The following is a 60,064-nucleotide window of genomic DNA, read 5'->3' as shown; positions in this document are numbered from 1 at the left end:
TTGTGACCGCCTCGGGCAAGGACAGTGGTGCAGGTGATGCCTGTTCCAGGGAAGTCAGACTGATAAGCATCACAGAAAGTATGCCAGTTAAGAGCCATTGTCCTTGTTGGGAGATAAAAGTAACACAATCGGGCAAACCGTGACTATCACAGGTTTCACCATAGTTACATCATCCGACTTGCCTTTCATGTTTTGCAAGGGGAATGGTTTGGAATAAAGTGTCGCACTTGCCTACTGCAAAAGAGGACCCTGTTATAGAGGAAAAAGACAACGTGAGTCTTGTTTGTGGAGCTTTGAAAAGCTTGAACAGCTCCCTGTGATGAGAGTGATGTCTCATTTTTACGGTACTTTATTACTGTTCAAGCGTGTATCTTCTTAGTTGCCAAATTTCTATCTTCACAGCATTCTTGTAGGACACGACTGGCATTTCACTTGGATAAAAAAAGAGCAATAATATTAGGTGTGGCTGCTCTTTTGCCAAGGGGGAAGGGCAGGGACACGGTGAGCAGCATGCCACCTTCCCTCGTGTCTCCACAGAGGGGTCAACATAGACAAATGATCAGTGAGGGTTGGGGAGATGGAGGAGCTTTTCAGAAACTGCTCCTCACAAAATGAATCCATACAGAAGGCTAGAGGCCAGTGAGGAGGAGGTTTGGGTGGGAAGCCTCCCTCAGGGAGTGCACTGACCAATGGACAATCACATGGCTGATGGGAAAACAATGACATTAGGTGCACCAAATGGCAACTGCCCACTGTAAAGACTTAATTTTCAAATGAAGCTGTGGCAGAAGGCCCTGTCTGTTCTGTTTGTTTGCCTGGAAAGACAGATGGCCACCATTAAAACAATGTCACTTGATTGGCTGTAACGTAATTAGACATCGCCTATCAGACTCAGTGGGATTAGCAGGTGCCCCCTTAGCATTGGGAACTGACCCAACTGATCATTGTTGCAAAGAGGTTACACAAAGGTTTGATGATTAAAGTATTTGTATCTTTGTGTCACATGTGTTGGTAGGGCGTGTTTTTATTAAATTATTTGTATTTTTGGGAAGGGACAGCTTGTTCTAGGAATATTTTAACACTGTTACAAGAATTCATGAATAAAAAAAACCACCTGGACTAATTGAGCACAGAAAAGGCATTTGTCACGTTGGACAACTGTATAATTTCCTCTCTGAAACTAAGTGGAGTTACTCCACATCTTTGGTATGTTGCTGGTATGCAGAACCAAGCCAAACCATGCTGGTGCCTTTTTCACAATGCACCGATCCTTAGATTTTCATAACATTTAAACTTAAAACACAGACTGGCAGAAAACTATGTCGGTGACAGCATCATTCGGTCAAGTTCAGTCTGGTTGCCCTACAAATATAAAGCTGAGGCGAGAACTTAAGCTATTTATCTTTAGGATGGCTTTCTCACACAACACTTTCTCTGCTCCTCTTAAAAAAACAACATCTGAGGACCAACCCCAAATTCATTGACTGATGGAACAAACAGCAGCCGCAGAGAAAGCACTGGGGGGGGGGGGGGGGGGGGGGGGGGCAGACAGCTCTTTGCCTTTTACCGGACACTTCCTGGGAGGAATGACAAAGTGCTCCCTGCCCCTTCTGTACATTAATTATCAGCTGCTGTCTGGGAGGCACTTTGTCAAAGAGATTGATGAAGAGCCATCAGAAAAGGAACAAATCAGGCTTCAGGGGAGAGGGAGAGAGAGAGAGAGAGAGAGAGGGAGAGGATCTGTGCCCCCTGCTCTCCTGGGGCCCCCAGCTTTGAGTCAAGGAGGTGGGACAGGGGAGTGAATCAGCCTTCATGGGAAACACGCTGGAAACCTGCTCCAAGCGGTTCTGTGCCATTTTCAAAGATGGTTATAGGCTCCATCTCTACGCTCAATTTGAAATCATCAGTGCGTGAAAAGTTTATGGACCTCTTTGTTGCCTCTCCATGGCAAATGTGTGCCAATGGGAGAGTATAATTCTGTGCTTCCTGCGCAGGTTTAATTCTAGATGTAGATGTAATTATACCAGCCAAAAATACTCACAGCTCTGGAGATAGTCTTGAGCCTATTCTTCGGATACGAGACTATTTTATGTTTCTTTTATATGAATATTTCACTGCATATAGTCCTAAAATGGCTCTATTTTGCTATGCTGTTTGAACAATTGAAAACGCCGCATGCAAACTATATTACCCCGGCGCATAACAAGGAACTGCTTGTGGAGAGATGAGCTGTATTTTTAAAGTCCCGCTGCACTTAGGAATATAATACACAAAGCTGTCATCTATTATATTACCATTAAATCATGATCAGACAATGACAGGGCTGGAAAGAGTGGAGGTCTGCAGATAGAGTCTGTTCCTGTGAACCACTGCCACCTTTGAGTAATGAGAAGGCTTTCCAGGGGGAGGGAACTTTGACTCATGTTCAATACACATGCTATGACTAGTGGTCCAGAGAGAGAGGGTGAGACAGAGACAGGGAGACAGAGAGAGAGGGAGAGAGAGAGAGAGAGAGAGAGAGAGAGAGAGAGAGAGAGAGAGAGAGAGAGAAAGGGTACAATAGGAGTGCGAGCGAGAGAAGGAGGAAGTGCAAAGAGCCGCAAAACTGCACAATCGATTCGCTTTTTCTACCAAGCCCATGAAAATGCCCAATTTTGCAGGCAGCTGGAAGATGAGAAGCAGTGAGAATTTTGACGACCTCCTGAAAGCCCTGGGTAAGCCATTCGCTGTTATTCCTTCCATCCCGCCATCCCAGCCGATGCACAGATTTGTTCATATCTCCTCTGTAACATTTCATCAATCATGGGGACCAGAGTGCGGATCAGTCGCCTGCGTTCTGTGCCAGTGGCTGGATTGCTTTGGTTTCCTCCTTTGTTTTCTCAGGCTGGCCGTGGTTCCTAGATTGGGCGTCTCACGTTTTATTGGAAAGGCTCTCGTGTGCTCCCAGTTTAAATGCTCTCTGTATTATACGGCTTGTGAATGATCACTTTCATTATCTTAAACTGATATGAAGTACATGGGGGCTGACAGCAAAAGGAGATTATTTTGAATGATGGTAATGCATGAGGGCTGAGTGGTCTGATGGTGAATTGAAAATACTCACACACACTTCAACCTCTGTCGCGTTATCTGAACGGACAATGAGTTGAGATATTATTCTTGGCTGTGGACACTGGGAGTCATCTGAATACAGTTTTTCTGACAGTATAATAAACACATATTGGACTGAAATCTAATCGTCAGAGCAATCCAAGTGTTCTGTCTGGTACTGGAAAGCCCACAGAGACTGCCTGAGAAAGTGTCTCATTTAATAACCTGGGAAGCAGACTGGAGCCAGAGGCATAGGAAACCCACCAGTTTATAACCCAATTGTTTATCAGTCGGCAGTGCCAGAGGTGGATGTTGGCATTGAGCCACTGAGTGCGCTAGGAAGCCATGCAAAATCCTCAGCCCAGACATTCCTTTTATTCAACACCTTGTCATTGTACACCCCTGTTAGCAACATCTGCTGATAACAATCTCATGTATGGTGGCCTGATACCTCTGCATAGAGGAAACTGCATACCAATGCTATGTGAAGTCCACAGTCTAACTGTAAAAGTAAGTCTCTCAAGTATACCACAGTCTTCTTGGATGTGAAAACAAACTATTTTGTGTGTGTTGCAGATAATATCTGTAGAAATTCAAGGCATTTAATGAAACTGGTCCTTGTTTGTTGAACATGAATGAAGCACACCTCAAATCAGCATCTGATATATCAAAGGCATAAAAGAGTTACGATACGTTACCATAAATTAATAACATTAAAATAGTCGCCACCTGTAGTAATAGTTTGAATCTGTCCTGTTAAAGCAGGTGTCCTTTAATGTTATCCACTTTTGTTGAAGACATTGCTTGCAACTAGGTTTGCACATTTGATAATTAAAGTCTGAGATCTTTGATTTTCTGTTCTGAATCATGTTGCACACTTGATAGGAGTGAATGCCATGTTGAGGAAGGTGGCCAATGCGGCAGCCTCCAAACCCCACGTCGAGATCCGCCAGAATGGAGAACAGTTCTACATTAAGACCTCCACCACCGTACGCACCACTGAGATCAACTTCCACGTCGGCGAGGAGTTCAATGAGGAGACAGTGGACGGGCGGAAGTGCAAGGTAATACTGTTTGTGGCAAACTGTCTGAAAGACCTGGTCTCCTCGTGGGGCCACGTAATGAGCACGTTTAATGTTTGGGTCTAAATGAAGGACCATTTGAGAGTATGTCATGAACATCAGTATGATTGTTCTCTCCAAACATAAAACCTTTTTATCTTCAGCCTCTCACTGGTTGGCTACATAAAAGTAATCCACATAGGAAATGGCATATTGATTTTTTAAAGTAAGGACCACATTATTGAACCCCACGTGTTCTTACTGTTAAGGTAATCAGCACTAGTCTGTCATTATCTCACTCAAACAGCTAAGAGCATGATAGCCACTATATAATGATGGAGGACAGTGCTAGACCACGAACCCGAAATCTAACAATCCCACCACCTCATTCCAAGCATAACGCTGGCTTGGCAGGAAAAGAAATATCTTTCAAGCCCTTCCCTAAATCCACTCACTTTAGACAGATAAAGCAGACAACTACTGACAAAAACTGTCATGGGTGCTTGTATAACCAAATCATTTTCATTTGTACGTGCAATGTGTGATGTATGGTTAGGTCCCCCTATACTCGCTAATGCTGTGAAAAAGAGAATTTGGGAAGATGCCAAGGGGATATATGATTCTGAGAGGAGTTGTTATTTTTGGGTAATGTATTGTGCTGGAGCTCTGATCCAGAACATACATTTATTCTCAGACTCCTCAGCTTCTCACCATGGTTGTGCAATGGATGCATGTATTTCATGTTTTAGGCTGTCACAAGAGGTGATTTGAATCATATGATTTTGCAGAGTCTGCCAATATGGGAGACGGAATCCAAGATCTACTGCAAGCAGACTCTTATGGATGCAGGAGGCCCAAAAACCTTCTGGACAAGAGAGCTGAGGGGAGACGAGCTTGTCCTGGTACGTTTTTCCAATTAGTTTGTTTTGCTCTGTTATGTTTCTTTTTTGAAGTTATATATGAACTCAATAATTAGACCTGGTAGTAGTGAATGTGTTGAATTAATAGTAATTGGCACATATCAAACCTACGGCAATCAATTTGACTTTTGAAATGAGGGTGGCACGCAGTGCCTGGAGCATATACAACAACAATTCAAATGTGTTCCCCCTCCATGGTATGCTTTGAAACACACCGTACTAGCAGGGGCACTGATAGTGCACACTGAAACACACTGTACTAGCAGGGGCACTGATAGTGCTTTGCTGACAGCTTCAGTCCAACATGAGGTACTGGTTAAAGGAGAATCCAATGCCCTTTCTCATGCACTTGCATGCATCAGAAACACCTCTTTCATTGTTTTTCCCCAGAATCCCAAATTATGCTAAGAATTTACAGGTGGCACGCACATGGCCTGTTTAACTTTACAGACCAGATGGACAATAATAAAGAAAGGTACCAGTAACAGTTCAATCCATTTGATTAGTGTTGGGAATACCCTCTTCACTGCCTCTTTGTAATCCCTGAGGGATATTAATACTGTCTTCCCCTTGTACTTAAGAATTCACAAAGCAAAATGCAGTAGTTTACTAGTCAATGCAATCATTGTATATTAGGGAGAAATGCGATGGAAGACTTCAAGATTCATCAGTCAAAGCTGAAATCAAACCAGAGACCGGTCCAATAAACAGCATAAGTCCTTCACAGGACATGTTTGGGAAAGCATTGCCATTGCTATGAAGTTGTCTGTTATTACAATAAATGAGCTTGGACATCACCCCTGCTGTGTGTAAGGTCTTCTGCGTGATTGCACTTAAATACTTTACAGTGGACTCATTCAGACCTCATACTGAGTGAGGCCTTAACATGGCTGGAATGTAATTTTTTTTCATTAAAGTCTTGAACTGTCTGTTCTGCCAAACTAAAATGGTCAGTTGCATAAATAACAAGTTGGAGCATGCAAGAGACCAAACCACACCATGTCTTGTTAGACAAGAGTAAATTAGACGCTTGCCATGCATAAGTTCACTGAGCTCTTACTTTGAACAAAGGGATCTGTCTGACCATAAAGTTACGATGCACATGGCCGACATTAAAGTAACCTGGGAGAAAATTGAGTTACCAAGAGGGCAGTGAATCATGAATAATGCACGTCTCCCTCTAATTCATCTCACCATCAGACCCCTTCTAACTTTATATGGCTGAGCTGGAAAGGATCCTCATCAGAACAAAGGCAGAGGTCATCTTTAAAGAGAGAATTTATGGAACATTCTAGAGTTTCGTAGTCACATATAACCGCCCACTACCAAGAGTAGCTTGACAAAGGGGAAATAACCGTGAAAGAGAACTGCAGATGCATATAACCAAATGGTCTCACATCTTTCAATTAGATCTCATGTCTCAATTTCTTTTTTAGAGTGAGGATTGTGCGCATGTGAATTCATAAGGGTCCATTAGTATGAAGTTGGCATTTATGCACAGGGCTAGCAGTGGGGGCCGCTGGCTGTGACCCTTGCGAGACAGCGCTAATGTGGTTCATTGATCATGTCTCATAGCAAAATGCCAATGGTGAGAAGGGCCCTGACAATTCTTCGGCTAATGTCTCCCAGGACACCAGAGCAGGCGGCAGATGGCCCATTTTAACACCATTCTTTTAAAGGCCACGCTGGAGTCTCCGACCCTCATTTCCTGTCCTGGGACGCAGATGCTCTGCAGTGCTGACAGCAGTTCTATTTCTCTTGCGCTGTGCCTTTCAGACTACAATAAATCTACAAACTCAACACGCCGCAGTGTGATCGTCTACTTCTGTCTGTTGCCTCTCCCCCATTCTGGTAGTTGTTAGAGAGAAGGGGCAGGTGTGACACTTCTAAGGCCTGTGGTGAAAACATGTACCTGTAAATATGCTCATGGCTGGATTCTCTCTGTCTTTTCCAGACCTTTGGAGCCAATGATGTGGTGTGCACACGGATATACGTCCGGGAGTGATTGACCGTTGACATATTGGATTGTCATCGGAGACATTTGCAGTCTACAGTGTCCGTCAGAATAACCTAACCATGTGGCTAGTTTCTGCACCCATTAGACACATTTGTGCTTTCTAAACATGTTTATCATTTTGTGTTCAGTACAGTTTTTTTTATTTACACGCAAAATTTCATGAGCTTCCCTGTTGCAAACAAGAACAATAAAAAGATAGTTACAATTTGAAACATGTATTCTTTGGGGAGTTTCTCTTATGTTCTGTGACACTGAAATCATCGAGGGTTGAGGGATCTGATTTATCTAACAAGGCAACCAGGTATTATGCATTGTGTTTTTCAAGTCATTTACATTGCACCCCAGTTCCATCTTATCTCCTATCTTTGAAACGAGGGTAACAAACTCTTCCTCCATTCCCATTGGCTGCATACCTCCACTGGTCCTAGGTTCCCATGCCTCTTCTAGGGGAATGACTCATTGACCAACAGCAGGCAGAGGGTTACAGACTTGTGGAGATTAAAGCCAGCCGTGCAGGAAGTACACATTCGATGTCTCTGGGTGTTTGTAGAACAGCTGTCTTGTGTTGACTTCCAAGGATAACAAGCTCAACATTATATCACTCATGGGGACACCAGGGTGGACAGATCCCAGATCTGCACAGACTGTTTGTGTGGTGGATATCAGAAACTCGACCTCTTTTTGTTTATCTGTTTTTCCTTTTCCTCTGAGAGCTCTCGTTCCAACCCCAATCTAACACACCCAATAGCACTTGGCAGTCCTGAAACCCTTGATTTATGCTTCTAAATACCCTCCATATGGTAATAATACTGACTGTAGAGTGGGAAGAAACAACTCTGAGTGATGCTACAAAGCAAAATCAAGAAGAAAGGGTTTGGAATGTTTTCATGTTTCTGAGGAAGACGTGGATTCAGTATGTGGGTAGGTAGAACTTGAGAGATGAAATGGCTATGTGAGTGTGTAAAAATGGTGGGTGTGGTTTCAGATGGGATGAGGTAGAAATGCACTAAATGATGCCATAGCACGTCAACTTAACAAAATGTAGTGTCGTCTTAGTGTCTATTTAAGAGTTAACTTACCACATATCTTCCCGTCACATCATTTATTTTGACAGAATAAAATCCCCTTTCCAGTTTCCATCTTGCATTCATTTCTGCTTTTGTAAACAAAATGATTCAATTACAAATTTGGGCAGGGTGGTTATCTTTTTGGTGGTTCCTTTGCCAATTAAGAACCCTTGTGGAGCTGTGCTTTCTTTGCCCTGTTCAGATATTGCAACTAATCTCCTAAATCATATAATCCTATGTGGGTAGTGAGTTAAGTAGTTAGTAGTGGTAGTGCTCATAGTCAACCAACTCTAATAATGACTGTCTGGGCAATATTTGCAGGCGTATATAAGCATGCAGAAGGGTGGGCACTGTCATCTAGTCCTGCCAATGAGCCTGTACATATTTCCACATTACAATGAAAGTTTGTGAATCTGTTTATTGAACAGTGCAATGAATCACCCCTATCCATCAGAGTGCCTCAATAAAATGCTCAAATTCAACATTTGCAATTACATAGGAATACTCCATTTCACCAACAGTGAGAGGTCCCTTGCAGACACCCCCCTCTGCTGTTGACACACAGTAATGCACACCCCCAGCAGCATCAGGACCACACATTCACTTGGGCGAAGACCAGCTCCTGAACACACAAAAATAGATTTGCTTCAAAGTATCAGGGCATTCAAGCATTTCACAAAACGGCCTGAATCCTTCAGATAAATCTAAACGGATTATCTGAGCTCTTTCCCTATGAAATTGCAGTTGGTGTATTGAGCAAGGAAAATGGAAGGATAAGTGGTGGAAAAGTGTTCAGCTTAATGGTAAAGTGCATCTGTAGAAGAAGTGTTTTTCATGAGGGGAGTCTATGTCCTGCTGGCCTGGTGAGGTAAAAGAGCACTGGGTAGATGTATGAAAGACATGTGATTTGTCTCCACTAAAGTACTATGTCTGCGCTAAAAATGGTGGCATCCTCTCAAGACATTTTACTGCTTGTCATTAAGCTTTAATAGAAGTAGGTGACAAAAGTACTCAAATTCAGGCTTTTGGAAGTCAGTCAAATGACAAATAAAGCTGCTGGTAGTTTGCCAAGGCAAGGTCTTACATAAGGGAGGAAATCCAATTTTAGCCAATCTTCATCAAAGTGGGAAATCTCTGCCATAGAGCAGCTGCCAAACTGAAGGAAAACGCCTCAATAACGTTTAATGAACTACTATTCAAAAGAGCCACTACGGGAATCGCTGCATTTCCTCTGAACTGAACCGAGTGGCACATTTAGGACTCGTCTGCATGGAAGTGGAACTTTATTGTGAAAACGGTCCCGGTGGCTACACATTAAAACGAACATGGTGAAAATGAAATGTCTCAAACCACAACAAACATGGAGCCAAAGTCAACTACTACAATTTCACTTTATTTAATAAACAACAATGAAATGAATGAAAGGGCAATACATTTGCACATAAAGACATGCCTCCGTTGCAGTGATCGTTCTCCACAGTGAGCCAGTCAGCCTGCTTTTTCTCTCTTTTTTTTAAACATGTTACACATATATATCTGGAGGGTACAGAAGGACTTTCTTAGCTCTACACCATAAGATGCTAAGAATTTAAAATGTTAGTGGTGTCAGTGCTTCGAATAAAAACAGGATTTTAGAAATTGAATGAAAAGGCATTCTATAAAACTTGCATTTAAAAAATGCTGGACTTTTTTTCTCTACGCTTTCAAATGAACATTTACGTGACAATACAGTAAAAGAGGAAAAATGAAAAGACCAGACAAATAACAAATCTCCCTTTGGTAAAAATGGTTATAAATGATCTTTCATTGTACATACGTAACCAGCTTTAGCCACATCTCGAAGATATCCACAGTCGGGCAGTTAGGGACTACTACTTTGAAATGAAAGTCTGATATAAACAGTTGGGTCTATGTACAAGATATTTACATGGGGGTACGCAGCCTGTAGCTTTTCTATCCGTTTTGTTCTTGGTTGGCATGGTTGCGCTGGTTGATTGGCGTGGGACACTGACAGTAACTAAAGACATCTGCACGAAGGCGGGCAAGAGAGTTCGATTCAGAAGTCAACATTTACAGCCTCTACATAGCTTCACAAAGTCGAGACTGTAGCATGATCTGACACACACACACACACACACACACACACACACGCACACACACATAAAAAAAAAAAATGCTGTTACAATGAAACAAAACAGTGCATACAGCTCACCCCCCCTCCCCACCCCACCCCATCAGCATTCGTGACGTGACGTGGGACTACAGACATTAAAGAAGGAAACGCTGTCTCTTTGACCTTTGTTTCCCAAACAGGTAGCTTGTCTGAACCGCTCGTTTTTAGCTGTAGTATTGCTAATCTACATTTCTCTCTTCCTCAAGAACTATGTACAAAAATAAATGAAAGGAAAAACCACTCAGTAACAGCATGAGTCAGGAGTGATGGAAAAGCCTGCGTGTGAAAGTCTGCATGTGTTCTGATGGTGAAGTGTCCTTTAGAAGTGCTGAGGTGCACTCAAGAGTAGGCAGCGCCCCCCTGTGGAGCTGGTACTTATGTCACACGTCATTCGTGTAGCGTCACAATCACAATCAAATAATACAGGAAGCCAAACCCTCCAGCACTGTGCAGTGGACCCATACATTGAATTCATTTGAATTTAGGGAGAATCCAAAACAAAACAAGGGTTGTAAAAGTTTGTTTCCCGCCCCCTGAACCCCCCCCCCCCACCCCACAAAAAAAGCCTGCCGTTGAAGTTCGAAAGTAAAAAAAAAAGAAAAAAGAAAAGAAACTGAAAATACAGAAATTAAGGTGTAACTTGAGTTCATAAAACTTCCTAATACTTCACATCCATAAAATCTTGTTTTTTTCGTTTTTAAAAATACTGCCCCTCTGTGGCAGGCTGTGGCTCACGGTGAGGAGGTGTACTTCACGCGGTACTTGTTGATGCCCACGTAGTGCAGGATCTCGGGGTGGCAGGTGGTCTTGCAGGGCAGTAGCCCCTCGCGCCCCTCGCCCATCAGCCACTTGCGGTTGTCGCCGGCCATGTCGGTGGTCACATGCTCCTTCCGCCACTTGTCCAGCCACGCCTGGAACCGCTGGTGCAGGCGGGTGCTGACCCGCTCATGAGACTGCACACACACACACACACACACACACACATCAGTGCTTGGACAAACACAGCTGCTCGTGCCCTAGTCATTTTTACCAGACATGCCAATTTGATTTGCTAATGACTTTAATGCAAATATAGTGCCCTAAATACTTTTACTCAAAGGAGTACAACAGTTGAGAGTACCAAAGTGTAGTGGCTGTATGACTCGAGGGGGAATTACATTTATTCGGGAAGAGGGATTTTGCAAATGAAAATCCTTTTTTTTGGCATTACCTGGTGGGCTCGGAGCAAGGCTGTGCGCCGGTACATGTAATCCTCCGACTTGAAGACGTACACCATCTTGTAAGAGTTGAGCTTGAACATACACTCCATATTCATGCCGTCAGCCGTCTCGGCGGACTTCTTGGCAGCCTCCTTGGCCTCCCGCTCCTGCACCTCCTGGCCCCGCTGGCGCTTCCGGACCCTCCGCAGGTTCCTTGTGGAGAGGGGATTACAGACATTTAAAGAAAAGACAAAACAACCAGATGATGAGTTATTGAGCTCAGCAAATACCCTTAACTCTCTACTTTACATCAGTCAGAATGAGTGTCTGTTCCAAGTACCAAAGCTCTGCTGTTCCTAGAATATAGACACATTAGGGGGGGAAAGCAATTAGCTAAGACAGTTGTTCTACAATAGCTTTGAAGTTGCCGCTGTCAAATCAAATTAACATACACACCCTTGGCACAATGTAAAAAATATCCTACAGCAAACTAACTCCAGATTCACAAGCATTTTTAAATGCAGTTTGACATCCCGCTTTCATGAAAACTAAATTAAATGTGTACTTACCGCAGGTGAGCGGGGACTGAAACCATGAATCTTATTTTGCATTCAGGGCTCCACTGTAAACTAGCCAATTATTTGAATTAGCAAATACTTTTTTTTTTTTTTTTTTTTTTTTTTTTACATTGTTGCAAAAAGGTCAACAAGCCAGGATACGGGTTGGCAAAATTTTGTTGAATTTTGTGAAAATACTTGTTTATAAAACCATCATGACCATGCAATGGAGGACTTGAATAATTCCATGAAGCCACTTAGGTTTCCCCATTGCTGGGAAGTGGAGCTTAGCAAACAAAATAAACCATGTGCTGATAAACTGCACTGACTGCAGCAGTCTTGCTAATGGGTTAATATAAAAGACACATGAGGAATGGAGAGGAAATACTGTACATCAAAATGAAGAGAACCAACTACTGGTCAATTTGTCGAGTGAAAACAAAATCAAATAAAACAAATTAAAATAAAATAATAATAATAATAAAAAAAAAAAAACAAGAGAAAAAAAGAAAAAAAAAAGAAAAAAAGACAACAAGATGGGTTCCAGATGTCAGGACAGCCAAGCTTCAAGTTTTGGATGTACAGCTTGTGCGGAGCATGCAAAAATCAATTGAAGTCGAGACATGTAAACACAGGCTTGACCTTTGACACTCTGGTGTACACCAAAGCCCAGAAATCAGAACCAACCCCATGCAATGCGCTCAAATCTCTGGAAAGAAATACACGCACATTTTTGAGAATACAATTTGACCAGCATTTATTGACAAGCCCCTCTCTCAAATACAGATCAGGCAGGGCATGACAGACCATGGCAGTTATCACTCAGCAAGCTGGTCATTCTAACCCACAACAAACAAACAAAACAAAACAAAAAAAAGAAAGAAAGAAATCTTCATCTGGAGAGCAATCTGTCTTGGATACCATTTATAAACAATGCCTGATGCAGTTTCATTGACACATAAATCTTTTAAGATCACAAAACATTTATAACTTTACAAAACGAGTCTAAACACGGATTAAATAAGTCACACACAGAATGCCTCATATGAAAAGAATGACATGGGTATAAAAGGGCACCTATGAGAAAGAGACTGGACAAAAACATCCTGGGCTTGCAAGAACAACATCTTTCAGACTTTTTAAGCTTCTCATCAAGCCCTTTGATAAAAAGATTTAACACCCCCCCCCTCCCACCCACCCACCAAAAATAATCAGGGTATTTGAGGCCCAAAGAAAGTGAGGCTGTCCTCCACAGCCCCCATGATTGATTATCCTGCAAAGCCTTGTCAGGAGACAGCATACAAATGCAAACGTCAACTTAAAAAATGATCAGCATTACAACTTCTTATCACTGACCCCATCATCATGGCCGTCCTCTTTTAATCACTGAATGACATAAAATAATAAAAGAGTAAAAATCACTTCTTTGTGGACTTTTTAAAAATCTCAAATAAATAATGATCCCCCATGAGTACAATCTTTGGGAGAGGAAAAAAAAAAATTAAAATAACAAACAAATTTACACACACGTACAGAGTGGAAGATTCACAAACATGGTGAGCTGTTTTGTCCCGTCCCCTGAGCAGATGCATAAATAAATATGTCCCCCATTGTGGAGTGCGTGCTCTAATAAAGTGCAATCAAAATGACAGGGGCCTGGTCTGCAGCTCAGTATTTCAAGTGGGTGCTGTCGAGACATGGAACAAAACGGAACAGGACAAAAAAAAAAAAAAGGGTGCCTCTCGAAAAAAAGAAAAGTGAGACACAAACCCACAAAAATGACCACTTGACATTGTCTTTGAACTTAAAAGGTTCTGTTACTAGGGTTCTGTCAGTCAGCCCGTACAAATCCTGGACACTAGACCCTCTGACATTCCTCTGGCAAAGGTATGAAAAGAACAGAGTGTACGGCTAAAAACGGACTAAGAGGGGACTGTGGAAAGCACTGGGAGATACAAACAAACAAACAAACAGGCAAAAGGGGGATTCAGACTATTTATTCGTCTACTGTGGGTGAGGGGGGTGGTAGGGGGTGGGGGAGAACAGGGTATAGGGGTTTGCGCCTTCTGAAGACTGGCACAAGGAGAGGAAGCCTCACCTGGGCAGGAACACGGGCTTCTGAGCGAGGTGCTCCCGTAGCTCAGGGGAGGTGGAGTCGGAGTTCAGGTAGCGGTCCACGTAGTCCGACCAGCGCTGCGAAACCAGAGCCAGAGGGAACGCGGGTCAACAACACCAGCATGCTACTAAAACACAGCAGTGAGCTCGCACTAACCCTTATCTGCAAAAGACCTGTTGTCATGGTCACACAAACACACATGCCTTCACAACTGATTCATCTCAGTGGCATACCAGGCAATCAGACCAATCAAACATCAGCAGCTCTGGCTGAACATGCAATCCTTCTCTAGAGTTCGTTTCTGTGCTGTGGACCCATGTGGCGCTGCCCCTCTGTAGGCTTCTGATTCTTTGCTTGGCTCACATCAAGTTTGTCAGAGTTAGGGAGCTAGAATGCGTGCCTGCACCGGAACATTCTTAACTTCCAGTCAGAGGATGTGACCACCTTCAAATCAAAGCTACCACTGCTAATGGTGCAGTGTATTGTAAAAGGTGTAAAGTGATGGTTGTGTAGGCGGGGGCACGGGCGGGTGCGTGGGCGTCAGGCTTTACCTCTGCCTCGGCGGGTTCGTCTGAATTGTCCTCCTCCGTGTCCAGGAGCTCCACAGCCAGCTGAATATTCCCTCTGCTCTTCTGGAAGTTCAACTGCACAACAAAACACGACCCAACATCACTCTCGGCAGAGGAGCCATAAAAACCACCATATTGTTTTGCCTGGATAGCTGGTATAGCACAGTCTGGCTTTGTCTTCTACCAGATGCATACTATAAATGAACAGTTTGATCATTGCTGATCTGAGGTAATGTGAATGCTTTTAATTTATGGCTTTTGTGTTTTCCTTACAGCAGCAACTACCCTGGAATTTCTACGGTCCCTGTTTTCAAAATCAAATTACTGAGTGTTACAAAGATAAATTACAAGCAGGGTTTCCAAGTACTTCAGTTCCCTTTTGCCTGTGTGCCAAAATGTCAAAGTATCCATTTACAACGGAAGAATAATTGCCACGTCAAGTTTTTTGCCAATGTAAATAGAAAAAAAACAACAACATCTCGAATTCGTAGTAAAAGGTGACCAGAACAGAAACCTTAATTCAGCTAATCTAACAACTAGCCATTAACAGCCTTGAAGTAGCTGCACGTCTGAGTCTGGGCTGGCTGAGGGAGTAGGCTGTAGAGACTGTGTACCTTGAAGCAGTTCTCATCGGACATGATCTGCTCGGCCTTGCGCTGGTAGGCGCCCTCGGCGGTGCCGCGGGAGCTCTGGGTGGCCAGCGGGCCACCGGTGGCCCTGCTGCCACACTCGCTCAGGTACAGCTCCGTCACCTGCACGCAGATCTCATCGCTCACGATGTGCTGGAGCTGAGGAGGAGATGAACATCAACGCGCGTTAGCAGGCCATATAACAGACAATCCTCTTTCTGCATTCACACACACAGTGGCCAATGCATTTGAAGTGCGTGTGAATGCCTTGTTTGAGTTTGAGATCTGCTGCAGTGGGGGAGAGAGGCGACACAGAGACACACACCTGCCTGACGATGCTCTGGATGAGCTTGTCCATGGTGAAAGCAATGTAGGCGTGGATGGTGAACATCTCCCTCAGTGAGTCTTCATACTGGGAGGCCTCCATGTTGCCATCCAACAGGTTGCGCACCATCTCCAGGAAGGCTGAATAGTACTCCTCCACCTCAATGTCCACTGCAGGCAGGGGAAGACATGCTCAGTTCAAGCCCTGTTGCATTGGGTCTAACTTGCTTATTGTTTTGCAAAAACACATTTCTTGATATTGCAATTATGAATTAACTTCCTGCGTCATAAAAGTCATCCCTGAAATAATTTTAGCTGCACGACCTTCAAATCCAACTAGCAGGCCAACAAGACACCATAAGCACATTGAAACATAATATAAACGTTCTACAGTGCACCCCGACAGCAAAAGCAAATTTGGAACAAAGTTTTTCTCTCAGCAACGCCGCTAAAAGGGAGTTGTAAATGACGAGCACCAACAGCAGAGTGTGAGATGCAGTTTAGAGACTCACTGGGCTCTCTGAGGCGCAGCTGGATGGCGGGGCTGTCTCCTTTCTCTCGGCGCAGGCCCAGGACCTCCCGCTCCCAGGCCCGCTCCCGCGCATCCTCCTCGATCTGCCGCTCGGCCTGGTTGTAGATGCGCAGCAGTCGCGCACACAGGATCTGGTGCAGCCGCAGGAACACATACCAGTTGTTGTTGGCGTAGAGCAGGTTGTAGGCATCGTCGCAGTTACTGCCGGTGCCGCGCTGGGTGGCCGCGCTGCTGCTGCCAAACAGCAGTTTGGAACGCTGGCCGGCGCCCGATGCCGCCGTGCCGTTGGGCCTCTTGGCGGCGCCGTCTTCGCCCGCCTCGCCGTCCTCTTCTTCTTCCTCCTCCTCCTCTTCCTCGGCGTCCGAGAGCTCGCCGCGGCGTGCGAAGAGCATGTCGGGCAGGAAGTGGTAGATGACCTGCTTGATCTTGTGCTTGTCGTCCTTCTGGATGCCAGCCTGCCTCTTGACGTGGTGGATGATGAGGCCGGCGGCATCCTCCAGGATGTGGCCGTCCTCGTAGGGCAGGGTCATGTGCGGGCCACTGGGTGGCGGAGTGGGGCCACCCTCCTCAGACCCTTGCTCCTGCCGCTTGGGGGAGAAGGGGAAACAACAGAGATTAGTCTACAGTTTCCATGAAGTGTTTCTCAGATGATACTTAGATGAAACGGAAAGGAGTACATCATGGAGTTGAAGCTAGTTGCTTAACAGGAAGTTTTTCTTGCAAGAAGTCCCAACAGGAGCAATACAACAGACCAAGCCCAAGGTACAATCTCCCACACCTACAAACTTTCTTAAAAATAGTTTCAAAAACAGCTGCAAGGAAAAAACAACAACAACACATAATTCATACATACACCGATAGCAACTCAAGCTTAAATATTCGTTTCCTGTTAGGCAATCCCTGTTGTAATGCAACCCTTACAATAATAAACACTGACAGTAGTTTTGTTGTGGTCTACCGCTCTGCGCAGACAAATTGCCTCACAGTTTGAATGACACCATGAAGTGTGAAAAACTCTGGTGCCAAATAAAGCGTTTCATCGTGCTTCCTCCAAGTCCCTTACCTCATCGTACAGAGTCTCAATTTCATTGAGCAGCGTTTTGGAGCGGAACACCTTGGTGTCATTCTGTTTGAAGTTAATGCCCTGGTGGTCCAGAGACTTCAGGTAATACTTCTCATTCTGGTCCCTCCAGATCTTGTTGAAGCCTCTCTGAGCTTCCCGCCATTCCTCCTCTTTTATCTTTAGCCTGGGGACAAACATGAAGCAACACACATATGAAATCAAACATGTCACCAGTGCGCCTGCCCAAACCCTCCCCCTAGTGGCCACAGTCTTCTATTTGGAGCCCTTTCAGTCAGCGTCTTGCAGAGTGTGGTTTGGCTTTGTGGTCCGTGGTTGAAAAAGAAAACAAACTAAAGTTTGCGGATTGTTTTTTTTTTTCTTTTCTTCATTATTTGGAGAAGTGACGCCATGATATTTCTCTGAATTGTATAGATTTCTTCACACATACAGTATATCTGACTACAATGTGTAAACGTGATGTTTAAAAAGTGTGATGCATGATAAAAAGAAGAAGAAAAAAAAAAACATATAAAAGCTCTCATATAGATACATGACCACAGGGTCGTAAATGGGAAAACTTCTTCTGAACGATTGACTGAGCTGAATTTAGTTCAAGCGCTAAGCATGTCCTTGTCGGGAGACATATAACATAACAGCTCTATTCTGGCATGCCTCAGATAACAGAATAGAGCTGTTATTTACTGTAAAGAAAACTTGATATATTCAACACCCTGGTGTGTTAGCCCCTGTCAAATAGGTGTTGGGTCACAGACTGACACTCTAACTTGACTGACGCTCACCTTTTCAGCACAATTGGGACGGAGACTGCTGGGTTCCTCTTGAGGCCGTCGATGATGTCCGGAGCCTTGTCCCCATATATCCTCTGGATGGCCTTGCGGTGGATCACCTCCGAGGTGCCACCCATGGTGTTGTCCAGCCTAAACTTGGCCTGCTCTTCAGCAGACATGCGGGACAACTTCTTCTGCACACTCTCAAGGACACGGATGGTGGCCAGGTTGGTCTCCAGCACCACATCCAACTATGGGAATGCAAAGATGTGTGGGAAACAAAAAAGCATTTTGTAATCCATTTGAAAAAATCCATTGAAATTCAGACATTAATAGCTAATGTTCATTTACAAATTATTAAGTTGTTAATGTGAAGCTCTTACCTCAAAACGCTCATCCTCACATCTGTATATGTGTTCCTCATACTGGGTCTTCTTGGAGCTTACAAAAGTAGAATCTTCAGACCAGGAAGGAAATGACACCCAAGTGTCATTAAGCACCTACAACCAGTCACAGGAGAAATTGTTAAAACTTCAATAGAAGTTGTAAAAAAAAAAAAAAAAAAACACAACAGCAAAATACATCCTCCAGAATGATAAGGAGTAAACAAGTCTCCGAGTCGCGCTCACCTCTTTACATAGTGGGGTCCTGCCTGTGCATTTGGGCTGCTGGTAACTTTTGGGCAGTGCTCTGTAACTTGAGCCCAGTCTCTTGCAGGAAGCATAATCTATCTCCATGGCAATGCCCTCGGTGGCCCGCTCCTTGGGAAAGCTCTCGATGTGTGTAGATTCTTTGTAGCCGAGGAAGTTTTTGAACCAGGTGAAGAGTTCTGGGAATTTCCTGAGGGGACAATTATGAGCGTTTACTTCAGCTGAAAAGAATAAACATTCCCACTGGCCAAGCCAGAACATAGTATGCACTTTATACGCATGCCACTTGTGGACGCTCACCCCAAGAAGGGCACCACCAGCTGGACCAGCTCTGCTCGAGCGATGACCTCCTGGTTGAAGAGGACCAGGCAGCGCAGGAAGTTTTCATAGGCCTCAGTGCTGCGCAAGGCTTTCCGCACCTTTAAATAACCATCAGTTATACACCATTACTCTCTCAATTCCATTTACCCAACACTCTAAAGCCAAATTAAAAAAGGTCAATTAAATACAGCTCTTTGGGGCAAGACAAATATTTGCTTGCTATAATAACTGAAATTAGCTAGGTGAGTCAAACGTCAGAGAAGATGTAAACAGGGACGTTCTAACTCACCTTCTCAAAGAACATGGACTCAGTTCCACCACCAAGTTTGCTCGCCTCTGCCAACTGATGGTCTTTCCCGAAATACTTTGGTTTCTTCTGCAAAAAAGTTTAAAATTGATGATCAGTTTGGAATATTAAATAGACAAATCTCAAGTGCAGCTAATTGCTATGTTTTATTTTCTACCTGCACAATGCTCAGTTAATCTGGACAGCATGGATAATTACACTATGAGAAATAACATACAAAAGCACTCGCGGTCATTAATGAAACCGTGCCCCATACCTTAACAGGGGGAGTGGATGGGGGCCCGGCATGCCTTCTGATGGGACAGCCATTCTGACTGAACCTTTGCTTGCTGTTCAGCTGGGGCCTCTTCACTGTCCCACCATGATCATTCCTCACAGACTCGGCCTTCTCCGCAGTCGTCTTGCTCAGCAGCTGAAGGAAAAGAAAAGTTTTTGTTAAAATTTTGTAAAAAAAAAAAAAAGATATATATATATATATATATATATATATATATATATATATATATATATTTATTTATTTCAACAGAACAAAAACAGAAATCTTCTGATGTCTGTATATCCACTCACTGCTGAACTGTTGGCATCCGGTAAGAACTGGCCAAACTCTGAGAGCAGATCCTCCTGGTTCTTAAAGAGACGGGCCACTTGGGCATACACTTCCTGCTCTGTGAGTGCAGGAGTGTAGTTCCCCCCAGCCTCCTTAGCATTGCGCTGCTCCTTCTGCAAAGAGCAAACATGACGGCACGTTCAAATACATTATACAGATAAACACATACAGAAATAAGACAAAACCGTAGGTGAAACAGTTGTGCATGGTGTGCAAACTAATCAGACATCATCCAACATTCCATCAGCAGATCTACAGTATGTCTTCTTTGTAAGTCCTCACCTGATAAGTATGCAGAATCTCAAGGAAGGCTTTGTAGATGTCTGGCTGGCCTTGGAAGCGGTTCTTGATCTTATTGACGTAGTTGATGGCATGGTTGAACTCCACCGGCTGGTTGTTCTGCAGGGGCGGGGCACTTGCTGGTGTGCTGCTGACTGGCGTGTGGGGCTGGACCGAGGGGGAGCGCGGAGACGCGTAGGAAGGGATGGACGGGTTGGGCTGACTGGTCGGGGTCAAGGCTGGAGACTGCATGGGCTGTGGGAAAACATACAGCTCAGACACTTCCTAATGGCTCATAAAACTGTCAAGCTATAGCACGAATATGTCATGATTTAAGAGTCAGGTCACATAAAGTAAGGCTACGGGTGATAATCCTTTCGACATCATCCTTAAACGTAAGCATTTCTGCCCACTGCTTCCTTTTCTCAAAGGCCATAAATATGATGTTATGTTGAAGTGCAGTGAAGTTGGCTATTAACCTTGCTGATTTTGGCTGGAGCTGGCTGGCCAGTGACGGTAGTGGCAGCGGTGGTGGTGGGAGTGGGCTGCTGGGCCTGGTGCTGGGGGGGCAGAATGTTCTGCACTGATATCCCATGGGGTGTGATGTGGTGAATCTGACCCGGGGTGGTCACATTAACCAGGTCATTGGTCTGCACCTCGATCTTGTAGCCAGGGGGCAGGAAAGTGTTGAACCCCATGATGAGGTCTGGGTGTCCCTTGAAGAGCTGGGACACTCTGCTGATCACTCCTGGAGTGTCAATGCTAGACCAACACAAACAAGGCACAGGTGTGATGAATGGCATGGTAATAGAATGCATTGGAGTGAGAGTTCAAAAATATCTCTCTGACATATACTCACCTTTGAGACTTGAACTCCTTCATTATATCAAGAAAGTCGTTATAGACTTGAGGCTGATTTCCAAACTGTAACTTCACCTGGTCCAAGTAGGACAGCGCATCCTCGACCTAAGACAGGATGAACACAATATTAATTTGAGAACTCAACAAAAAACTGTAGCTTGGGATGAGTGGAAAGTTGAAAAAGTTGACATTTCTGAATTGGCCAGCTGACCTTAAGCCTCTGGAACTGCTGCTGGCCCTGTGCAGGAGCCGAGGAGGCTGGGGGGTGATGGGGTGCTGGGCCCACCGCAGGCCCCTGGGGATGGACTGCAGGGGTGTGGTGGTGAGGCCCACTGTGGACTGCTGGGCTACTGGTGTGACCATGACTGCCTGAACTCTGGGCCATTGGAACCTTTAAGGGAACAAAAACACACAGGCAGGGTTACAAACGTCGTCCAGAATGCAGCTGTAATATGATAGGGTGAGATGTACAAGTAAATGACATGTGTTAAACTATTTTAAATAGAGAAAGAAAACTATTAATCAAAAACAGATGATACATACCTGATACCCGTGAGGGACGGAATACTGCATGCCAGAGGACGGTTGCATGTTGTCTGAAACCGCCTCGTACAGAGCTGTTGCTGGGGCTAGGACACGATGTTGGAATCCGTCAGTACTACCAGGGAGTCGACGCTGTTGAGACGCAAAAACAGTTGTGTCCTGTTCCTCCAAGCGTCGCTTCATGGTGTGCTCATGCTCTACAAACTGTGAAATCTAAAGATGGCACACTAGGGGTTAAACACAGTACAGGTGGAAGCTACGTGTAGGCAGTGTTTTCAGTGTCACTGATGCAGAGCAGAACAACAAAGTACACTAAAAATAGCAATAAACTTTACACAGACCACGGCACAATGAAATCGATATGTTTAATATACTCTGAGAACTACGGAGCTAGCTGCCAGTTTTTATTTCTTATTTAAGTTAAGTTCATTAACATCACGCATGAAAGCGCTATGTATCAGCTAAAAAAAACTACAGCTGCGTTCATGACACGTCGGGAGAATACAAGCTCCGACTCGGACAAAATTATTTGAATGCATGGCCGGATCGGATTTTTTTCTCGGAAACTCGTGTGAAAATTCAGTATCCCCAACAGCTACAATCACGGGGCCCTAATATTACAAACGCTATTTAAATCACTTTTCTCAGTCATTTACTGGTGTATGCGATATGTTTGCATTCTTGATATATTAGAGAAGTTGCCAGCGTTGCAATTTTTTTTTTTTTGCAATAGCCTAATAAATATTAGTCCACTAGTCCAATATAGCTTAACTGATTTGACAATGATTAGCTATTGATATGATGGAGAAAAAATACTAATGTAAGGTTAACGTAGGCTTAGGTCTTGCAGGTGAGACGGCAGATGTTGCTCTGGGCATCCATATTGTTTTCCGAGTTGATCAGGTGAACGCATGTTTGTCAGAAGTAGAAAGTTCCCAAGTTGGGTTTACAGAGTCTGCCGTCGTCTTGAACGCAGCATAACAATGACTGACAACACAGCCACGTGATACAAAAGTTTTCGTTCTAGATGTCTTTTAAGTTAACAACCAAATTGCTAGGGCGCTAACGTTAAGATGCAATGTTAACAAAATTGACTCTCAGATCAACATCTCAGAATATTTAGTTGAGAGACTCCCTAAAAGCGTGAGTATTTTGACAGCTGTCATCGTGTTCACATTAAGGTATCGATGGCTGTGCAACGACTATTTGCATTCGTGCAATTACTGTTAGCTAACGACATATAAAACGTCAATAAAACCTTTCCAAAAGCCAAGCTGGTCGACCCGCTCGTTTTTTTTCTTCTGTAAAAGTTAGCAGGGCAAATACATACCGTTACCTTTGACTCGATAAAATGTGCTTTTCATTAACTAAAATCAAAAGGAATCTGATATAATTTCACATAGCGAACTATGAATAAGCTACTTATAATTATATAATTATCGTTACCTGACGTTATGGACACGTTAGCTAGCGTCAGCTAACAATAATGTGGGCTTAACCTTAGCTATCCTAGCTAACCAAATCATTTATTTTCATGGCTCTGACGCTAAACGTTTAGCTCCGTTTTAGAGGTCGCTACTGCTAGTTACACCAATGAAACATAGTTGAACACGACAGAGGTAACGTTTCATTTTTTTTATTATCCGTCTTCTGTGTGTAAGAAAAACAACCAGAACTGGCGCTCGTGCTAACTAATAACATTGCGAATCCGCGTGCAGTTTGTCCTGGTAGAAGCTAACTGGTGTTAACGCTTCCGCAAACTCAACTACATAGCTAGTTAGCATGTTAGCTACGGGTTTTCAAAAAGTTAGATAACGACACTGCAGTTTATTGTGTGAAATCAAATGAATTGCCAGCCTATATAACCATAATAGGAACTGGCGTAGTAACTACGCTGCAACATATTATATAGTACTCAAGACAAATCATCAGACGGGGTTGCAGGGTAACGTTACAGTAAATCGCCAAACCACCGAATGCATTTGTCTGCACACCCCTCCCCCTCTGATTTGAGGCCTGTGCAAAGCTGGCAACCACATCGCAAGCGCCGAACTCGAGGTGAATGTAAACAGCGTCTAGCCATCAAGGGTAACGCAAATAAGCTAGCGCACCAACTATCTACATGTCTTGCAAACAATAATAGAGATGATGTTAAAAAAAAATTGAGTTTGTGAATTAAATGTTCCCATAAAAGTTTGTATTTGTCAGCCCGCCAATATTTTTAGCATTTCTGAACCAATGAACACATCAGGCGTCCGCAGGAATATTCGGTCCTGTGCATGGCTAACATTAGCTGCCTAGTTAGCAAAGAAACAACAAAGCTAGCTGGGTAGCTAACGGTAACGTCCAACTGTTTAATTGCACACAATTTTTTTTCCCATCACGCACGTTAAAACTTTCAGAAGCTAACTACGAGTGTTTCTTTAAAGTACAAGCCATCACTTGAGGAATTATTTTCGACTAATCGAACAACTTAACGTGAGAACACTTTTTCACTGATCCATGCATTGCTTCTGACATTGCTAACGTCAGCTACCTAGCACCGTTTTATGCGTCCAACCAGATTCTGTTGCAAGATGTGTCAGTTAGCAAAGCATTTTCAGCTTAGCACAGCTGTTAGCTTCATAGCTAACATTACACGGGAAACACTCTCTGAACCGCCTTGTGATGTACATGCACCCACTTCGATGCCAAGCGGAAGATTTGCGAAATTCAGTTATTTGCCAATAACTACGTGTCATGCCTATTTTCACAAAATACTCCTTGCGTAGTTTTCCAGCGAACTGTTTTATACGCAAGCTAAAGTTAGCCAGCAGCAAGTATTCTAAGAAAACTCACCTCGCAACACTGCGATCCGAAGAACCAAAGTCCTGACCAAACTGCGTTTTTTCTTAAAACAAGTCGATGCGTAAAGATCGTTCATTAATATCGCCGATGAATGCTTACTCCTTCACTCATCCAAAAAAAATAGGGAAACTGTACCTATCACCAGATAACGCGCCAGACACCAAATTCACTGCTAGCTATGTTGCTAATTGGCTAGCACTGGAAAACAACCTCTGATGGTCGCGTTCCCACAACGAGAGGCGTGGCTCTGGATAGAGCATATTGTTACCGCCCATTGACATTTTAAATGCTCAAAGAAGTCAGGTTAAACAGTCCATAGGAACTACAGTGCCATTCTATCTGCAATGGCCATAGGACTTTGTATTCAATGCGTGTCCTGCTATATCTTATAATTACGGTGTGCACGATTGGACAATGTATGAAGTAGGCTATAGAAAACGTCGATTGACTGGTCTGTTTGTTTTGTTTTCCTCGTGTCGTCTCATCTCAGGTGCACGTTCCATAGTCCATATGCAGTTTGAAGTCAGTCGGTCCCAAGAGACCCTCTCTGCGTCAATAAATGCGATTTGTGGTTCATTTAACGCATTCAGGTATGAGGTATTTCTATAATTATGAATACATCGAAAGTACATACGTATATAAGTTCATAACCATCAATGATCAGATGCTACAATGGTAGGCCTTAGCCTACAGTAGGTATGTCATGATTTGACACCTGAAACAGAGTTCGGCTCTTGCCAAGTAGGGTAAGGAATGGGTTATGCAGATGCAAGGCTAAAGTGTGATGTTTGTGGTTGTCTTATTCATAGACTTTCAAGAGGCTAGAGGGAGAGACAACCAATAATCAGGTAGACTAATATTCGCCTAAGCAAATCATCAGCGATGAGGCGACGGTCAAGATATAGTGACTAAATTATGGATTACACAAGTAGATTTCAGAAAAGGTCAAACTGCAGTCAGTATGGGTTACATTTGAAGAAAAAAATACACATCACCATTAGTAAAATAATGTAATGATTAGTCACACATTATCTGTTTCAAATATGAAAGTTGTAGACAATGTTTTTTGTTGAGAAACATTTCAATGATAGACCTAGTAAAATGGCGTGTATCTGAAGCATAATAGTAGAGCATTTTGTCCTCTGTGAGTTTTTAAGGTACTTTATTTGAGGTGTTTTAATGGATTTGTTGGTAATTTGAGGGAACAGACATGCAAGCAATAAACTACATAAAAAGAGCTGAAACAGAAAACATTTTTGAAGTGCACAGTAATAGTAGGAAACACTTTTTATTTATAATGCTTTCAGACTCTCCTCATCATAGTCTAGAAGCATTTTAATTTTTTGTCAACAAGACTTTTTAATGCATATTTATCATTTGTCATCAGCATCCAGATGTTTGAAAATATGTATTATCCTTGGAAGTCCAGTTGGCTTCACTGCAGATTTCTCCCCTTAGAGCAGCAAGTGACTAACACTGCCCAGGAAAACAACTTAAATCTGTAAACCAACATTAATGGTATGTGTTATTTTCTCTTTTTTCCCCAGAAGGGTTGTGCATCTGAATAGTTGTCAAGTTAGTTGTTTATTCTCTCTAGTCTTGCAGAGATTGAGCTATTAGCAAGATGTTGTCCCTCAATTGTTAATATATTTTAAATACAAACCAGCCTGTGAATTTTGGTAAATTGAGTGACCTAACAATGTTGAAGCAAGGAGTGCTGTGGGCTACATTACAGTTATTTTTAAACATCCTAAAATTCGGGCACACTTTCTGTGTTTGGTCTTAATTTAGAATTGATGAATAAAGAATTGTTTGACAAGTAGCCAAGGTAATCCAGAATTTATATAAAAGTGTTGTATGCAATTCAGCAAAGTGTCAGTATGTACAACTTTATATAAAAAAAAGGTGTGTTCTTTTGCTATGTAGGCTCAAACATCATCACTCAGTATTAGCAACAATGGCATATTATGCTGCCAGTGTCCATGCAGAATGAGAACCTATTTTCCTTCAACGCTTTTGTCTTCCATGTCACTTATAAACTTAGCAGACTGTGACATCAACTAGATAACTAACCATCATTTCATGGTTTCAATACAAATTGAAACCATGTAAAGTTATTTAAAAGTTTCTTTAGATAGCTAGTTAGCTAGCATAGCAACTAAACAACCATAGTAACCAGGAACACTGTTTGCTGCATAGCCTGAGGCAAAGTTGAATTTCTCACCAATAAAAGGCAGTCTTGGGTTCAAAGTGATCACAACCACTTGTGTATGATGTTGAGTGGCTTCACATAGATAGACAATACTGAGAGAAATAATGGGACATAAATGGAGCAAGGGCTTACTCTGATTCCAATGTTACCCCCTGGATGCTGCGTTTGTCTAATGAGCGTCGTTTAGCACTGCTGTCTGTGCAAGTATACGGCAATCTAGACTATTCACATTCGTAGTTCCATGTTGGTGGAACGAGATGCCTGGCACTACCAGAGCAGGGGCGTCCCTCTACCTTTTTTAAGAAGCTCTTGAAGACCCAATTCTTCAGAGAGCACCTCCTTTCCTTACTTGCACTTCCTCTCCCTTCCTCTTCCTTCCTCTACCTCTCCTTATCTTTCCTCTTATGCTATCTCCTCTAACTAGTACTTAACTGGCACTTACAGCATTTGCATTCCTGCACTTTTTAATTCCTTATGTAAAGTAGTATTTCATTGTTACACTCGGTCTCTATTGCTCGTAGCTTCATTGTTTTCTCCTTTGTACGTCGCTTTGGATAAAAGTGTCTGCTAAATGACTGAATGTAAATGTAATGTAGTGAATGAAGGGGGAGAAGTCCCCCTCCCCCTTGTCCTTCTCAAACACATTCCTTCTTGTGATTCCCATTGCAAGTGTGTCAGAAGAGTATAGGATCACACTTTATTTCCCCTACAGACTATCTGCAGATGCTCAGATTATAACAAACTATCTATTGAAACTCTACACTACAGTACAATTTATGGTTAAGGTTAGGGGTTGGGTTTGGTTAAGGTGATTTTCAGTGAACAATTAGACTGAACTTGAATTTCAACAAACCATCTGTAAAGTCTCTGTAGGCGGAGAATCCAATAAAGTGTTACCGATTATCGTTTAAACTAGGTTGCCAGGGGATCGATTAACAATTTGACTTCAACGCTTAGCGTCCATTCCCACATAACCCCATAACACTACATAAACAGTCAATAAATTGTTTTCACTGTGAATGAGAATGAGGTATTTATGTGTGTTTGTGCGGATGGAGTGTAGTATTTTTGCTTGAAATACCCATCCGTACTTCAAACAACGTTTAATGGTTCTCGTCATAGTAGCGCTTGAACCACAACTACATGGCATTTAGTTTTACCAAAGTTTTTGCAGCCTCCCTTATAACATCTCTGGTTTTACGTGACGTGATGACGTAACACTGAATAAGCTGCGGTTAATACACGGCTGCGGTCGATACACCGGTTTGTCTTATAAAATTAGTTACATAAAATACTGTAATGCTGTTTATATATGGTGCAGTTAATAGGCGGGAAAACACGGTAAAGACAAGGTTGCAATAGAAGCCCCAATTAAAGGCAAACCAAACCCATTGCAAAAGGCAGGCAGTCAAGGCTGCAATGGAAGCATGTTTACATGTAAGACACATTTTGCTCAAGCTGAAGCTGCACTAATGACCTTGTGGCAGATGTTTGTTTTCGTGACTACAAGAATAGTGAAGAGTTACCCAGCCACTAAAAGTTGGTCTCCCTACATGGTGCTCAGAGAATAACTGACATTCATTCATACATTATGGATTTTGCCATTGTTAAAGGCTTTCCCAAGGTAAAATAGACCTGTAAGCTGTTTAAGGTGTTTTTGGAAATTTGATTAGTCATGTGTTGGGTTGTGAGGATTTAATGGACTTCACTTGGTCCCCGGGCGCTTAAAAGCTGCCCACTGCTCCTGGGGTCCTGGAGGAAGGACAGTCCGGGATGGGAAAATGCAGAAGTCAAATTCACGGCGACCTCGGCCTGCGTGTGCGTGTGTGTGTGTCCTGTGTCGCCTACTAATAAATGCACGTGTGCGTTGCTGTGTGTCGTTGTGCAACAATAAACTGACTGAGGTCAGCCTTGTTTGTTTGTTTGGTGGTGGACATGTCAAAAATATGGATAAGAAACTTGACCTAAAGGTGTAGAGAGAGGATAAAGTCACCAAGCAGATGGTCAGTGCAATAAACGCATTCAATCCGAAGATAGATATTTGGGTTTCCTACGTAGATAAGAACACTGGTGTTCCTTTAAACCTCTGGACACTCAGACATACTTAAAAGTGCAGTTTAGCATTTCCTAAACCTAACATTTACGTCATGATATTTGCTTAAAACCCCTTTTTCACATTGAAGAGCTGTCTACCTAATTAGAGAAGACCTTTTAAAACATCTGCAAAAATTCTTTGACTTTTGACAGCAGTGATTTACAGTCCCCTTGGGATCCACAGCAAGGTGTGCAAGGAGTACTGAAATGTCCTCACTCAGAAAGTAAGTATAAAAACCTATTCAAGTGTAATACTGCCAAGCCGTATGTTAAGCAACTATTAAGAATAAATTCAGCAATACCATTGCACCTGTGTTATTTTGTACAGTTAAGGTGAGATTATCTATTTGTTCGATTGCAAGATACTCAAAAAGTTACTGTTGTTACAAAAGTTTATTCAATGTATACAATTACCAGGACACTGAAGATTTCATTAAAAAGTGTACACCAATCTCTTGAGAGAAGAGGCCAAACTTAATGGAACCAGGACAAGAAGAAGAAACGGAAAGTGGAAGGCCTAAATGTACCAACACTTCAGAGAATAAGTGCAAAAAGTACGGACTGGCTACAGACTTCACAGGGCCTTATTTGGTTTCTTCCTTAAAAAGTATACAGCATCACACTGAAAGATGACACAGAGAGGCCAGACAGACTCTATTTATATAGCACATTTTAAAACAACAGATGTTGAATAAAAAAAAAACTTTAAGAGGAATAAAAAAATGAGAGAATAAAAGACAAAAAGTAATATTAAAAACAAGACATGATAAACAAACAGAAAAATAAATGAGTAAAAGGAACTACAATTAAAAGGCTAAGCTAAAATGAAGCACATATGACAAATAAAATAAACATAACCGATAAAAGGAATAAGAAATATAGCTGCAAGCAGCGATGCGGATTCCTCCTAAGATTGCGAAACCAGGGGAAAATGTATATTCTTTACAATTTTGGAAAGAAGAGTAAAAGAAGGAAAGAAGAGTGGAAGAAGGAAAGAATAGAGGAAAGAAGAGTGAAGAAAGAAGTGTCTTGCTAAAGGACGATTTGACAGGGAATTGAACTAACAACTTTCTGGGTCCCAAACGACTTCTCTACCCCTGTACCAATGTCACCCAGGTTTATATCTCAAAGTTTTGCTAACATATTACTTCACTTCCTTGTTGGCGGCTTTTCTGCTGAATTTGAGTGGCTATACCGGACAAACGGTTGTGAGGATCAAAATTCTATTCTATATTTTTTGTGAGGCTTGGTCTGAAAATCATCTCTGGTGATTTTGAAGAAGATTTGACCAAAATTGTAGGAGGAGTAGGCTTTCAAAGGTTTTTTGATAAAACCGGGAATAACAGAAAATCTATACAACCGAAAATTGGCGCCATTGAACGTCGAATTCGTCTTGATCCAAGGAATCCAATGGTACCTCATTTTTGAAAATCGGTCAAACGGTTCAAAAGTTACAGTGTTAACAAAAGTCCAACTTTGACCCGTTGGTGGCGCTAGTGTGGTCTAGTGGGAGACATGAAACTTGGTGTGAGTGAAGAAGGGACTGTCCTTAATGAGTGTGCCAAATTTTAGAAAAAGTTACCATATGGGATTTGAGAAAAATTGTAGGAAGAGTAGGCTTTCAAAGCAGTTTGATAAAACCGGTAATAGCGGAAAATCTATACAACCGAAAATTGGCGCCATTGAACGTCGAATTCCTCTTGATCCAAGGAATCCAATGGTACCTCATTTTTGAAAATCGGTCAAACGGTTCAAAAGTTGTGTGTGTTAACAAAAGTCCAACTTTGACCCGTTGGTGGCGCTAGTGTGGTCTAGTGGGAGACATGAAACTTGGTGTGAGTAAAGAAGGGACTGTCCTTAATGAGTGTGCCAAATTTCAGAAAAAGTTACCATACGGTTCTAGGGGCTGCCATTGACTCCCATGGTACAAGAATAATAAAGCCTACAATAACAATAGGTTTCCTCCTGACGGAGGAATCCTAATTAAAAAAAGAAAACATCTAGGAAAAATAAAATGAACATAGATAGATGAGCAAGCAAAATCTAGAAGAAAAAGAGAATGGAATAAAACTTAAAAAATGTAAAATAAACACAATAAAAGAACAACAAATCAGAACTACAAGTGAACTTCACCCAAAGAATACAGAACCTCAAACTGATCTACAACCTCAGATCAGACTCAAATGCAAGTAAAAGGGACACGTAGTCAGAACCCAGGGATGGCAGCAGATCTCACACAAAAGGGGAGGCCACTCCATACTTTAGGACCAATAACAGTTAAAGCTCACTCACCATTGTAACCACTTAAGTGCTATTCCCTTCACACCAATGTAGTGCTCCAGCTGGTCAACACTTTATGGTCCACTGTATCTAACACAGCAGTAAGATCTAAGAGAACTAAACAGCCCTTTGAGATCAGCAGGTTGTTCAGACTCAGTGCTGTACATTCCGTGGAACCCTAGTTGGTACATGTCAAGGATCTTATTCTCAGTCAAGTAATTTAATAATAAGATGCTGTAAATATCTTTGAAAGATTTCAGGATAGTGCTCTGTCAGTTTAGTGGCAATGATATGTTTGTCCACACTGGGTGGGCACCTCACTCAGCCCTGTGGTGGTCTACATGGGGATGGTTGTTGCTGAGGAGGTTCACATATGGTGCTAGATGTCCCTTATACATGGAGTGTAGTTATGAGATAAGCCAGACCTTTATGGTTGTACCATGTAGTTTTTTAAATAATAATTCTCAGTAGATCAGGCATGGTGGAACTACTTGAGTGGGGTCATCAGGTTCACTGGGGGAAAAAAAACTTCCTATAGGAAAATGTATTGCTCAAAGATGGATGATCTCTAACTCAGGAAACCTAGATGTGACTCATTATTGTTTCATTTATGTATACATTTAATTACAGATATTTCTCCTAAACATCCTTAGGAGAAACCTAAACCGAAATGAGACAAGAAGATCTCTTGGCTCTCCCTCTGCACAACAGCTTTGAACAGTCTTCTTGTTATAGGCAAGTTAAATTACTTCATTGTGAGAATATATGCCCCACAGCCAAACACCAAAGTAATATTAGAATGTCTAAACATTTAGTCAAAACTGAGCATGATTTGTGACCCTGTTGAGATTTCTCCTTAAACTCCATATAGAAATCTGAGAATCAATTTGCATTTCCACTCTAGATCATCCTAGTGCCACCAAAAATCCTTAACACCCACATGCAATTCTCTGATTGGCTGCAGGGGAGTATGGTTCAAGATGGGGCCATATAACAGATGAGCACATGATGGTGTCCTGCTGCACTTGCACTGCATATTAGGGCTTTTCAAACTGTCTCAAATGGGGTGGGCTAACTTTCAATTATTCAAATAAAATAAAATATTTAAATTGCAATTATTTGCCAGACAGAGAAAGTAGACAAGTTCATACTTCAGGTTTAACTTCATTACATTATGGTGTTAGTTTTGATGCCAGTAAAGAGCAGTGTTAATTTCGTTGACGAAAACTATGACGAAAAATATTCGTTAACGACCTTTTTCCCGGGACTAAGACGAGACTAAGACGTGACGAAAACGGATCTTTATAAATAAAAACTATGACTAAATCTATTTTAACTTTCGTTGACGAGACGAGACGAGACGAAAATGTTGGTGGTTGACTAAGTCACAATTGTTTTTTTTTTCTAAACTTGTATGCACATCATTGGTTGAATGTTGCCCGGTCCTGTATCTATCCCTCCTCCACTCCCTGAGATGGCCAGACATGCAAGTGACGCCCTATGGCTTAACGTTATGATGGCTGAAGTTCAAGCACTCGGTACTGGAAGACAAATAAGAATAGATATCCGGACAGTCTTAAATTATAACTTGACAGAAAATAAAACACAATGCACCGCAATAACCGGAGAGAAACCGTGTGGCTTCAAAATAGATGGGAAGAACACAACAAGAGGCACCTGAAAGCGCACAAGACAACCCTGCCATTTATGCCAAGGTAAATTAGCTAGTAACTGTCAATGATAATTAGCTAATGTTAACTAGTTATTCGAATATATTAGCCAACGTTAAGTTAACTTCAAAGGGGCAGTCGAGTGTATAGGTTGTGTCAGCTTGGATAACTAGCTAGTCATTTTCGATTAAAACCTCCCGTTTGGCTTGGCAAATGAGTTCCAAAACTTTTAGCTAGCTAACGTTGGCTAACTATGAGGTAGCATAGCTAAGTTATACTAGCTATCGATAACTAGCTAGTAAACACATTGCAGAATGGACTATAGGACAGGCCACGCATGACATTAATCAAGAAAAAATAAATGAATATGTGATTGGTTTACATATCCTTGTCTATTTATGCAATTGTTATTAGCACTACTTTCAACTCTCAAACTATCCGTCTAGCTAAATACTGTATGTTGGTTATCAGATTGCACAGCAATTCATATGGAGGATATGTGGTTGATTTAACTAAGGCCATGTAGGCATAGTAGTTGTATTGTGTTATCAGATCATTTGAATCTTCAAAATCTAGACTTGATATTCTCTTATATTTTAATGATAATACTGTTAATTAAGTATTGCCTTAAAATTATTATTTACATTGAATTCATTGGAATTCAGCTGTAGGCATAGGATATCTGTATCTTAGAGACTAATTGCATCCACAGTTTATGTACTGCAAGCTTGACTATTATGCAGTTGTAGACACAACACAAGGGGTCCCCGGGCCTGAGAAGGGATGGAAAGGAGTTTAATGTGACTATGAGATGGACTTAATTTTTAGTTTAATGTGACTAAAACTAGACTAAAATGTAATGAGACTTCGTCGACTAAAACTAGACTAAAATGTTCTGAGTTTTCGTCGACGAAAACTAGACTAAAACTAAGCAGGATAAAAATGATTAAAAGTGACTAAAACTAATATGCATTTTCGTCTAAAGACTAAGACTAAATCTAAAATAGCTGCCAAAATTAACACTGGTAAAGAGGCACAAAAACACAGAAAGTGTGATTTAAATATCCATAGGTTGGTTAAGGCTTTTAGGTGTGTATTTCAAGAAGAAGGTGTGGTATGCTTTGCTTTCCTCAATATCAAGAAACATGAAGGCCAACATACTCTTTTAGTTAAGAGCTACTTTTTCTCGTAGCGCATACACAGAATGGGCAGCTAGAGGACTGTGAGGAGCACTTCACTTAACTTGACAAGGGTATTGGATTAGACTTGTGGGCTATGCCTTTAACTGTAGAACAGATCCCAAATAGCATTGCAATACATAAGAAGCAAATAATTGTTAAATTAATTTACTAATGAAGCAGGGGCATCCACATATTCTTTCGGTAGTTACTTTCCTGGCCCAATTAATTTAAGTCATTTGGAGTTTAGTTGATTGCAGGTAAGTAAATGATTTAATGATGTGTTTAGGACAGCAGATGGTGTTAGTGAGGCCTATTTAACAGAGGTGCTGGCTAGACCTATTAGTGAAATAACCTCACTATAGGCTTCAAGGTTAGATAGAGTTTTATTAAAACCAGTTCCACATATAAATATCAATATTCACATTAACACATGATAGCATACTTCGACCAAATCATTTTTTGTCTAACTTAACTGTACCCTGCTTTGCTGTATGAGAGCATCTTGGGGACTGTTTCATGGCATGCATATACTAGTTGGTAGTAATTCTAGGCATTATTAAGTCATTATTGTGTGGTGTGTAATCATGCCGAATATGCAAACAGTATAATTGTATGTGTTTTGATGTTATATGTATTAATACTATTATTTTTAAAGCTTGGTCCAATTTTGAAAAGCGTGGCCACAAATAGCAGGTGGTAATCAGGCTAGTGCAATACTTGTGTTCTTTCTCCCTTTAGCTTCTCATGTGTCTCTTCTGTTTTGCAGATTCTCCAGTTACTTCTTGCATTTCACTTCAGTTTTCCTGTAGGGCATCCACTTGTTGGGATTGATTATCAAGTAGGCTACTTGCAATCAGAGGAGAATGCATTTGGAAATTGTCTGAATCCAGTTCTTCTACTTATTGAGGTATTATGGTCATATTCTATGGCAACATATATATCTGCTGTGGTTCAAAAACAAAGTTTGCATCTTGGCATTTGAATAAGGAGACAAATTTCATAATAACTGTGAGCAGTTTCATACATCACACAAGAGAGGATGGATGTCTGTTTTTGTGTTATGTACTAGCTGCTACGTCACGTCTCCTAACATGAGTAGTATGTATTATTACCACATGAGGGCGCTCCAGGCTGCAGTATCAATTTCACCATGTTCACGTAAGTTATTCAATATCCTTTTGCACAAAAGACAGATTTGATGAGGTCATATTTTAAGCATGAGTCTCCTGATATCACAAGATATTTTGACACCAAGACCACCTGCCATTCAGACCCTCAGGCATGTTCCTAATCTCTGGAGTTCTTGATGACCCTCTCAGTCCACTCTAATGCAATCAGACATGCTGCTATTGTGACATTTCAGCTGGCTGTCTGACCATTAAGGCAATTAAGGACATGTCTCGAGATTAAGGACATTTATGAAAATTGTCTGGGTGGCACCTCAACATTAGCTGACCATTAGTTTAGCATCTTGCATTCCTGCCTATGATATGGTACTCACATATTTGGTGATTTGTACAATATATTTGCATGCTGTGTTATTGAAACACACGCTATGTTAACTGATAAATTTCACTACTCCATAACAGTTTCCCTTTATTGACATTGCACATATGTTGGGAACTCAAGTCCTAGTTCTTGTTTATGGTACACCTCCGTGTTGCACGTATTGGGTGACACAATGTGAATCCTTCACAAGTCAGTGTTTGACTTTGGACACCATTTCTGGGTGACAATCCTGCTTAATATTAGTGTTGTTTGACAATGTTCTGAAAACAGCCCTCTCTTAGGCACTCTCCATAAATGACTTGGCTTACGTCTGTACAAACTGTTGTGTCCAACAGTCTCTAGTGTGATCTTAATGCATCAAGATCCATTCATTAAGCCTCCTTTGGTCATCAGAGAGAGGCTTTAAATGAATGAGGCAGAAAGATATCAGTGGTCAGATGGCTGGGAGAGTGAGGATATAGGATTAGCTGTTAGTCTAGTGTAGGGCTGTTATCCTTTGTGTAATGTAATACTGATTTCAGAACACTAATAAATACTGTCAATGCTTCATGCCAATTATTGTGTTGCTATCACTTATTTGTTTAATTTAGGTGTGGATCAGTTTCTTGTACAATTAAGACCATTTAATGCTGGCTTGTTGACTAATTGTTATATTTTTGTGTGAGTGTTGCATTCTTTACAGGAGAGGGGCATAAACATTTGGATGTACATTTTGTTTCTTTTCTTGTTCCTTCCAAGAATAGGGAGGTGAAGACAGATGATTTGGAGTGCAATGGCTGTGACCACTACCAGTTCAGCATCTCATGAATAATCGTCTCTGGATCAAGAGCCACGCTTCCATTAGTTGGTCATCTGACCTTCTTTTTTTATAATCCCTGTGGCTAAAATTAGACCCGATGAAACCCGACGATGAATTGTTTTGAAAACAAATGTTTCCATTGAGAGGTTTTGAAAACTCATCTGCGTCCATACAGAAACAAGTGAAAATGCTGTTGCTAGCTAAACTAAAGATTATTATCAAAGCAATGGCACTATGAGACAAGATTAATCCTATAAATTGTTTATTTCATCAAAACATCAGAAAAATGTTACCCTGTTACCCTACTTACCCTGCTTAAGGTGGCCAGCATTTAGCATCACTTTAGATCAAACAAACCTTGGCTGCTGATGTTTCAAATAGATGACATCCTCTTCGTAGAATTCGAACACATTGGCTGATAATTGTGATGTCTGACATTAAAAAAAGGTTTTTTTTTAAGGCTTTGGAGGGCGGAGTCAGATTGAAGCTTCACGGAGAATGAAACGTGGTTGGATAAAGTTGGCCGTGTCGTCATCGTTTTCAAGAAAAACTCAACGAAAGGCTTGTGTTTTCTAAAGTCTCCACTCTGGAACTCATTTTCAAAAATCTGCGTTGGCATTTTCAAAAATCTTCAAAAACGTATCTGTTTTCGCAAAGCTACTTTTTCACAGTTTTTGTGTGCACGGGCCCAAGAGACTTCCATGGCAGCTAGCAGATCACATTCCACAGGTACAGATTTGTCTTCCATAAACTCAGGTCTCAATTGAGTCATTCATAAGGAACTGGCCAAAGGACACCAGAACTGAGAGCCTCATTTGGTGACAAAAATGTTACAAACAAAAAACAGATTTTAAACAAGTCTTTAATTGAAGGTAAGGTGTTACACCCCAGCAATAAGGAAGTTTCTAAAATCGTCACACACATACACACACACCTGATAATGAACAGGAAGCTAGTCTTCGTAGACAGCAATCTTGTCTTGGCACACACATAAAACTATAGAAGCTGAAGTTACAAAGCCATCATACAGCGTCTGAACATGATCTGTGGAGTTTCAGGAAAGAAGGATTTAGGAGGCCACCAACGAATTGTTACTGATACAATAATGCTGTTCATTTTTGTACAGTTCTGCCCTATTTAAGGGGTGTGTTTTAAGGCTTCATGACCAAGAATCTGGCAACAGAAGTTAATTTCAGCTGTGTAATATTAGTCAGTGATGGGCCTGTCAAACCATTTTTGAACCTACCAATGCAGACACTCTTTGTCTGTAACTTCAACATGCTAAAGGAGGCCTTCATAACTGTGCATGCATTGCTTGGTCATTGGTATTGAGCTGATCAAAATGTTTGTTTTGTGAAGACAACTTGGAAGCCACCACATCTCTCATAAAAGTTTGAAGCATTCAGAAAATAGTATGGTACATTTTAGGGGTTGTATTGTGAGTTTTGGAATGGCAAAGATATCCTTGCAGATGTGGAATACATATTGAACCCTGGTCTACATAGAAACGTACAGTAAGAATTGATCGGTAACAAGCATAGGGAAAGTGAAAGTTGCACAAGAAATAATAATAGAAGTGGAAACAGAGACACAATTCTTATCCCTTGTATAAACAAAAACAATTTGATTGAAAAACAGGCAGAGCAAAAAGGAGGAAGCAGAGCGTGTGGTTAAAGCACACCCTCATCAAGAAGTTTGTTTATGCCATCACAGATCTTCCGCAGGTAGAGTCTGTACTCCTCCGAAGAGCCGTAGAGTTCAGCAAGGAAATCCACGTCAGCAAAGTGGTTGAAAACATGGTCGATGCGCCCGTGCGAGCGAGTTGTCAAGTGCTGCTCCACCACCTCGTGCAGCAGATCTCGACACTCCAGGAGTAACTCAGAGAGAATGTTCCTTTCGAAGGTGTAGTCCACCTCGTAGAAACTGACTGCTGTCATGGCCGTCTGGTTCATTTTCTTCTTGAAGCGCTCCACTGTTTCCAGCTCTTCTGGGCTAAACTGCTGGTTGCGGTAGAGGATGCCGATTTTCAAGGCGATCTTGATGACGTCTTTGACTATCTTGTGCGCCTCCTTCTTGCTTTTGGTGTATTCGCGGCTGGCCCTGTACAGCTCGTCTAGGATCTCACTACTGGTGTCATCTGTTAGGAGGTTGGCCACAGCCATGGTAGCCATCTTGCTCAAGATCTTCTTTTGGGCTTGGAGGGCCAGACTCTTTGAGTTAAAGGTCTCCTGCCCTACAACACAAAAATAAGGGAAAGAGGTTAGTTTCTCCACTTGGGACATAGTGAGCCAGTGATCCATTGGGGATGTGAGCTTGCTGGTTAAGCCCAATATTATTTAGTACATGTTTATGCATCCATTCAAGTGTTCATAAGCGGTAATGCTGACACAATGAAAATTGAATAGGACGGGTTATCGGATGGAGAACCCAAAGACTGAGAGTGGAATGTTGGCTCGAACTCATGTATATCAGTCCAGTCTGGTGAGCTTTGAATGTCTCACTTCCCCGGTAGTTGCCATGTTTTCACAGTGTGAATCTAGATTGTTCTAGAACTCGCTTTCATGGACCTGCACAAAATGATGCAGAGGACCCTCAAGACTCACTTTGAAAGAATCTGAAAGAAGAATTGAGGCGACAGTGAGAGGGAACACATGGAGGAGGTGGTTTAAATGAGGCGGCCCCAGCCAAGGGTGTCTTTGTCTTTGTGTGAACTGTAGGAGGCGTGGGCAAGTGCTCATAATGGTTTTTATTTAGATACCACCCAGCAGCAAATTACACGGCAGATATCGCCAATTATGATTAAAGCTGGTGACAGCAGAAGGCTTTTATTCTAACCTCAAAAAAAAAAGAATCAAGCTATTTCTCCTTCTCAGCAGAAATGTTCTGAAAGCCACAACTGCCATTTTAGACCAATGGCTCTGTACTCTACTCAAAGTCACACACACATCAGCCATTATCTGTGAACCCCAGTCTCTAACACCCAAGCCAGAGCCAGGCAGAGTAATCCTATAAATCTGTGCTGTGCTGGTTTATTTTTTCATCAAATGTGCTCAAAGCCTTTGTGTACTTTTCTCTCTCGCTGTCCTCAGTGGGCCAGAGAGCCATATTTGTCTAAACTTGCGCAGCAAACCTGTCAACACAGAGGATGAAAAGGTTGTGGAATAATGCTCTTGTAGACAGGAAGTCCAGGAAGGTGAACATAGTTTTTGAGTAATTGTTGGGCTCAGTAGAGTGTCTACATTTAGAACCACGATCACTGACGTTTGAATGAACCTTTGGTCGAGATCAGGGACAAGAAACCCAACTTAACTTCTTTTGCTGGTTTACACTCTTCATTTACACTACTACTACCCTGACTGCTTACTTACTGTATACTCTCAAAATATCACAGAATTATTTTGTCTAAGGATATTTCTTCACCCAGCCTCAGTATTTGTTTTAGTTTCTGGGTGTGCCATTATGAGAGAGAGAAAAAGGATTCTCTTTTTTCATGAAGAATTCCATTAGTATGAGTTTAGAAAAGTGGAAGATAATATTCTGTGGCTAATCATATAAGTATCTTCCTGCAGTAGATTAGGTGGGAGAGTGAGAATAGGCAGCTGCAGATTTTTCGGTCGATTGCTTGGTGCTTACAGCATAAATCTCAAGATCACCATAAGATAGTCAGGAGATCCTCTACTGAGAACCAGTTGCTTTTCTACTCGATTAATCTGCAAGCTGTTGGGAGTGGTCGAGGTGATGACGAGACGAAAGTGGTGTGAATCCAAAACCAAAAGAGGTTAGCCACAGATCGGTTTGTTCTATCTAAAATGGTTGCATTCCTTTTCAACCAAAGCAGATATTGAGATTTTGCTCACCCTTATTTCTTTATTGACACGGCAAACCAAAATCTTTTTCGTGCCATATAAACAGTAATGTTACAGAACAAATCCTATCAATTTCATTTAAATGTAATCTAAACACATTAGCGGCACCCCATAATCCAAACAAACTTCTTTGAAGGGATTCCACAGAAAACCCAGTGAAGACTGTATGATGGCAGCGCCAGGCTACCAGTGGATGGTGACTTTCAAACTTGTATTGCATTGAACTCTCCAAGGGACATACAGCCAGTGTTTCTCCTAGCTGGCTAGCATTTGCATGTCCGTGCTGAGAGCACTGCTCCCTGTGCCTTTCTGTTACCTGACCTTTAATTGACTTTGCTGGATGACAGAGGAGCTTAAGCTCAGGGCTTTGTGCCTGAGTGTCTTTCACTTTGTGCGAATGTGTTTTTTTTTTTTTTTTACTGTGTAACTGTGAGTATGACTGTGTATGAATGTGCGCAGAACGGACATCACTGTAGATGTGCTTCAGAAAAGAACCACGCAAACCCAGAGCTCTTTACTTGAACAGACATCTTTGACCTCTGAAGCCTCGAATTTTCTTCTGGGGTTGCATGGTGCCTCTACTCTCTTCTGAGACAAGCCAACATCTCTCTATTCTGTCATTCATCCTCCTTCAGGGCTCCCATCCAATATATCTGTCTCTCCCTGTAGCACTCTCTGCAGGCTGTCAGGCGAGGATCATTCTTACATGCAAATGTTCCCATGCTCACAGCTGTTGTATTTCATGTGTAGATATGGGTTTTCAAATGTTTTCCTTTGCCTGTGGTGAATAGAATCAGGCACTAGATCTCACACAGCTGCCTTTGGATTGTCACAAGAATGTCAGAATTCTTCAGCTTGCAGCTAAACCTCTGAAGTTTTAAGAGCCTGATTTGGCAGCCATCACTGTCTGTCATGTGTGTAGATGCAGAGAACCGTGCTAGGCTCATTAAATATTATCAAGCACGGCATGATAATTAATGATCTTAAATAGGAGCCAACGCCAATTGAGGGAGAACTAAAGGAGCTTCACGGGGCTTAAGGGTTCTGCTTGATCCATGTCCAGATAGTAGACTTCCCCTAATCACAGTTTCACTGCTTTATCCCAAGGAAAACTACTAATGACGTGCTAATAATGTGAGACTCTGTAATATCCACGCCATTCAAATTTACAGATTTTTGCATCTAATTTGAATGTGCTCTGAAATTGAACAATGTCTGCCTATTCTCCCCGAATCACCACTTCCTGCTTTTTGGGGTGTGAATCAACCCCTTTGTCCCTGTGAGCTGGCCGCTCAGTCAGTATCTGAGGACGAGGTGGAGGCAGAGAGCTTCCCTCTGTCCTTTGCTATATATCTATCTGATGGCTGGTCCTTGGACTGTGCAGAGAGAACCTTCATGCTTTATGGCAGCCCAACGTGGTGGGGGAGGCCTGGAGGCGAGACGTACGTCATGTGATGGTTCCTGGTTCAGAGACGTGAGATGTGCACAGCTGTGGGCCTGGGTAAAGGTCAATACGACGGGAGACCGGCCTCACACTCACAGCATGTAGCGAGACGTCACGCCTCCACCCCAGGAATGGGCCTCAGTGTGGCAGTGAACAGAAATGTTGTGCGTGTGTGTGAGTGTGTGTGTGTGTGTGTGTGTCTGTGTGTGTGTGTGTGTGAGTGTGAGCGAGAGAGAGTCTTTGAGGTTACAAAGAAAGTTCTTTTTAAGTTCAGTGCCAGGCAAGAGTAATACCCCTCCCTTTCCTCCACTGAAGCCCCAGCCTCGACTCCTCGGCTGGCCTGCCATTTAGCATTTGTGTTATTGTGCAGTCTGCCCTCTAGACCTGGAGCACGTGGGGAGCAAGGTGAAGCACAACTAGCACTAATCCCCAAAAGGGCATTATTCAGCCTCAAGTGTTCTCACTCAGTGGGGTTTATTTCTTACGGTACAAACACCCTTGACCTAACAGAATATTTAACTTGCTGTATAATAAAGATGATATAAATGATTTTCCCTCTCTAGTTGCTGTGCTGATGAGGCAGACATAATGTTTAATTCTCGGGGTATTTTCCGATTCATTTCACATTACTATGCCTGATCCAGAAATGAATCTTCACAATTCATTATTTCTAAAATGTTGAATTTCACAGGCAACCCAGTGCAATGATGCCCCCGCCTGTACCTAAAATATGCACGCTGCGTACCCAAACAGTGGCACAGGATGACCTGGCAGTTTTGTTTTGATCCTAATTGGCCGAAACAAGATATAATAATGTGAAAGTAAATTCAAATAATATTGATTCATTTCAAATGCAAAAAATAAGAAACTAATAGTGATGCCCAGTCTAGACACTGGCAAGGACTCAATCTGGCACAACCCAACGCTGCTGCAGGGGTACTGATTCTGATCTGTGCACCATCCCAAGAGAGAGAGTGGACATGTACCCAAAACATTCACACATTAAAGGTCTACTGACAATGCCTGTCTTGACTACTTTGGCGAAAAGGTCATTCAGGTGCTTGAGACATTTAAAGACATACTTGAGGAACAGTATGACAGACATCGGCTTAAGTAACAGAATAAGCCCTAATGAGTATTCATAAACACATTGAAATCCATATGGAGGTGTAAGGCTGAGTTTCATTCTTTTAATGAGAGCATGTCAAACCAGATTGGGTTACTGTTGATGCACATTAATGAGCTAGTGATCAAGAAACATATTTGCTTCAGTGTTTCCAGGATCACCGCTTATTCTTTCTTTCCCAATGAATTTAAAAATCTGTGGATGTCAGCCTTCTATTATTGGGTTCAGTGCTAGCTAGTTAGCTAACTAGCATCTAAGTGATCTAAATGGGAAAGAAAACGTGTTTATAAAAAAACGGGAGTTTCTCCAAACCACAGCAAAATGAGAGCCTAATCTTGTTTTGGCTGGAGCAGTCCTTTAAACTAGCAGAGGTGCTTGTGCTGATGCTTTTTTGTGGCCATTACGTTTACATATCTAGCTGTATATTTTCCAGTATGTGACGAGCCTTCCACTGAACAAAAGTCAGTGGGACTGGGTGAGACTGCATGCTCTCGCATCATTACTGCATACCTGCTATGCCCTCACAACACATGGCTTTATGTGCATGTTACTTCAAAGGGCCACATATTTTTTTTAAATGACCAACACACAGGATTTTGTTGGTACTAAATAGCAATGAAATGATAAGCCCATTTTCAGTTCGGCCGTCAATATGATTAAAATATCTTACCTAAAAATTGTACCTATGTAATTAAAAAGGGGGGGCAGTTCCAGTTTCATGTATTTTGACATTTGGTAACTGTTGGACTGTACTCTGTTGAAGGCCGACTGATAAAACAGAACCGTGGCTATAGACCTATAGTATTTAGGGTATTGAGATTGCTAGCAGGTGGGGATCAGATATCCAGTTGTTACCGAAAACATCAATCAACAAAATCTTTATCTTCCATTGACTCTGTAACTCCTGTCGTATCACCTTATAGTCAGCTGTGATAGTGGAGACTCGCAATCAGAGGGATTAACACAAATAGTTTTGGAGACAAAGATAATGCCATGATTATGTGATACGTGTGCACCTCTGTCCCTGCAGAGGATATGCAGTCTAATGTAATCTAATGAGATATTCATCACTTTATGTGTTCTTGTATAGTTTGTTCAACACACTACTTCCTGTGCACTGCTTTCATTCCCATGTCTGATCTGTGTAGTTTCCATCTGTGGGTCTCCACTACTGCTGAGCAATCCCACTTTGAATGTTCTTTTGTAGAAGTAAAATTGCGAACTTCAAGAGAGCAAAGGCAGTCCAAATCACTTTTGAGTTTCATATGGTCTGTATTACAATAATGTTAGTCATTTCACATGTCAATTCAATTTAACTGGCGCACAATTTCCCTGTAATAATACTGCTGTCATTCTCATCTACAGAATGCACTCATGCACACACACAGTTTGTGTTCCACAGAATCTATATGAATACTCCAAGTGAGAGCCCTCAATTCAACTGGCAAACTGTTTCCCTGTAATAATATTGCTGTCATTTCATTTCAGAAAGAAAACACCAATGGATAGCCCCCCAAGCCTCCATAACATGTGTGTATTATTTAGCTAATATCAGCTGTGCTGTTAAGACACAACGGATGGAAATTGTTATGGTATTTAGTGCACACCTAAGTGACCTACAAAACAAATTTGGAAAAAACAATATGAGCAACAACCAAAGCATTATGCACAATACAACAATATGATTATAACAGTATTGTATATCAGATCATAGTACAATTAACAATAACTAGCAATATAGATAGTGGAGGGCTTGTGATAAATATATTAGAACGACAGATGATTCTGAAGAGGTGAGTTAAAGATGCTTTGTGATACTCGTAGGTCATCAGTGACCACTAATGAAAAGAGTGTTGATTTGCATCTCTTGCTGTGGAGAGAAGGCAAAGACAACAGATGCTCTTCAGAGAAACGTAGTGGTCGAGTTCTTCCTAGACCTCGATAAGGTGCATTGCACTGTTGGTACACCTGGAATTCATTCATTGTGTGATTTAATCAGGAACATACATGTGGTTTAATCAGGAACGTACATGTGGTTTAATCAGGAACGTACGTGTGGTGTACTCTCCAAGCAGAACAAAAGGAGCGACTGGTTCCTCTGACCTGTACTGCACAGCAACTATGGCATTCAACCTTCGAGCTACAGCCCTTTCAACCCGGCTCACCCTCAAACTCTTCAGCCTGGCTCAACAAACATCGGGAACCCTTCACCCCCAGGCACTGGTGTCTATGATGTCATAACTGGGCAAACATCTAGCTAATCTAGCATACTCCATTACATGGCTAAGCAATGGACGTTTAACTTTTGTTATTGCTGTGCTCATTCACTGATTTGATTTCAACCTTTACTAGCCATTGATGAGGTCATTTTTTGTTGTAGTTATTCATTTCCAAAGTTCCAAATTGATAGTTTAGTATGATTTATGAGACTGATTTACAGCTGATCTTTAATTTGACCACTATGGTCAATAACACACTTTGTGTGGCTCCACGATGTTGAACAGTTGATGCCTATCCAATCAGGTGAGATCACCAACATTTTATTGATGCTTTGTGAGGAGAGTAGTAATGTTTATGCATACATTATTCTGGTGCTGTTTGAGGCTGGTACCTATTGTCCCTACGGCACACAATGAAGGGAGACCATCAACTCATTTTGAAGACTGACTCCTCTACGAGATTTCATAGGTTATGGTATGCAATGGCTGAGTGCTGCTGCAGCACGATCCCATTTGCATTTTCTTGCGGAAAAAACTTCTATACGTTTACTGAAAAATAGCTGATGCCACTTGTGTTGTGCGCGTCACCCTCTACGGTGGTACAACTTTCTTGAGGGAATCCTATGGGCGCCCCTGTGCCAGTGTGTTGTGGTGGCCATGATTAAAGCACCACTAAGTCACACATGTCTGAGCGAGCGCATGAGTGGGCCCGTGCCTCTGCAGAGCAATGAGTAACAGTCACAGCCCTGCCGCAGGACGGGAGCGGACTTTGAAGCCTTGCTTCAGCTGCAACTCAGCCTCTGGCCTGAGAGTGGTTATTTTGGGAGAGGCGGAATCAGCCCGTTCCCTCCCTCCATCTCTCCCTCCCCCTTATTCCACGCAGCCTGAGACGCCTCTGCTTGATCGGCTCTGATAAAACTCTGTCTGCCTTTGTGTGTTTCACTTCAGTTGCAACAGTGATCCTTAGAGAGAGACAAGGCTTTTTTTTGCAGTGAATTCTTAATGCTTGTGTTATGTAAATAGTCCTCTTGGTCTGTATGTCTGCTTGTGTGTGTGTGTGTGTGGTGTGTGCACATGTGTATGGTAAACATGGGTGGTCAGTGTGTTTGTGTTTGTTTTTTGTCTTGTTGACAGTTGTGTGCTTTCTTGGATGACCTTGCAATCAAGAGACCTTATGAGGTTACCTGCCTGAGATCATTTGTTTTTGCACTGTCCCCTTTTCCGAGTTGAGCTGAATGTCCTTCTTAGTTTTTCTCTGACAATAATTGTGTTCTTGATGTCATTTTGTGGACACACTGGGGAATAAATGTGCAGTGATGTTACAGTTACACACCTGACAGGATTACCACCTAGATCTTAGGATGACGCTTGCCAGAGAAGATGGAGAACTGTCCCAATTTTCTTTGGCAACTTTTCTAGACATCCAGACAGCCTGCAGCCCACCGCGGCAGTGGAGCGTGTCATCTGGTGTAAATGACACCTGCTGTCTGTCCGCTCTACAGCCCTCACATACGAGCGGACACACGACTCACTAGGCGCCCATGACGGAGCCACACAGCTCCCACGCCGGCTCGTCAAAGCCCAATCAGACAATCACATGTGGCAGAGCACTGACAAGGGCGGGATAATTGACACTCACATTCCCATCACCCTTCCGTCTCCACTGCTGTGTGTGACAGTTATTATATTATGGGATGTGTTTGGCTGTGGTTGCATTGTGAATGAGTTTGTCCCGAGGCTCACTTGAGAACCTGGCATCACTACAAATTACCTCAGCAAATGTCAAAATGGTTCAAAGCAAATGTTTCATTCCACTATGATGCCTTTTAAATGGAGGCTCACTCTTCATATAGACAGCCTCCTAAAAATGTGCTTTAGTGAGTTCAGAATTTCGTCTTAGTAGCATATCTTTTAGTCACAAACATTCATGAAAAAGTAATATCCAAACGCTGAGTGGGCTGTCTACTGCGATACATCAATATATATGGACTGGAAGGACAATGTGGAACCAAGCAAACCCAAGGCATTTAGGTAAGGATCCAGAAAAATAGACTGAAAGCTTGCTTTGGATGAATCCCAAAGTAACCAGTGGATTTCTCCATCAGAACAACATCTGCACAGACACCAAGTTTCCCATTAGCGTATATCCTGGGGGAAATGTTTCCCTGATTACCCATGAGACGGCACTTCACTGAAAGACATTTTTGATTGAGTGGCCCTGAGTCAGTTGGGACCTACTGTAAGTTGAACACAACTGGAAACTATCAGAAATCCCTTATATTGAGTGTCCCAAATCAGTTAAAAGGTGAATGATCAATATGGTTAAATGTAAGGTTTACATTATTTATGTATAAACTATACTGGAAGTCGTATAACTGCCTCTCTAAAGGTAAAGGACTTCTTTTTTACTATTTTGTCCAAAGCGATGCACAGACGACCAGCAGAGACCGGAAATGCACCGGGCCAACTGCTTGCTAACCGGTGCACGACCACACCCCCTGAGAACCCTGGTTTGGAGGTGTGTCCATTGTATAAGAAATGTGAATTGTGTCATGTGGTAGCACAGCTTTCTCTTCCCAGCAGCAGTCTGCCATGAGAAACGGGAAACAGCTTGTGCAGGGGTGGGGGGAGCACTTAATTTAAAAGTTTTATTTTTGTAAACAGACATTTAAAAGCCATGTCTGCTTCCATTTACCAGTGCTGTGAGAAACAGGCTCATCTGTTTCACATTCAATGCTCCCCATCCCCCGACCCATGATCTGGCAATTACAACTGATGAGGCTCAATCTCAGCGCTAAAGTGAGAGGCTGCCTTTAGTAAAAACATCATTTCACTTATTTACAAGTTAATCAGTGCACAAGTAGCTCTTTGGTTTTGTAGATGGTTGTTTGTGACCATTACATAATGGGGTCTCTGTCACCCTCACCTCCGTTCATATCTGACTGATTCCTCAAGAGTTTATTGAGTTTAACACCTCTAGCTGTCATCGTCAGGATTTGTCACCATGCGTGAACCTCTGGATCTGGGTCCTAATATTTGAAATGGTCAGTAACTGTAGAGGCCATAGAGTTCTTCAAGGACATTTGTGTTTTACAGCGTGTGGAAAAAAAAAACACAAAATGTTTCCTGACCACTAAAAGCTGTCATCGTCCCTTTCAAACAGGTGAACACAACACAGAAACGCAGCCGAACAAACAGTTATGACAACTGACAGGCTGAAGGTCTGCCACCTCACAATTAGTCTGTGTTTTTCTCTTTTCAGCTGTGGAGCAGGAGAAAGACTGGCCTGGGGCGTCACTGTGTGTGCCAGCCTGGCGTCGGGGGGGAGAGACTGATAAACATGACTCCCTATTATACTGCAAAATGGTTTGGTCTTCAGGGTAGCCATGTGTGGAAAAAAGATGACATACAGGCAAATGGCTACGTTTTTAAAGACAAAACAGACATGCTGAGGCATCAAAAGAGCAAGGTGGGACATTTTACGTTTGCCTTGGTTAGTCAACATGTGGTTCCTATCATGTAAGCTATAATAGCCTACTACTGTACAGGTTAATGTTAGCTAGCTGGCTGGCTGGCCACTGCAGTAGACTATTTGTAACTTTAAGTGGTTATCTACCGGTTGGCAAAATAAAAATCAGCTAGCTTATTAAAGATGAAACATTACATTCGCTCACCTGGCCTACATGTGTCATCGTCAGTGGATTGTGTTTTACGTAACGCTGACTTTAGATTTTAAAGGTGATTGTGGACAAGTCTGTACTACACGCCTGTTTTTGAATGAGAGTCAAGTTGACATAACAATAAAGCATGGCGCCGAATACGCCAAGCCTGCGTAGCCTGCGCCAAGCCAAGTCAAGCATCTTTTTACTTAAATTAGGGTGGGGGGCGGGGGCCTGTTGAAATCATTTTGTCCCAGGCCTTGGCATCATGCGCGCCGCCCCTGTGTGTGCTTCTGCCCGACCCCGTATTTACTTGGTCATGCACTACTAGCAGCTTGTCAATTCCCAAGCCTCCAAACATTATGACTATAAATAAAGGACACTCTCACTCACCGACAGCACAACAAAACAAGCTGACTGAACCGAGGCTGCTCAAGTAAACCATGTATTTTAATGTTCTTGATTTCCACCTCTTGTGCTTGGTGTGACCTATATCAGTCAGACTCTTATTTCCAGACCCTCTGTGGTTATCTGCTGTATTCTGTATCTGCTGTCATTCTCGTTGACATCCACATACAGTAAGAATGTGTCGTAGTTCATCTAAAGGTGACTGAACTGCTGGTTGAGATGACTTAGTTGAGCTCCCCCATTGTTATATATGAGAGCAAACACTCCAGGAAAAAAAGGAAGCTGAAACTTATTATGTGTAAAACGCCAACTGACGTTAGTTGGAATTGCAGAATAGAACAGTTCTAGCAGTTCTGTTAAAAAGGCACAGCACAATTTAATCTTCTTTCGTTTTTGTTCTACACACATCACAAACGTCATATACAGCTTGCTTGCTTACTGTACTTTGTGTTGTGCATGTTTCGTAAACAAGCTGAATTGTAAGGGAGTTTCTAGCAGAAAATAGTGACCCAAACAGCAAATTATCTCTCCAAATAGTTCTCATTCAGATAGTTCTTCACAAGCGCTTTATTTATGATGCACAATGGCAGCTTTTAGCCGATGTACCAAACTCAAGGTCATTCTCCTTCGCAGTATCACCTTCCACATGCCCATACAGAAGCAGAGAGACGAGAACCCAGGCAGCGCTACAAAGACAGCCATTGTCACTTCACGTCAGCTTTCAACAGCTATCACTATTCTGCAGCTCCCGAGCTCCCAGGCTTTAGTAATGAGTGACCTGCTGTGACTCCACCACCTTGGAAGCACATGACACCCCTACCCTACCTGAGGGGGCACTGGATCATGCTCCATTGAATGGGCTTATCTGAACCATGGACGCCACAAATTAGCTGTTAGCCATTATGTATGCATCAAAGCAGTTTGTCATCCTTAAGAGCAGTTACATTTTAAACCCTTTAACCATTATTATACCATGCCTTATGATGTGGATATATTATTAACTAGGGATAAAGTCTGAAAGTCATTCCAATGACTGTTTTGTTTTGTGGTGCCTTTGACTTGAGTGACAAGAGGGGAAGGGAGACACACAAGAGACAAACTTGAAGGAGATGCCTTAGGAAATGAATACGCCCCACATGAGTTTACATGAAGCATTCACTTCGTTTTACTACGGGGTAGAAAGACTTATAGTTCAGAGTTTTGAACCTTTGAACTGATTAAGGCAAGGCAAGGCAAGGCAAGGCAAGGCTTGTTGTGTGCCACTGTGTGTCAGATGGCTTCTCTGTCACCCAGTGCCCTCAATCCATCAGTACTGCCCAAACCGTGCCCACATCAATAGACCCAAGTGAGGGACAAATAGAGCGGGCCCGGCATCGATTTGTTACAGTGCCACAGCCGATGACAGCCTTCTGTCCACAGGGCAGTGTTTTTTGTCATCACTCTTTCTTGGCACTGTGAAGGACTGTCTCGCTCCTACTGAAGGGTGTCAACACCCCAAGAAGAGCGCCGACAAGCACTGTGAGCCGCCGATGAGGTGTTGAGTTTTATCGTCACGTCAGTTTCACAGAATTAATTAAAGAGATTAGACCACAGCACACATCCCCCACATCCCCACAATTCAAGAGTCCCTTGCTTGTTGTTGCTTTGGAGCTGCAACATCACACCGTTTGATGTGGTCACTAAGCCTTGATCTGTGATCACACAAATAAGATGTTTTACATAAGCAAAACTCTTTGTCAGTCTTTGTCAGTCTTTAGTACAACCCCCACTCCACTCTATTTGCATCTTCTGCGATGATGAGAGAGCCTGCATGGCACCAGCTGAAATGATGTATGTATGTTTGGGGGTGAAGCTGCATAGGCCCCCATCGTGTTTCTACCTTTTCTTATCCATCTTCATCTTCTTCTTCCTCTGGCAAGGGTGTCTATGGCAGCCCCTAGAACTGTATGGTAGAACGTTTTTAGTTTTGGTACACTGAAGCTTCACGTCTGCGCCAACAGGTCGAAGTTGGAGGTGCGTTTGCGTGTGTGACTTTTGAACGTATTCCCGATTCCTTGGATTAAGTCAAGTTCAATGCACCCTATGATTTCTGCCTTATTCGATTCTCTGTCATATTGGATTTTATTGAAAAGTTAAAGTTATCATATGGATTTATGACATTCCAAACTGTTTGTCAGTTACAGCCGAAACGCGGCGGTAAAACCACCAAACAGGAAGTGAGGTCATATCTCAATCGCTTGATTTATTGACTCCTAAATTGGTATGTGGACATTGTCTTTGGTCAAATGACTCGAAATCTGCTGTGAGTGCTTGAGAGAATGAGAGTGAGAGAATGTAGACCACTGTAGAAATCATCTGCTAAAGTATTTACAGTAATCATTAGTGCAAATAACAAGATCATTAACTATGGTTTTGCTCCACATAGACTCTGCACATTGAATGTTCTAAAGCACAAGCTGCAGCTGTTCTCCACTGTGGTCTCAGAGGGTTTTTAAACTCACAATGTTAACACATTTGTGCAACTTACGTGTTCCTCGTTGTGTTTACACTAAACAATCTGGAACAATTAAAGGATATACTGACACTTTTCCCATTTTCATCCAAATGAATAAGTGAAATGTTAAGCCATCATTTTATACTGATTTCCCCAAAATCCCACACAGACTCCCCTTTTTCGAATTCAGTCCCATATATTAGAAAGAGGTGCATTTGTGGTTTTAAAGAGGCAGTGATGGCCTTTAAACACATGCTCTACATCTGCCACTGAGGTAAAGTTTCCGAAAACCGTATAACTTTCTGTAAGCCATATACTCAACAGATTTATGCATCTTCCCCTCTTTCATTTAGTCACTTTGCTTTTTTCTAAATCCTTCTTGAGAGATTCCTTGGGGAGATCGTGCAGTAGAAGTATGGATCGGAGGGAGGGTTTAGAGCTCAGTCTGTTGTTGCTGTGGAGGCGCTGTGTCGGGGTGTTGTCAGTGGACTGACTGACACTGGAGTGGAGTGGGGAGCACAGGGGGAAAAAACATCCCAGACGTGCTGTGACCTCAGCCTCAGAGTCTTCCCACTGTCTGCCCTGTGGAACAAGACACCGGGCCCCGGGTCTTTGAGGACCACAATGCTGCCTTCACCTCTGCGTGCTCCCCTGCTGCACAGTGAAAAATCAAGTCGCAGGGCTGCAAAGGAGAATGCTCTCTGATCTCGGGAAGGCTTTTCTCAAGGTTTAGCATCGATCGCTAGCCAAGCCCTCAGGGATAATCAGAGACCTAGACTTTTATCCCTGCATGTAAAAACAGCAAGCCGTCACAATCCATCTGTTAAATGCATTCAAGTAGAACTTAGTAAGCTGACATAAGTAAACTATGCTACACTGTTGTACTTCTGTTTCATGGCATAGTTGTTAGGAGGCCATACCTGCCAGCAATGTATCATTGTGTAGATTTTAAAATAGAATTGGATGGAGATTTAGCCAACCTTGGATTTAGCCAGTCTTGCAGCAATATAGGTTTAGAAACACGGTGTGTGCCAGACCTTACCAGCAAATGCCAAGGAGGAATTCTCACTGTAATTCTAAATTATGACAGCTTAAACAGCATGGAAAAACATTCCAACCGCTCCTGGGGTTTTATAGGCTTGATTCAAGTGCGGCAGCCGTTACCTATTTTAGCCTGGAGCAGTGGGCTTCATATGAAGGCTAACCATTAGCATATCCCTGCGCCTGGGTGCCCCTGCGGACTCCAGGTCTGGAGAGGGGAAATGTGACGCGCTCAGTGCAGCTGCAGCTGCTCTCCCCCCGGGACACTCTGTGTGGATGAGCGACAACATATCTGTCTGTTTACATGCACCTCTCTCCTGAAGCAAAGACGGCGCCTTGTCCGTTGCTTTGCACGTTTAGCCATACTAAAATGCCATTAACTAAGATGATTTTGGTGGCTGCGGTTGAAGTGATTATACGCTTTGCCTTGTGTGTGTGTCACTCTCTCTCCTGCAGTGTTGGTTTTGGCTGTGAGACAGTGAAAGTAATGTGGGTGCTACTGTAATAACCGTCGTGGACTGGCCGTAACTGTAAACTTTAATGACAGACAGTGTGATCCTGCTCAATAAAGATGGCTGGCAGCAAAGCTGGAAGTCTGTCCTGCCTTGGGCTTGGCATGACGGCACGGCATGCCTCATTTTTTCCATGTGAGATGTCGCCATTTTCCCTATAAACACAGACACAAGGAAAAAGGGAAAGTAACGCTGAAAAAAAGACTGAAGGAGGAAGAACAGAGAGGTGATAAAAAGAGATGGAAAAGGTAAAATGGCAAAAGAAAGAGACTGAAACTTTAAAGGATCTTCAAAAGCATTTCAGAGAGTATGCTACTTCTCTCTTCCCACTGGTTGTTTTGCAGCTCTCATAGGTATCATTTGGTTTACACTCACAACACACACGCACGCACGCACGCACGCACGCACGCACACACACACACACACACACACACACACACACACACACACACACACACACACAAACCCTCTGATATTTCCTCCTCCACATGTTCAGTATTCCTGTCTGTCCCTTACAAAGGCAGAGTGGGCTGCTCCTGTCCCCCATACATGATTGTTAATTCAGTCTGCTGATGCTACCACTGGCTTAAGCGGAGGGACATGCTCTGGCTCCTGAAATCCAACCAGCTCCCTCCCTCCCTCCCTCCCTCTCTCTCTCGCTCTCTGTTTCTCATTCCCTCTCTCTCCATCTCTCTCTTTCCAAGCTCTCAGTGTGGGACATTGGCCACTTATGCTAAGCAGAGACAGCAGGTATGACATGACCACTCAGACTAATTAAAGAGCTGCGCATGGTACTCCATGTCAGCTGTAATTGCCACCCATCCCATCCCCAGACAGCACTGAGCCCAAAATCAATAGCTGTGAACACTGACCTGAGACCAGGCCTTTCATGACACTTTGGGTGAACTATCTGACCTCTCCGAAGGTTTCCCTTACACACTGAGGTCTAATACGATAATAATACGAACAATCTTTTATGACTCTATTCAGGTTGCCTCTTAATGACCTTGTTTTGGACTTCGAAGTGAAAATATGTCAGTCACAGCAGGAAGTGTTCAGCTGCTGGGAGAGAATGTGTTTTTCATTCCGGTGGTTTTGCTCAAGGAAGTGGGATAAAGCTTGCCTTCACATTTAATCACAAGAATGTATTTGCATAAACAAATAGCACAATGGGTATTCATTTATTTTATTTATTTGTTTCTGTTCAGTAGAAATGAATGATGAACACCCCAATAGTGCTGTCTTTCTGAGCTGTATTTTATTACTGTACTTAAAAAGTTGTGATATGTGATATATGACCTACCCGCTACACCGCTAAATCACTTTGGAGTGTATTTGCCACATACTGAGCTCCGATCGCATTAAAAGGCTTAATTTTTTCCCCCCAGTTAGTTGGCTTCTCTCACTGCTTAAAGCAAAAGTAAGTGTCTGTTTGTATTAAGAGGTGAAAACATCTTCACCCTCCTCCTCCTCCTCCGCCTGTTCTCCCGCTCTCTCTCTCTCTCTCTCTCAAAGCTCTGACTGATTAAGAGGTTCTCCGTGTTCCTTCTCTCAACACAGGAGACCTCTTAAGGAGCTGCTCATGCGTAGGGTTACCCGGAGATATCGTGATGTGTTTGTGTGAGTGTGAACAGGAACACGAGACACTGTTAAAAATGGAAAAGATCAGTGCCCACAAAGGCCAAGATCTCTATCTGCCAGTGAAACCTACCGCTCATTAGGAAGCCAGAGTGACTCTGTGCCGATCATAACGCTGAAACTAGCATGACACAATGGAACATTTCTGGAAGTCATTTTTTGATTGCAGGCAAGATATCGTTTGGCGAGGGCCCCTCCAGGCTTCACCGTTCATGGACTCAAAAAGAGTGTGTGTGTCTAGCGTGTGTGTGAGGCTGCCATGCCAAACGGTGGGGAGAAGAACAGCCACCGGGCCTCAGAGGCGTTGGAGCCGATAGACCCAAGCCAAGGCTCTGCATGGGGCAGCTTCATCTCCAAGAAAGCTTTCAGCGAGGGGCTGCCAGTTTTGCCCCATAATTCTGGCCTCCATTTGTCTGTTGGCTCAGTCGAGGCAGGCAGTGATTCAAAATGGACGCTTTCAAAATCTAAAAAACCAATACGTCTCCATAAACGTACAGCATATTAATTAAGGCAGTCTTTCAAAATAGGGCCTTGTCTGAAATGGTGGGTCTTTGAGGTTTATTTTCAGCGTATTTTATCAGGGAATGGTTTGGTGACGGGAGTATGGGTGTGTTTACATCTGTGTGTTCCTCAATGTGTCTGAGTACGGGTCCAAATATTGGACTACACCTCGGTTTCTCTGCACCCCTCAGTAACACAGCCAGCTGTGGTCATGAGGGCTTCCAGACGTCTTCTTCTGCACTCCACTTATCTGCCTGGAGCACTGAAAGTTCCCATATTTCTATCTTTACATTTGGTTAAACACTTCAAACATGTGGCTTGGTTAAACAGTTTCATGACGTGATTGAAGAAAACTAAAGACACTTAAATGAACTCAGTTCGTTTAAAGTTTGCTCTCACTCTGCTTAAAAAAAAGCCTGGATTAAGTGACAGTTCTAAATTTGAATATACAAAAAAATAATGTATGACTTCTCTTGTACTTTATTTACTTTACTTTATGTAAATGTGTGTGTTTATGTCTTGTACCATAATTGTATGTCAAGTTTGATACATATGAGTGTGTCTGCATGTGTGTGCATGTTGCTGTGCGTGTGTTGATCTGTCCTTCACTTGGCTCATGTTCATGGCCAGTGCAGTAATATTTCTCTTTCCCTTGAGTGTGAACAGCTGTGGAAATTGAGTGCATATTTTTTTAATGTCTGTGTTTTTGTGTGCATGCATGCTCACTTGTCTGTGTGTCTATGCGGTGTGTGTGTGTGTGTGTGTGTGTGTGTGTGTGTGTGTGTGTGTGTGTGTGTGTGTGTGTGTGTGTGAGAGAGAGAGAGAGAGAGAGAGAGAGAGACAGCAGAGGCACTCTGGGGAGCACAAAAGCAAACATCCCCAAACACACCGCGAACTCAGCCTCTCTCAGGTGTAGCTTGAACGAGGCCATTGCGAGTAGTCTCTGCGGGGAGAGAAGCATTTAATCGAAGAGTTCCACTTTCGCCAGAGGCTCTTAAATGGAAAAGCCCTCCTCATCTCTTGTGAAAGCTGCTCCACGCCTGAGACCGCCCTCCTTCCCGCAATCTAACGAGCCTGAGTCGGGGGGGAAATGACTGTGGTCCACCTCCGAACGCCAGCGGAGAGACTGGCTCAGCAGAACCCTGGGTCACTAATGGCTTCTGCTATGAACACAGGGCTCTGTTGCCTGTCGGAGGCCTCGTAAAAAAGGTCTGGCCCGAGGAAAATGTTTCCATGTTTCAGCGGCCGCTATGTCTCTTAAAGCTGCGAGACTTGCCTTTCTGGGTTTTTGTGTTTGGCCGTGTGCCACGAGGAGGAACGCAGGCCCGCAAACAGACTGTCAGGGTTTGACAAACGCTGCGAGAAGCAAAGGGGTGACTGTTTACATCCCGCAGAGACGCAAGCTGGCGTTTATAGCCGCCATGCGGCACTCACTACCACACAGGAGTAAAGTGGGTTGTTTTGGGGGTGGGGGTTGGGTGGGGGTGGGAATCACTTTCCCTTGCCTTGGTCTTTTCCAGCGAGAGAACCCCACCCTCCACCCCACCCCCTCCTCCCTATTTTTTTTTCTCTTTTCGTGAGTTTGACAGATTTTCCAGCGTTAGTTTCTGGCAGCACATGCAAAGCATGGCCTGGGTGCAAAGCGGAGCCTCCATCTGCAGAGCAGATTAAAGAGCAGGCAGTGGCGAGCGGCGAGCGGCGAGCGGGGCAGGGATCCTGTGTCAGCCCCTCATTGCTCAAGCATCTGGCACTGCCCATGCTGCCAACATGGCGCCTCGTCTGCCCGTCCTGATCGAGCACTTTAAATAATATGTGTCGTTTTTATTGGGTGCCTGTGCGCCTTGGCAGCTCCCATTCTAGACACACACGGGGGAAGCGGGGGCCTGTGATTGTGGCCTGTTTTGATAGATGGACGTGCCATCCTGTAGGGGAAGTACCCCGGCCCCATCATGCTCCAGTGAGGATGTCAGTTTGTTTAAGCTGGCCCAGTGGAATGTGTCTCTTCCCCTTTGGACATCCAGGGGGCCCGTGTAGGTGATGTTTGCGGAGAGGGTGATGTTTGCGGAGAGGATAGTAGAGAACTCTGAGCGGGACTTTAAAGCTTTTGTGATTTCACTGGAATAGAGAGAGCGTATATTGCAGGGCTGATGCAACAAAACACAGGCCTTAGCTCACAGAGCAGTGTTCTGAATAAAAAGCAATGCTTCCCTGACAAAAAGGCCACATAAATCAAAGTTCAAAGGATACTGCAGAGGAGCACAAAAGTCGGCATTCTTCCCTGTCCATTTTTTCTTACTTATCTGTCTCTGTATAAACAGACAATTGCCAGTAGCAATAGTGTAGTCCTGTGACAAAAACAATTTCCTTTCATGGCTATTGCTGACTGCCCAGTATACATGGAGAGAATTTTCAGCGCCTGCATCGAAACTTCTGTGTACACTAACAAAAATGCATCATGTTGGGGGAAAATGGTTCCACCTAGCATCTGCAGATTTTGTTCCTTTTCTGCTGATGACAATCTGTGTTTATGAATCTCTTTTAAAAAAAAAAAGCGGAAAAAAAGGACAATTGCACCAATTCAAGTCACTAGGTATCATATGACGCCAATGTATTCATTTTGGAGAGCTTCAAACGCTGGACAACCAAAGTCAGTGTTAGAATGCTGTTAGGGCCCCTTCAATGAGAGAGACCCAGATTCACCCGGGCCGTTTAGAATAGAATCTTTGTAGAGCGCACGTGTAGCTAATCTAGTCATGTCCCAAAGTGCTCATCGTGAGGTCAGTTTAACTTTAATGCTGTATGAAGTGTGTGTCTCTGATTCCCTGCCCACCAGCCCACATGAAGAGAACGAGTGAGGCTTGGATTGGGAGTTCTTTCAGCACTCAGACGTCACCTTTCCCAGAAGCCCAGAAGCCATGGACCCATGAGCACAGAGGCTGGTAAAGGATGGCACCATTTGAAAATGATGAAGTATTCTGGCTTTTGTGGAGCTTTGTCATTAGAATATACTCCTTGCCATGCTACAGCCAATGGGTTTGTCTCCATGGGAAGACCTAGCCCACACAGAAGTGCACATGCTTGCTGTTCTGTAAAAGGCTTTGGAGAAATGCCTGTGCTAAATGTCAGAAGTATGTGTGTGTTTGCCTCGTATGCAAAACCAGCAGGAGCTAACGGAAACAAATGAGCTCATAGCAGTTTTCCCCCCGAAAAGTGCTATAAAGGACACCTTCTTTGTGACAAAGAATGACACAGAGGGACAAATATCACCGGGGCTGCAGCTCTGGCCAAAAAGCCCCACAGTGAATCTAAACAGTGCGGAAGAGCAAGTGATGGCTCCCTGCGGGGGGCGGTGATATCCCAGATGCCCACAGCGTTGGACTGTTTTCCGCCGTGTACCGCCCCTGCTCTGACTCGAGCGCTCGGGCCATTCACAGACCTCGTATTATGCGGCTCCCTCCGCTCCGCTCCGCTCCGCTCCAGCATGGACTGACTGAGTGGCTGGGCTCCAGCCATGAGCATGTGCAGAGCATTTAAATGCTCTTTGGTCCTGGGCACCAACCTCTTCCACAACAAGCTTCTAACGACCCTTCCCCCTCCCCCAGTGAAGGGAATATTGATAGCGTTACAATCACAGAGCAAATTGGCTTTTAGTAGTCCATTGTGATGTATTGAAAGACTACAGACGCTGACACACATTGGTTGTGTTTCAATGAAGCACAAACAAGTGTCTGTCAGTTCAAATCCTTTACAGGTTCAACAACTTGACATTGAGAAAACGTAATCTAAGTTTTGAGTCTGTAAATATATGTATGTTATACTTAAGAGCAATAAGTGATTAGGAGGAAGACAGAGGCAAAATACATGGTGAATTAAATGTTAAACCAGTTAGTTACAGATTTAAACAAAACCTTCTGTCAGAATTGACAGTCTCTGCAATATTGGACATGCACATGTCAAATTCATATGAACTGTAAACGTAACATACATTTTATATGCGTCTTAATGTTTGGGAAGCCTATTTTGCAATGTCTTGCCAAATCCTGACATGTGAGCTTTTTTAATCCCCTCAAAATGTTTCATGTGTCTGAGTAAAGTGCTTTGGACAGTTTCACTGCTTACACCATTTGATGACCCATGGAGAATTCTCTGCTGACACTTAAATCATTACTGTGTAAGAATAGCCTCAAAGGAACGCAGGGAAGTACACCACACAAGCATGTAAGCCTCCACGCGCATCTCTTTTTTTCCACCATAGCATTAAATCTCTTCAGCCCTCCACGCTCACTACATAGACAGAGTCAAATAAAAAACCTCTCATCTCAAAACGGCAACAACAAAACTGTGGAAAAACAACATTTTCTGATGTGAGAGATGATTTTGGGTTGTTGATTAATCCCATGAGAACTTCCCGTGCAAAAAGGGAATCAATTAACTCAAGCAGCTAACTCATGTTAATGAGCAAACTAATGGCACGTGTCTCGGCTTGCCTCTGTAACGTTATCAACAGAGCCGGCGTCCACAGACCCAGTACCCAGACCCAGACCCAGACCCAGACTCAAAGAGACGGGGTTCCTGCTACATGTGGCTAAGCAGGGAGGTGTCCAGTTGCGAGAGCAGCGTTGTGGTTTTAAAAGCCCACTCACCTGGAGAAAGCTCCCCCTCGCTCAGCTCTCCAGAGTCTGAATCCATCTTCCCCTGAAGGAGGACTTTTTTTGTTTTTTTTTCCTGGAGCAAAGCGCCTCTTTGCCGGGGCACTGAAAACTCCTTTTCTTCAGCGGAGACACGCCAGCTGTCCGTGGTCAGAATGCAACTGCCAGAGAGGCTGCCTCCTATTTGCTGATCTCTCACACACTCTTTTTCAGTATTCTTTCTATCTCTCTTTCTCTCTTTC

At 42.9% G+C, this 60,064-nt stretch overlaps 3 protein-coding genes and 1 long non-coding RNA gene across 4 annotated transcripts in view; 2 read left to right on the top strand and 2 right to left on the bottom strand.

Moving 5' to 3' along the window:
• Positions 1 to 2,518: 2,518 nt before the first annotated feature.
• crabp1b (cellular retinoic acid binding protein 1b) lies at positions 2,519 to 7,300 on the top strand. Its single transcript, XM_012814848.3, has 4 exons — positions 2,519 to 2,714; positions 3,976 to 4,154; positions 4,940 to 5,053; positions 7,026 to 7,300. Exons 1-4 carry the CDS (start codon positions 2,639 to 2,641, stop codon positions 7,074 to 7,076), a joined length of 420 nt encoding a protein of 139 aa, XP_012670302.2. The 5' UTR covers positions 2,519 to 2,638; the 3' UTR covers positions 7,077 to 7,300.
• A 3,160-nt stretch (positions 7,301 to 10,460) lies between these two features.
• On the bottom strand, positions 10,461 to 24,719 carry sin3ab (SIN3 transcription regulator family member Ab). Its single transcript, XM_012814845.3, has 21 exons — positions 24,512 to 24,719; positions 21,674 to 21,886; positions 21,342 to 21,521; positions 21,129 to 21,235; positions 20,749 to 21,031; positions 20,273 to 20,524; positions 19,951 to 20,103; positions 19,640 to 19,795; positions 19,366 to 19,452; positions 19,056 to 19,174; positions 18,735 to 18,945; positions 18,489 to 18,605; positions 18,118 to 18,356; positions 17,318 to 17,501; positions 16,235 to 16,841; positions 15,724 to 15,893; positions 15,384 to 15,557; positions 14,752 to 14,844; positions 14,183 to 14,277; positions 11,539 to 11,740; positions 10,461 to 11,281 (listed from the first exon to the last, which is right to left on the bottom strand). The coding sequence occupies exons 2-21, from the start codon at positions 21,854 to 21,856 to the stop codon at positions 11,060 to 11,062; spliced, it is 3,834 nt and encodes a 1,277-aa protein (XP_012670299.1). The 5' UTR covers positions 21,857 to 21,886; positions 24,512 to 24,719; the 3' UTR covers positions 10,461 to 11,059.
• Positions 24,720 to 29,736, top strand: LOC116220826. The gene is made up of 3 exons (XR_004163902.2): positions 24,720 to 26,038; positions 28,980 to 29,050; positions 29,244 to 29,736. It is a non-coding gene; the product is annotated as an uncharacterized LOC116220826 (long non-coding RNA).
• Positions 29,737 to 37,109: 7,373 nt separating this feature from the next.
• The window catches only part of tnfaip8l3 (tumor necrosis factor, alpha-induced protein 8-like 3), a 23,008-nt gene continuing 53 nt past the window's right edge, over positions 37,110 to 60,064 (bottom strand). Inside the window, exons 1-2 of the mRNA XM_012814830.3 lie at positions 59,817 to 60,064; positions 37,110 to 38,498 (exon numbers count right to left, since the gene is read on the bottom strand). The exon at positions 59,817 to 60,064 is cut by the window's right edge and continues 53 nt beyond it. Of these exons, the coding sequence (XP_012670284.1) occupies positions 37,936 to 38,498; positions 59,817 to 59,862 (609 nt within the window). The 5' untranslated portion in view covers positions 59,863 to 60,064 and the 3' untranslated portion in view covers positions 37,110 to 37,935. The remainder of the gene's footprint in view (positions 38,499 to 59,816) is intronic.

The sequence above is a fragment of the Clupea harengus genome, chromosome 6 (genome assembly GCF_900700415.2).
Source record: "Clupea harengus chromosome 6, Ch_v2.0.2, whole genome shotgun sequence".
Taxonomy (NCBI): domain Eukaryota; kingdom Metazoa; phylum Chordata; class Actinopteri; order Clupeiformes; family Clupeidae; genus Clupea; species Clupea harengus.
The sequence above is the reverse complement of the archived record's forward strand: the minus strand, read 5'-3'. Positions and strand labels throughout refer to the sequence as shown.

Coding starts and splice junctions, on each gene's coding strand:
- crabp1b (XM_012814848.3), top strand. CDS start 2,639: ATGAAAATGCCCAATTTTGCAGGCAGCTGGAAGATGAGAAGCAGTGAG. Junction 4,155..4,939: donor TGGACGGGCGGAAGTGCAAG/GTAATACTGTTT, acceptor ATGATTTTGCAG/AGTCTGCCAATATGGGAGAC. Junction 5,054..7,025: donor GGGGAGACGAGCTTGTCCTG/GTACGTTTTTCC, acceptor TGTCTTTTCCAG/ACCTTTGGAGCCAATGATGT.
- sin3ab (XM_012814845.3), bottom strand. CDS start 21,856: ATGAAGCGACGCTTGGAGGAACAGGACACAACTGTTTTTGCGTCTCAA. Junction 21,032..21,128: donor AAGGAGTTCAAGTCTCAAAG/GTGAGTATATGT, acceptor GTGTTGGTCTAG/CATTGACACTCCAGGAGTGA. Junction 11,741..14,182: donor AAGCCCGTGTTCCTGCCCAG/GTGAGGCTTCCT, acceptor CCTCTCCACAAG/GAACCTGCGGAGGGTCCGGA.